This window comes from Gossypium raimondii, chromosome 1 (assembly GCF_025698545.1).
Source record: "Gossypium raimondii isolate GPD5lz chromosome 1, ASM2569854v1, whole genome shotgun sequence".
In the NCBI taxonomy this organism is placed as follows: domain Eukaryota; kingdom Viridiplantae; phylum Streptophyta; class Magnoliopsida; order Malvales; family Malvaceae; genus Gossypium; species Gossypium raimondii.
The window spans coordinates 9,053,937-9,124,274 of record NC_068565.1 but is presented as its reverse complement, the minus strand read 5'-3'; the positions used below and the strand labels follow the sequence as shown (position 1 = coordinate 9,124,274).

Sequence of the window (70,338 nt, the reverse complement as noted above, 5' to 3'; positions counted from 1 at the left end):
ATTAATAAGCGAACGATTGAAATAAACAATCAAAATATACATGTACCCAAGAAAATATATAAATTTGAAATGATTAAATAGTATCAAAATTAATAAAACATGTATTTAAAAAAATATAAGAAATATTAATTTTAAGATATAAATACATACAAAAGAAACATTTATATATATTCATATAATAATAATAATTTCATAAAAAAATAATTAGAAATACTGATTTTAAGAAAAATATGAAAAAGGACTAAATTGGGACAGAAATTAAAAAAAGGCGAATCTGTAAATAAATAAAATCTGGAGGACCAAATTAAACGCGCGAATTACATAGAGGGGCTGGAAGGGCAATTTTCCCTTCTCCTCTAAAACGGTGTCTTTTAAGAAGGGTCAAATTGAATTTAAAATAAATTACAGGGCGAATTTTAAAAAAAATTAAAACCTAATTATAAAGACATTTAAGGCGGAGGGCTAAAGTGAAATTTTCCCCTCGCAAAAAACACTGTGGATCACAGGTGCAGGTGGGTCGACGCGGATCCTTCCCTCCAAAAGACGCCGCTTTTGATTGGCCTATTTAAGCTAAATTTAAGTCAAAAAATTCATTTCAAAACATTTCTAAAAAAAACAAAACCTTTTTAAAACTCTCTCAACATTCTGTCCTCAGCAATGGGCGATCATCGGTGGTCACGGCCACCGTCTTGCCACCGATCTCGTGGCCAAGCATGCCGTCTGCATGGTGAAAATAGGAAAATCTCCTTTGGCCCTTCAAACCTTTCCAAACGCAAATCGGGCTCAAAATTCCCAAAATCCAAAGAGAATATGCGGAAATCACGAAAACCTTTCGGTTTTGCCACCGATCGGCGTGGCTCCTCGATGCTTTGGCGCCGCTTCAAAGTTAAAGATAAGTAATTTCTTTCCTTTTTATTTTATTTTACAAATAAAGAATAAAGTAAAACACAAAAAAAAAAGAAAATGAATTAAAAAAAATAAATATAAACCTTTGGACTGTATTTTGCTCTGTATTGCGAAAGTGAAATCCTTGATTTTTATTTGATTTTTTTCGATCCCTTTTACAATGGATTTCATCTCCTTTTATAGTCGAATGAAAATAAATCAAAGAAGGAATAAATCCGGATATATCTTTGATTCCCAAATCTATGATTTTTCCATATATTGTTTGATTTTCTTTCCTTGTTTTGCAGGTGAAGATCGGGGAGATTCGGCCTTGGCTCGGCTGCGGCGCTGTTGCTTCCTAGAAACCCTAGGGTTTCATCCGTTTGTTTCGAGCCCTGTTTGGTTTGGGCCACTGAATTTGTTTTTTGGGCTTTGTGGCCCGTTTGTAATTTTGTTGTATTTGGGCCTTTTTACCCGGGCCAAAGTTGGGTATTACAGCTGCCCCTCTTTGCTCATTGTCGTGTAATGAGAATGGAGCAAAGACTTTAAAAATGCCTGATTTTGCCCAGACATGCTGAACCTTGGTATTTTCTTCAAAAGTATAGGATTTAGTGCCATCTTCAATCTACCTCACTACAACTTCAGGGAGATAGGATTGTTGGCTTTAATCTACTCCACAACTGCTTAGGGAGATAAGGCTTGGTGGCTTAAATCTGCTTCCTACTATCTTGGAAAGATAAGATTCGCCGTCTTCGATCTGCTCCACTACTGCTTAGGGAAATAAGATCCACAATCTTCGATCTTCTCCACTGCTGCTCAGGGAGACAAGGCCTGGTGGCTTAAATCTGCTTCCCACTATCTTGGAAAGATAAGATTCGCCATCTTCGATCTGCTCCACTACTTCTTAGGGAGATAAGATCTACACTCTACATCCTTTTCCACTGCTGCTCAGGGAGACAAGGCTTGGTGGCTTAAATCTGCTTCCCACTATCTTGGAAAGATAAGATTCGCCGTCTTCGATCTACTCCACTACTGCTTAGGGAGATAAGATCTACAATCTTCAACCTTCTCCACTGCTGCTCAGGGAAACAAGGCTTGGTGGCTTAAATCTGCTTCCCACTATATTGGAAAGATAAGATTCACCGTCTTCGATCTGCTCCACTACTGCTTAGGGAGATAAGATCTACACTCTACAACCTTCTCCACTGCTGCTCAGGGAGACAAGGCTTGGTGGCTTAAATCTGCTTCCCACTATCTTGGAAAGATAAGATTCGCCGTCTTCGATCTGCTCCACTCTCGCTTAGGAGATAAGATCTACAATCTTCAACCTTCTCCTTGCTTTCGTGGAAACAAGGCTTGGTGGCTTAAATCGCTTCCCACTATCTTGGAAAGATAAGATTCACCGTCTTCAATCTGCTCCCTCGCTTAGGAGATAAGATCTACACTCTACAACCTTCTCCACTGCTGCTCAGGAAGACAAGGCTTGGTGGCTTAAATCTGCTTCCCACTATCTTGGAAAGATAAGATTCGCCGTCTTCGATCTGCTCCACTACTGCTTAGGGAGATAAGATCTACACTCTACAACCTTCTCTACTGCTGCTCAGGGAGACAAGGCTTGGTGGCTTAAATCTGCTTCCCACTATCTTGGAAAGATAAGATTTGCCGTATTCGATCTGCTCCACTGTCAATGCAGGAAGGCAAGATCTACTCTTTCACTGATCTGTTCTTTGTGGAACATGACCTGTATAATGAACCTAACTATGCCTAATGATTAGGATGTCATGATCAAAATGCATCAAATGCTCCTAACTAGACATGTGTGAAATTTGCATGAATGTAAAATTTATTATTTTATTTTATTTTTTTCGAGAATGATCCCTCTTAGGTTGTCATTACTCGAAGTTTATTAAGGCTTTGTGACTGACGTGCTACAACGCCTTCTTGCTTCACTGGCTTTTCTGAAGAAATATTTAGCCAGGCTGCCCCCCATTGTGAACCTCCAAGTTTAATCCATTGGGGCGCAAAAATTCATACCATCGTTCTCCCACTGTAACCCAAGAGTATATGACTTTTCTTCAATCTTCTCTTATCACAATTCAAGGATACAGATTATGAAATTTATTTACTCTCGAGGTGTCCTATCAAATGCTTATGCCCAAAATGAGGGGCTTTTTATCCATAGGGAACTTCTTCCTACCCCATCAAAACCTCCTACTATTCTCATTCGCTACCGAAGCAGTCTTAATTTAGACTTTTTCCTCATTCGTCTCCTTATCTTTTGACCTCGAAGTGTTTTAAACAATAGTCCTGTTTTAAGTTACTAAATGATTTAAAAAAAATTCCAGAGTAATACACCAAACTTCTTTTTTAAAAGTTGATTAGTCCATCAATCATTATTCTAATGCAACATGCTTGCGCGAAGATCAAAAATACTGAATAAGAGATGAATTAATTCAGGAATTTATTGATAGTAAGTGTCTTGAAAAGAAAAAAATATTCAAGAACAGCAAAGAATGAAGTATTTACAAGAACCAACAAACTTGGTACAAATAATATGAAGACTAGGTGCTTTGGATATCGCCACTTGAATTTCTCCATACAAGCCAAGAACCATTCTGAATTTAACATGTGTTTAGGGGATCTACAGTACTTTGTTAATGCCCCCAAGACGTCGTACATCCCTTTATTGTTGACTTTAGCAAGGTCACCATATGCCCCAATTTGACAATGTTTGAGCCGCCCTTTTCGGGTTTTCAACTCAAACCCCATTTGGTCTCAAAGCGCCCTTTTCGGGTTTTCACCTTAACTTCTTTTTTTTTTTGAAATCAGAGCGCCCTTTGCGGGTTTTCACTTTGATTTCTCCCTTTCTTCAAGTGAAATATTTCTTAACCGAGTCTGAATTTACAGGATTCGGAAGATTTTTGCCATCCATTTCACTCAAAATCAAAGCGCCTCCAGAAAAAGCCTTCTTCACAACATAAGGTCCTTCCTAGTTTGGCATCCATTTCCCTCTGAAATCCTTTTGTAAAGGGAGAATCTTTTTCAGAACCAAATCCCCTTCATGAAATTCTCTGGGACGAACCTTCTTATTGTAAGCTCGCATCATTCGCTTTTGATACATTTGGCCATGACGAATGGCTTTCAATCTTTTTCCTTCAATCAAGTTCAGTTGATCATACCGAGATTGGATCCATTCGGCTTCATCCAATTTTAACTCAGCCAATACCCGAAGAGAAGGAATTTCAACCTCAATGGGTAACACTGCCTCCATTCCATAAACCAAAGAGAAATGTGTTGCCCCAGTAGAAGTCCTGACAGATGTTCGGTAAGCCAGAAGAGCGAAAGGTAACTTCTCATGCCAATCTTTGTAAGTTTCAGCCATTTTCGCCACGATTTTCTTAATATTTTTATTCGACGCTTCCACTGCACCATTAATTTTTAGGCGATACGGTGATGAATTATGGTGTCTAATATTGAACTGATCGCAGACTTCTGCTATTGTGATGTTATTTAGATTCAACGCATTGTCTGATATGATCCTTTCAGGCATTTCATATCGACATACAATCTCCTTCTTCAAAAACTTGCTGACTGCTGACTTCGTGACATTAGCATATGAGGCTGCCTCTACCCACTTAGTAAAGCAGTCAATCACCACAAAAAATGAAACGATGTCCATTAGAAGCCTTCGGTGATATTGGTCCAATGACGTCCATACCCCACATGGAGAAAGGCCATGGAGAAGTCATAATATGAAGATGAGAAGGAGGTGCGTGCATTTTATCTCCATAAATTTGGCATTTATGGCATTTCTTGGCATGATTGATGCAATCTCCTTCCATAGTGGACCAGTAATACCCGAACCTCATAATCTGTCTAGCCATAGTGAATCCAATAGCGTGTGTTCCACAAACACCCTCATGGACTTCTTTTAAAATTTCCTTAGCCTCTACAGCGTCCACGCATCTCAACAGTACTTGATCCTTTCCCCTTTTGTATAGGATCTCCCCATCCAAGACATAGTCAATAGCTAGCCTCCTCAATGTCCTCTTATCATTCTCTGTTGCCTGATCCGGATATTTGCGATTCTTCACATATTGCAATATATCTCGGTACCAGGGAGGATTATTGTTCTCCGCCTCCTCAATGCTGTAACAGTGGGCTGGGATCTCATAAATACTAATTTGAATAGGCTTCATGTCCTCTAACTGATTCACTTTAATCATGGAAGCTAGAGTAGCAAGAGCATCAGCCATCTGATTTTCTTCCCGTGGGAAATAACAAAATGTAATGTCGTCAAACTCTTCGATCAATCCCAAAACCAATCTCCTGTAACGGATCAATTTAGGATCTCTTGTCTCCCATTCTCCTCTTAGCTGGTATATCACCAATGCTGAGTCTCCGTACACCTCTAATGTTTTGATTTTCCGCTCTACGGCTGCCTGTATACCCATGATGCAGGCTTCATACTCAGCCATATTATTAGTGCAATCAAAGTCTAGTTTACTGGTGAAAGGATAAAAATCTCCATTCGGAGATACCAAGACTGCTCCAATCCCATTGCCTAGTGCATTCGATGCTCCGTCAAAGTTCAATCTCCAAGAATGATTTTCTTGGGAATCCTCTTCAGCATTAACCACATACATCAAATCTTCATTTGGGAAATCAAAATCCAGAAGCTCATAATCTTCCAGAGCTCTACTAGCCAAGAAATCTGCCATCTAGCCATTCTAGCTATCTGCCATCTAGCCATTCTTCCATCTAGCCATTCTTCAAACTCAGAGAGCAAAATCTGCCATCTAGCCATTCTTCCATTCAATGCTGTTGACTCCATCATATACTTCAAAGGGTCTAATTTTGAGATTAGCCAAGTCGTATGATAGAGTAAATATTGCCTCAACCTCTTGGTCGTCCAAATCAGGGCGCAACACAATTTTTCAATAGGCGAATATCTCATCTCACAATCAGTGAATTTCTTGCTGAGATAGTAAATCGCCTTTTCCTTCTTTCCAGTCGCATCATGTTGACCCAGCACGCATCCCATGGAGTTGTTGAACACCGTTAAATACAAGATCAATGGTCTATCTGGGCTAGGTGGTGACAGAATTGGGGTATTGGATAGGTATTATTTTATCTTTTCAAAGGCTTTTTGACATTCTTCATTCCAGACATCAGGATTATGTTTCTTCAAAAGGCGAAATATGGGATCACATTTCTCGGTCAATTGTGAAATGAACCGAGCAATGTAATTCAGTCTTCTCAAGAAACCTCGAACTTCTTTCTGGGTACGTGGTGGCGATAACTCTCGTATTGCCTTGACTTTGTCTGGATCAATCTCAATTCCCTTTTCGCTGACTACGAAACCTAACAGCTTTCCTGACCTGGCTCCAAAAGTGCATTTTGTCGGATTAAGCTTGAGCTGAAATTTCCTTAATCTTAAGAACAATCTTCTCAAGACTTGCACATGTTCCTCCTCTGTTCTGGATTTGGCAATCATATCATCGACATACACCTCAATTTCCTTGTGCATCATGTCATGGAACAAGGCTACCATGGCTCTCTGATATGTTGCTCCTGCATTCTTCAATCCGAATGACATCACCTTATAGCAAAACGTTCCCCATAAAGTAATGAACGTAGTCTTTCCCATATCTTCCGGATGCATCTTTATCTGATTGTACCCTGAGAACCCATCCATGAAAGAAAACAGTGAAAATCCCGCCGTATTATCCACCAGAGTATCAATATGTGGCAATGGGAAATTGTCTTTTGGGCTTGCTTTATTCAAATCCCTGTAATCGACGCACATTCGTACTTTTCCATCTTTCTTAGGGACTAGGATGATATTAGCTACCCACTCAGAATATTTGACTTCCTGCAAAAAACCAGCCTCAAACTGTTTCTTAACCTCATCTTTTATTTTGAGCACAATATCAGGCCTCATTCTTCTGAGCTTCTGTTGAACTGGTTTGCAATCCTCTTTTATAGGTAAGTGATGCACTACAATGTCAGCACTCAATCCTGGCATATCCTGGTATGACCATGTGAAGAAATCTTTGAATTCATGAAGTAATCCAATGAGGTCTCGTCTTGTTTTTGCGAGGATTTCAATTCCAATTTTCACCTCTTTCCCTTCTTCCAGGCTCACGACTTCTACTGTCTCTTTGTGAGGTAGGATTTGCTTTTCTTCTTGTTCCACCATCCTCAACAAATCCAAAGATGGACCACTCTCTTCATCACCTTCAAAGTCGTGCGATCCCTCTAAACACACGTTTCGTTCAAAAGGGCACTCTGAGCTCGTAGCAGTGTCATTCACGTCATTGATACACAGAGACCTATTATGGTTACAAAAGAATGTATGAATTTATGTACAATTTATTTATGTAATAAAAGAATATATTTTAGGCGTAAGAATGAAAAAATATTTACTCGAAATAATTGCAAAAATGTATTTTATTAAAATAATGATTTCTAAACATAAGCCTATTTCACAAAAGAATTCTTGTTATTTCTAGGCTAAAACAACAAGTTTGTTCTGAATATTACTCTGAGACTGTTCTAAAGACTTTAGGTATTTCTTCCGCAGTCCAATTGTCTAGAACACTCCCAGGCTCATAAGGTCGAATGTCTAACCAACTTCTCTCTTCATTCCCAAGCTCATGAATGACGTTAATGTACATATTTCCCAATGTCTCCTCGATGCTTTCCTCCATCGATTTCTTCCTCTCCTGATGAATGATCCCTCCGGATACGAAAATTTTGGATATGTGGGGAATTATCATTGGCTCCCACTTAGCTTCCTCTCCCTTCAAATGCGCCCTTCTTCTTTCCTGCCTTTTTTCTATCTCCTTCCTTATTTGTCCTCTATCCGGCTTGTATCCTAAGCCAAAATGATCTTGCTTTCCTTTCAGCATTGGAGCCTCAGTCTTCCCTTGCAGATATCTCCCCAGCCCTCTTCCGGGTAAAGCTCATTTTCCTACCAACAATTGTAAACTCATCTCTGTGGTTTTGGATAATTTTGGAGCCACAATTTTGCTCTCTTCAGGGACAAATGCCGCATTTACAAACTCCAAAGATCGAATGAGCATTCAACTGACTCATCATTGGTCTCCACGTACGGTATTTCATTGGATACCGTTGCTATTATATCCTCTTCAGCTTTTATTGTCACTAGCCGACCATCTGACAATAACTTCAACATCTGATGTAATGATGACGGAACTGCCCCTGCCGAATGTATCCATGGTCTTCCTAATAAGCAGTTATAGGAAGGTTTGATATCCATCACAATAAAATCTACTTCATAAACTGTTGGACCAATTAGTAAGGGTACTTCAATTCTTCTCATGACCTTCCTTTTTGTACCGTCAAATGCCCTCACTACATTTTGACACGTTTTCATGTGCGAACTGTCTATAGGCAGCCTGTTCAGTGTGAATAACGGCAAAACGTTCAAAGCTGATCCATTGTCAATCAGTACTCCTGGCAAAATACGCCCCTTGCATCGTGCAGTGATATGCAAAGCTTTGGTAGATCCCATGCCCCCCGAAGGTATTTCATCATCATTGAAAAATATGAAATTATCAGCACTGATATTATTGACCAACCGATCTAGCTTACTGACAGAAATATCCTTGGACACATAGGTTTCATTTAGCATCTTCATCAACGTATTTCGATACACTTCAGAATTCAAGAGTAAAGACAATATAGATATGCGGGCCGGTTGTTTATGCAACTGCTCAACGACATTATACTCACTATGCTTTAAAAATTTGAGGAATTCCACAGCTTCTTCCTCTTTCACTGGCTCAACTACTTTCCCTTTTTGTTCCCCTATTATAGCCTATTTCATAAACTCTGGATCAGTACTCACACACCGGCTCTTTGCCGCCTCACTTCCTGGGACAGTCGTATTGCACTCGTAGTTCCATGGGACCTTCTTACTGTCTTGGTAAGGAAAGGTTACAGGTTTCTTTATTATGATTTTTGGCATTGCTGGTGCTCTCACCTCATCCTTCTTGGGTCGCGAGATAATGACCACAGGCTGCACTATTCTTGGAACCTTCGAAGCCTCTGATGTGCAAATGCTCCCCTCCTCCTTAACTTCTTCATAAAATTCCATCTCCTTGTACAATGATTTGAGGAAGTTGTATTGGTGGCCGGGCATGAAAAAGGATATCTCGGAATTTGTAACAAAATGTTTAATCTATCAACAAGTGAAGGCTGAGCATCAAGTGCCATCGGGTTTACTTCAACCGATAACGATTCCAGAATGGAAGTGGGAAGATCACGATGGATTTCGTGATGGATTGCCTTTAACTCCAAAGAAGAAAGATGCTATTTGGGTAATTGTGGATAGATTGACAAAGTCACCCATTTTATTCCGATACGCATTGATTATTCACTTGACAAAGTTGGCGGAATTATATGTTCTTTGAAATAGTGAGACTACATGGGTGCCTAAATCTATTATATCGGATAGAGATCCGAGATTTACTTGAGGTTTTGGATAAAGTTACAGGAAGCTTTGGGTACGAAATTGAATTTCAAGATCGCATTTCATCCGCAAACCGACGGCAATCGAAAGGGTGATTCAAGTTCTTGAAGACATGCTCCGGTGTTGTATTTTAGAAATGAAGGACGGTTGGGAGAAATATCTACCATGGTTGAATTTGCTTATAATAATAGTTATCATCAAGTATACAAATGGCACCGTATGAAGCATTATATGGGCGTAAATGTAGAACCCTTTATATTGGACTGAACTCGGTGAGAATCGGATTCATGGAGTCGACACGGTGAAAGAAATCAAGAAAAGGTGAAAATAATCCGTGATTGCCTAAAAGTCGCCTCGGATCGGCAAAAGTCGATGCGAATTTAAAGAGAAAAGAAATTGAGTTTCAAGTGGGTGATAAAGTGTTCTTGAAAGTATCCCCATGGAAGAAGATTCGAGATTTGGTCGTAAAGGCAAACTAAGTCCACGTTTTATTGGACCATATGAAGTTACCGAGAGAGTTGGCCTCAGTAGCATATCGGTTAGCTTTACCGCCAGAGTTGGAAAAGATACATAATGTATTTCATGTGTCGATGTTGCGACGTTATCGTTCGGATCCTTCACATATAGTTTCTCCTACGAGATTGAGGTTCACCAGATATGACTTATGAAGAAGAACCCATAAAGATTTTAGCTCGGGAGGTCAAACAGTTAAGAAATAAAAGTGTAGCCTTAGTGAAAGTGTTGTGGCAAAAACATGGAATGGAAGAGGCTACGTGGGAACCGGAGGAAATTATGAGGAAACAGACCCAAACCTCTTTTTCGGTAAGATTTTCGGGACGAAAATCCCTAAGGGGAGAGTTGTATGACGGATTGGGCCTAATCGGAATAGTGGTTTCGGGACCACAAACCGACGAGGAAAATATGGTTATTATTATATTTTTATGGTCTACAATTTCAGGAAAATTTTCGTAAAAATTTCGTTCGAAAATTTCGACGTTTGGGCACTCAATTTAGTCAAAAGGACTAAATTGTAAATAGTGCAAAAGTTGAGTTCTACATCTTAGAGGTGTCTAATTGTTATGAAATTTTAAATTGGAGGTCTTTATGTGGTAATTAGACCATTAGTTAGTTGATGGACAAAAATAGACATAAGAAATGGGTGAAATAGATTTTTTTAAATGGGGCATTTTAGTCATTTGGTTATTAAATAGAATTAAATGGGAAAAAGATGGCAAAATATGCTCATCTTCTTCATGGTGAACGAAATCAGCAAGGGGAAGCCATATTTAGGGTTTTAAGCTTTCAAGCTCCATAGTAAGTGATTCTAAGCCCGCTTTTAATGTTCTTCGTATTTTGGAGTCCTTAACTTGGTTTAGCTTATTCTACCATTAATTAGTGTTAGGGTTCATATTTGGAAAAATATCCATAGGTGAAATGTGTTTATTTTTGCTGTTTTATGGTGGAATATGAAGCTAGAGATTATGTTAAACAACTTTTGCTAAGCAATTTTAAGCAAAACGGTAAATAGACATAATCGGTAAAAATAATTAATATTCAAAAGTATGTGTTGGAGTGGGAATTTGATGTTGCCATAGAAGGAAAAATGTTCAGCATGTTATAAAACTTAAGAATAAGTGATGAAGTTTAATTTCGAGCTTGGGGACAAAAGTGTAATTATGCAAAAGTTTGGGGCAAAATTGTAATTTTCAAAAGTTGGGTGGTGGATTATTTTAATAAATGTGAATATTAAACGAGTTAAATTTGCTATTATAGATCAAGAAAGACGTGAAGAGTATATCAAACGGGGAAAAGAAAAGATAGTGGAGTAAAATGCAAAATTACGATATTTTGCACCGAGGTAAGTAAACACGTGACTTAATGTATTATTTTGATATTATTTGATATATGTTGAGATTTATTTGGAATTAAAATAAATGTTTGGCAATATCCTAAAAATGTTGTTAGATCGGAAAGGTGATAAAGGGTTGCAATATATGGGTTATGGGTTGAACACTCGGAATAGTAGGAGTATGTTGTATATAAAAGGGGTTCTTGTGTCTTGATTCCCCGATTTATGGGTGGTGCTATGTGCGTGATCCACCATATCTTTGAAATGTGAAAGGGGTTGCTATGTGCTAATTCCCAGGGGTTGCTAAGTCTTGATTCCCGATTCATTGGTGGTGCTAAGTGCGATATCCACCATATCTTTGAAATAAAAGGGGTTGCTATGTCTGATTCCCAGGGGTTGCTAAGTCTGATTCCCGATTCAGTGGTGGTGCTAAGTCGGGATCCACCAATAACGGCTAACATTCCAAGTGTTCAACGAAAAAGTGTGGAAGATGAATATTGCCATATGGTGGAAAATTTTATGGGGTAAATATTGAGTTGAATACTAAATCGACCCATGTATGAGATGGGAGAAAATATCAAAAAGCGCAAAAGGAACGATTTAGTTATAAACTGTGTTGAACAACAGCAATTGGGTAACTTTGAAAAATCACCATAAATGGTGGAAAATGAATGGGAAGCTGAATAATATATGAAATTGAAGTTGAATGTATCTATTCTCATATGAAAGAAATAGAATAAGCAAAGGAGTTGTATTTTTGGAGATATCTGAATTTTACTGAAACAGGGCTGGATTGATTTCGAGATCCCTGTTCTAACTTTGGAAAATTACCAAAATTGTAAAAAATAATTATGGCATGAAATTTATATCCCTGGAATCCTTATTGAGTATATTTTTATTAGAAACAAGCGAAACAATTTTTCAAATTTTGTACAGAGAGTTAAGTGAATTTTAGTGAGGAAGGGTCAGAACCGTTGGGCAGTGAAACAGGGGAAGGTTTAATGAATAAACTGTACTAATTGGCTGGGTTAAAAATTCTGAAATTTTATGGTGAAATGGTATATGAGTCTAGTTTCAGGAAAATTTACGGAACTCAATTTGGATCCCTGTAGCTCCAGATAAAAATAAATTAGCGACTATGACGCAGAAAAACAGCTTGCTGAAATTGCCTAAACAATAAAGTTATTCATGAATAAGTTTATATTTTGGTGTAGTTATGGGAGTAATTACTTATTTATCATGTGTTTACTTACTAAGCTATATGCTTACTCGATTTTATTTTCTCTTGGTTATAGTGACTTCCAACAACTCGGAAATTGGAACGGTTAGACAATCATCTACACTATCCTTCACATTTGGGGTATTTTACTACTAGTGTTCAAATTTTATGGCATGTATAGACAATTTATGTAATGTGGGATCATCATGTAAATATATGTTATGGTTCCTTTTAAATGTAGTGTTTATTAATAGTTAAACTATATGTGTGTTTATACAAATGAAATTGGTTGGTATATTGGAATGTGTTCTAAATTTGCAGGAGGTTTAAGCAAAAATAAGTAGGAATGCTGTCGAAATTTTTTAAAAATTTAGTAATACCTCATACTCTGTTCCGGTAAGGAATACGGGTAAGGGGTGTTACATTCACAATCAGCTAACCCTTGGGTTGCCGGTATAAATTGCCTTGACCTATATTGCCTTAGCACCAATAATGGGGCGTATCCAGTAGCTCCCCAAACCCCTAGCAAAGGAACCCAATCAAAACTACCACACCTATACATGATCTCGTCTGGAAGTAACCAATGAGCTCTCCACTCAATGTCCTCCTCTCGAAGATTTTGAAGAATTGCTATCCACTTCTCCTTCGAAATGTCGTCTCTCCTGGGCATAGCGACTATCTCCTTTAGTGGTCAACAATTTTCAGAGAAAACCCGATATGACACTTTATCCACCTTCCAAAAGTGACTGTGAAACCACGCGAGTAGAAGTTGTGCACATCCAATAAATCTACCTTCACCTGTCTTCCGGCATGCACTCAATGACCTGAAAGTTTCTGCCAAAATTGCTGGAATCGGTGTAACTTTCTTATCAAGCCGGTCAAATAAATCAGTGACTGTTTCATCCACATACCCCAAGGCTTTAGGGAAGACAACCAAGCCATATATACTTAAAGCAAAAACATCTAACCTTTTCCTGACATCTGGGTGTGTGAGGATTGCATCTTTCAAGCCTCTCCAAGGAACGCACTTACTGTCCCCCTTTTGCTTAATTCGTGCGACAACCCACTGCTCACTCATTCCTGTTACACTCATCAGCTTCTTGGAAAAGGTTGGCACATTTACTGCTCCCGAATAGACCCTGTCCACTTGAAACTTTGAACAACGGAGTAAAGTCATATACTCCTCTATTGTAGGCACTAAATCGACCTTCCCGAACGTAAAGCAACTGTAAGCAGGATTCCAGAATTGGGCGAGGGCTTGAAACAAACGCTTATCTACCTTCACATCAAGCAAATAAGGCAAATCCCCATAATTATCATAAAAGAGCTGTCTAACCTCATCACTCCATTGACCCCAGATTTCCTTCAATTCTTGCAAATTGTTTTGAGTTGCATTGATATGCGTAAAGTCCCATAATTCTGATACATACCCATCGGCTAGGCTATCACCCTTTTCTTGCTGCGTTGTTTCAGACCAAGTTCGGACAGCCGCATTGTCCTCCACTTTATCAAGAAACCCTTTTTCCATGTCAAGCTTTCTATCTAGCAACCGAATCTGAACTGACGCCTTTTATGATGAAATGAAATGCCATGTCATGCAAACAAAATAAAACACAAAAGGTCAGTGTCATATAATAATCAAGAAACAGTAAAACACCTAATCGGATGTCTACTAGGGTTCAGTATAGTTCTACCTAGGGTGGACTCCTAAGGTTCATTATATGAAGTTTGGCTTCTAGGGTAAAGGTACCCGAACCAGCAGATTCCTCCATCCTCACCCATTATAGGCTCATATGGATCGAGTTCGGTTCAGGGGAATACATTTCCCTATGGCTGCACGGAGATGAAAATCTCACGAAGACATAGGTACGGATGTATCCCGGAAGCAATCCACTACCCTACACGGATGTGAAAACCTCACGAAGGCATAGCTTCTCACTCCCACTTAAAAGGGTAAAAATGTTCAACTCATGAAATGTATAATGCAAACAATATTTAAGGAATAAGATAATGAATGCGAAAGGATGTTATGATTTTTTTTAAAAAAAATATTTTTCTCGACCGTAAGACAAAAATTAATCAACTTTGTGGCTCGACTCTCTTCTTTTTTTAAAAAAATTTCCCCAGTGGAGTCGCCAAGCTGTCGAAACCATTTTTTGAAAAACAAAAATTTTAGGTTGTCGACTTTAAAAAAATGAAAATTGGGAGTCGCCACCAATCTTTTATTAAGGTGTGATTGGGTCACCTAAAGACGACTTTGGTCAACGAATTTTAAAAAAACGGGTTCGGAAGTCAGTTACGTATGAGGAAGGATCAGCACCCCCATTACGCCCAAAAATTGGTACCTAATTAATTAATTAATGTCTTAAGTTCGAAAATTTTAAAAATTTAATCTTTAAAAACTTAAAACGTTGCAAATTAAGACCCTTTTCAATTCGGAGAAGCAAAAATGCCACACCCAATACGTTAGGGCACAACATTCTAATTTCCCCCAAAATGAATTAGGTCAGAATATAAAAATTTTAAAAGAGCATCCACTCATCCAAGATTTAAGAAACCACACCCAATACGTTAGGGCACGATCCCTTTAGAATCCCAAACTCGGAATATTTCCTTTAATTTTTTTAAAAAAATCTTCATTTCGAGAAATCAATGCACCACATCCAATACGTTAGGACACAACGTGTTGAATTCCCAATAATGAGCTTTTATTTTAATTAAAAGAATATCCATTTTGAAAAAGTTTGATTTTAAAAATCGAGTGAAAAAAATGTAATGTTATGCTACATTAAATAAATAATGCAATAATACTACAATAGCATGAAAATAATACAAATATATGAACAAATAACTAAAATAATGGCTTGCAGAATATTAAATAAATGGACAAAATAAGAATATGTAAACCTAAATTAATAAGCGAAGATTGAAATAAACAATCAAAATATACATGTACCCAAGAAAATATATAAATTTGAAATGATTAAATAGTATCAAAATTAATAAAACATGTATTTAAAAAAATATAAGAAATATTAATTTTAAGATATAAATACATACAAAAGAAACATTTATATATATTCATATAATAATAATAATTTCATAAAAAAATAATTAGAAATACTGATTTTAAGAAAAATATGAAAAAGGACTAAATTGGGACAGAAATTAAAAAAAGGCGAATCTGTAAATAAATAAAATCTGGAGGACCAAATTGAACGCGCGAATTACATAGAGGGGCTGGAAGGGCAATTTTCCCTTCTCCTCTAAAACGGTGTCGTTTAAGAAGGGTCAAATTGAATTTAAAATAAATTACAGGGCGAATTTTAAAAAAAATAAAAACCTAATTATAAAGACATTTAAGGGCGGAGGGGCTAAAAGTGAAATTTTCCCCTCCGCGCAAAAACACGAGGATCTTGGGTCTGGGTCGGGTCGACGCGCGGATCCTTCCCTCCAAAACGGCGCCGTTTTGATTGGCCTATTTAAGCTAAATTTAAGTCAAAAAAAATTCATTTCAAAACATTTCTAAAAAAAAAACAAAACCTTTTTTAAAAACTCTCTCAACATTCCTGTCCTCAGGCAATGGGCCGATCATCGAACGGTCATCGGCTGGTCACCGGCCACCGTGCCGGCCGCCGATCTCCGGTGCCGGCACCACCGTCTACGGTGGCCGGAAATAGGAAAATCTCCCTTTTGGCCCTTCAAACCTTTCCAAACGCAAATCGGGGCTCAAAATTCCCAAAATCCAGCAGAATATGCGGGGAAATCACGAAAACCTTTCGGTTTCCGGCCACCGATCCTCGGCGTGGCTCCCTCGATGCTTTGGCGCCGCTTCAAAGTTAAAGATAAGTAATTTCTTTCCTTTTTTATTTTATTTTACAAATAAAGAATAAAGTAAAACACAAAAAAAAAACGAATTAAAAAAAATAAATATAAACCTTTGGACTGTATTTTGCTCTGTATTGCGAAAGTGAAATCCTTGATTTTTATTTGATTTTTTTTCGATCCCTTTTACAATGTATTTCATCTCCTTTTATAGTCGAATGAAAATAAATCAAAGAAGGAATAAATCCGGATATATCTTTGATTCTCAAATCTATGATTTTTCCATATATTGTTTGATTTTCTTTCCTTGTTTTGCAGGTGAAGATCGGGGAGATTCGGCCTTGGCTCGGCTGCGGCGCTGTTGCTTCCTAGAAACCCAAGGGTTTCATCCGTTTGTTTCGAGCTCTGTTTGGTTTGGGCCACTGAATTTGTTTTTTGGGCTTTGTGGCCCGTTTGTAATTTTGTTGTATTTGGGCCTTTTTACCCGGGCCAAAGTCGGGTATTACACTAACTATACTACATATTACAACATAGGTAATCTACCCTATTTGGACAGCTTTTATACATCAATTTGACAGCATTTATATGCCAAATTAGACAGCATTTTCACACCAAAATTTGGACAGCATAAATACAACAATTTGGGCAGCATATATACAACAGTTTGAGCAGCATTTTTACACCAAAACCGGACAGCATATATACAACAAATTGGGCAGCATTTAAGCATCAAAATTAGACAGCATATATGTAACAAATTGGGCAGCATTTAAGCATCAAAATTGGACAGCATATATGTAACAAATTGGGCAGCATTTAAGCATCAAAATATGTATATATATATATATATATATATATTTATATATACATTCGATAATTTGGTTAAACTCATAACCAAATCAATCCATCATCCAATGCATAACTATTATACATATACTAATCACTTAATCAAATTTAATGTGTTCAAACTACATATAAATCACGTTTATTTTCATATCACAATCTTATACCATAATCAAATATGCATAATTATAACTCCATTTCAATGACCATTAAGACCATATGCATAGACACCAAACTCGATCAAAAGAAGATAAGCCATTTTCGCATGGCTATTAATTATATTCACAAGTACTAGATCCAAAATCAACATTCCATCTATGCTATACATGCCATATACAAAAAAAATTTACTTAGTAAAATACCGAAGAAAACTGTCAATAGTTGATAATTCTTGCTGCTGATCCCCGAGCTCGTAACGCGACTCCAAAATCTAAAAACAAAGGTAAATAATAACACACACAGAGTAAGCTATTTAAGCTTAGTAAGCCATAAGCAAAAATTATAATTATCGACAATTACATATTAACATTTTATTATGAAGGCCGAATATGCATATATCAAATTTAAATTATCATTTACTACCAAATCACATTTGAACATCATATACCTATACCTTATGGCCGAACATAATCAATCATATACTTATATATATATATATATTCACTTTCATTATTACTAATACATCAATAAGCTAAATCATATATATGTTCAAACAAGTTAGCACATAGTTCATAGTCAAAATAAGAACGTTAATCAATTCAAATAACCAACTTACCTTATTTCCATATAAACAAATAACTAACACATACCTGAACCTGTAATTTAATTTCATATTTAGTCTTTACTTCACATTACTCGTTGAATCATTCGAAATTAAAAAGGATACGTGGATAGTCAGAAACTCGTACAATGCCAACGTCCCAGACATGGTCTTACATGTAATCGCATATCGATGCCACTATCCTAGACAGGGTCTTACACGTAAACACAAGTCGATGCCAACGTCCCAGACGTGGTCTTACATGATAACACATATCAGAAATCCTATGTCATGACATATGTATCCTCTCTATTCCTAGGGTTCATACGGGACTTTCGGACAACGTATCTCGATCGAATCGAACTCGAATATAGCTCCTTTGCTCAATATACATTCGGCCATACACAAATATATTCACAAAAATTCCATCCAACATGCAACATATATATATTGTCAAAATTTAACAACATTTATATGCTTATAGACTTACCTCGGATATCGACGGACACAGTCAACTACTCGACTACTTTCGATTTCCCCCGATCCAATTCTGTTTTCTTCGTTTCTCGATCTAAACATATTAAAAATTAACTCATTTATTCAATAAATTATTTAGCTTAGTCCAAAAACACACAAATGGGCAAATTACCAATTTGCCCCTGACATTTCACACTTTTTACAATTTAGTCCCTATTTCACAAAATACAAAATAAACAAACTTTCATTGCACAATAGCTTAGCCGAATATTCACTAAGCTCATGTAAGTCCATGCATGTCATATATTTCACATTTTAGTCACTCAATTTACACTTTTCTTAATTTAGTCCTTAATACATTTTTTTATTAAAAATTACTAATTGAAACATGAAAATCTAACAACATATATTTCTTTCCATCATCTAACAACAAAAACAATAAGCTCTCTTCAATGGCATATCACAAAATACACAACCAAATCAAAAATTCAAGCATGGGCTTTAAAGATAACTTAGGAACGATCTCAAAAACATAAAAATTATCAAAAACCGAGCTAGAACTCACCTTGAATCAAGCTTAGAAATGGCCAAACCTAGCTTTGTTTTCTTTCTTTTTCTTTTTCTTTTGTTCACATTCGGCTAAGGAAAAAAATAATAACAACCATGGCTTTGTTTTATTTTATTATCATATAATAACATTATTATTAGTTTACTATTTTAACCTTTGTAAAATAATAATTAAAACATAAAATGCATGACTTTTTTTTAGGCATCTTGCCGTCCACCATCTTTTAAATGGGCTTATTGTCCTTTAAGGACTTCAAATTAAAAAGCCATTACCAAATAGGTGCTCTACACTTTAACTAACAACTTTTACATTTTATACAATTTAGTACTTTTTATCAAAATAAACACACAAACGGCCAAATTAATTTACAAAATTTTCACACAATCAAATTCAAATATCACAGACACAAAATAATATTAAAATATTTTTCAAACTCAGATTTGTGGTCCCGAAACTACTATTTCGATTAGGGTCAAAACCGGGTTGTTACAAGATCAAACTTTTTAAGCACATTTTCAATGTAATGTGATTGTGATAAAGTTATAGTGCTTTCATCTCGGGTTATTTTAATCCCAAGAATAACATCTGCTACACCCATATCCTTCATAGCAAAGTTGTTTGACAAGAATTTCTTTATATTTTCTATTTGTTCCAAATTCGTGCCAAAAATGATTATGTCATCTACATATAAGCAAATTATGACACCTTTTTCATTTTCAAATTTTCTATTTATGCACTTATCGGATTTATTTATTTTATAGCCATTAGCTAAAACAACATTGTCAAACTTTTGATCCAATACCTGAATATGATAACATTGAATTTACCATTTCAATCAATAATCTATTTTTCCTTTCAGCTACATCATTTTGTTGTGGTGTGTAAGAGGCAGAAATTTTATGGATAATTCCAGTGGATTCAAAATAACTTGGATTATAGTATCCTCCACCTCTATCCAATCTTAAGCACTTGATAAATGATTCACACTGAAGTTCAACTTCAGATTATAAACTTTAAATTTATCAAGCACTTCATCTTTTGAATGCAATAAATATACATAACAATATTTAGAACAATCATCAATAGAAGTAATAAAATATTTCTTTCCACCTAATGTAGGAGTATTATGCATGTCACATAAGTCACTATGTATCAAATCAAGCAATTTTGTTTTCCTTTTAACCTTAGGGAAAGGGTTTCTTGTAATTTTAGTCAACATACATGTATTGTATTTTTCAATATTATTATTAAAACAGGAATTAAATCTAACTTATACATGTCATTCAATTTTCTATAATTCAAATAACCTAATCTATAATGCCACAAACAAAAAGATTCAACCATATAAGCAAATATAGTATTTTTATTCTTATTAATAATATTGAGTTTGAACATACTCTTATACATATACCTTTTCCTACAAAAATTCTTCCCTTAAACAAAATAAACTTATCTGCCTAAAAACAAGTTTGAAACATAGAATTTTCATGTCTCTTCATAGAGACATATTTCAATAGGTGTCTTTCTCAATAATAATGTATTTAAAATAAACACATAATTATTCATTTAATATTATAACTATTCAAATAATATTATTTAAATAGTTATAATTCTTTTTCAAAAAATCAAATAATATAACTTTTGATTAATTAGATCCTTTCATTTATAATTATTATAACACTGTAAATATTTGCAAATATTCCAACACGCCTCCTCTAAACAAGGATTACCATGATAGTCATACAAGGAGATATGATTTGTCCACTTACACTTCGACGCATGAAGATGAAAATACCTAGAATTCGCTTCATCGTAATGCATCCAGAATAACTTCGAACGCTATCTCCAATAAACGGACTCTTGTAACAGAATAGAGTTCAATTCCCAGCACAAAGCAAACCAACGCTCATGGTCCCCTTCGAAGCGAGCCCTCCCCAAACTCCGCTTGACAGCCTTTATCCGGCTTCCAAAATTACCGCCCAATTAAACATCCCAGTCCCTCAACTTTTGCCCACAATAAACCAATCTATCGAGGACACAAAGCGATGGGCTAGCCGAGACTATTCATATTTATGTAAATTTTAAAATATGCATTTAATTATTTATAAGTTTAAATCATAATATAATCAATATGTATTACTCAACTAAGAAATCAAACCGAGGAAATAGACAATTAAAACCCAAGTCAATAAGTAGATCGATCTCAAGTCGAAATTCTCAATTGATCCAAAAGGTATAGCATCCGTTAATCAGATATTAGAAAGAGAAGTTGAGAAAGCATCCCATACAAAATGGTTCTCATGAAACAAAGCTACACGAATAGGAGCACAAGCTGCTTTATTAATGTTTCGACGCGTCGAAAGGTAGGACAAAGATTGAAGATCTGCCTTCAATTTCGAGGCCATTTAACCACAGGCTCTTCGTGCTCGATTTGTAGGGCTGAGCATGAATAGTTTCTTGTCTAGTGACTTGGGAATGTGGCTTCTGGATGGTATTAAGAACAAACTTAGCTGTCATCTGGAATCAGTTCCTTGGAAATCATGCTAGGTCTGACTTGCTGGAGAATCGGGAAGGAAAGCAACAAGGTTATATTTTGCGATGAATCTTATAGTGCCGAGGAGTTGCTTAAGCAGTGTTGGAGCTGGACGAGAAAGTGATAGTTGAAGTGACAGCGTGGTGTTGGTGCAGCTGTTATCTGATATAGCTCGGTAAAAACACACACTCTGGCTTCGGTCCATAATAATAAAGACCAATGCCGGTTCCTGGGTGGCTGATGATATCACAAAGCTCCACATTAACAGGGATGCTGCATTACACTGTTTTGAAAAGCCAATTCCTGGGTCTTGGATGCTGTGTACTGTGTGCAAATTGCCTGCACCAGTTAGGTTTCTTTGATTGTTTGCTTCATCTTGTTATCAAAAAAAAAAAAGTCACTTTCACGATATAGCATATGATAATATGACATTAGCCAACTCTTTTTACATATTCAAATTTGTGTAAAGTCATAAATGTACCAAAATTCATATATTATTATCCCATAATAATTTTTGGGGGATGATACATGAATAAGACCCACTTTAAACACCTACCAAACTCGTCTTCAAACTTATTAAAAGGCCTTTTGATTTCCAAGCAGCTTCGTAGCACAAGCACAATCCTCTCTAGCGCCCATACTTTCACTTTTGGTTAAAATATGTCATAACTCTCTATACTCTTAGTAAGCTTGCAATTTAGTCCTTATCCTTTTGTTTTTAGGAATTTAGTTGTTCTACTTTTCGAATTTTAAAATTCAGGTCAAAATGTTAACCCTATTAAAATTATTTTATTAAATTCAGGTTCATCATTTTTTAGTTATATTGCTATTAAGTGTGTTTTTTATTTATTTCAAAATGTCACTCTAATAAATTTAATAAAAAATTTAACAATGTTAACAATTAGACCTAAATTTTGAAATCTAAAAATAAAGGACTAATTCCTGAAAATAAAAATATAAGGACTAAATTCTAAATTTCTGAAAGTACAAGGACGTATGGCATATTTTAACCTTTCACTTCCATTTTGTATTTTTTCTTATACACAACAAAATAGAATAAGAAAAAATAAAAGCTGTCACTGTTTCTCGAACTTTCTCTCAAATGTCACAGCTTCAAGGTAAAAAGCATGGAACTGATTTTGTCTTTGGCTTTTTGCTGTTTGGTTTTGTTTGGTTACCAAGAAAAACACAAGCAAGTATATGGTTTATAATATATAAACTCTATCCAACTAATCTAAATATATGTGGAGTTGGCTTGTTTTGGATCCTTTTCTCTGGTTTCTTTTTGCTTGTTTTCTTGGAAACGGACTCCGAAGTAACATAAACTTGTGGTCGTGGCTTTAGTTCTAAAATCCTGTTTTTTTCTTCTGTTTTCTTCGTGTCCAATTCCAAACATAAGTATCATTGGTTTTTTATTATTGCCTTTGGGTTTTTATCTTTTTCTCCATTGACCCTTTGAGAACTACTTGCATTGGTTTACCCGGGGACTTTAGCTTGAAGTTTTTTCTATGTTTGGTGAGTGAGAAAATTGCTCAAAGAGAAGGAATATAAATTTTCACGTATTTGTATTTGCTCTTCCTCTGGTATTTAGTGAAACATGATTACTAGAATCTGATTGGAAATATTTTCCTCTTTCATTATTCTTTTGATCAAGGATCAAATTGATACAAGGTTTAATGTTGTTAAATTTTCTTGCAGTGTCTCATGCCTCTCATCAACTGAAGATGTTTCTTTCTTATTGAAAACCTTTTGGTCTTTGCCGACATCTACATCAAAATCTTTTTGTCTTAGACTTGACCTTTTGATGGAGAACTCTGCAAGTGGTTCTTTTTTAAGGAACAGAAGATTAGAGAGCTTCCTCGAAACAAAATCTGGTCCAAATGTTAGAGAAACTCAGAAGATACCTAGCAAACAAGTAATAACAAGACAGAGGCCAAATAAAACCGATGCCTTTGTTGATGATGATGGATGGATTCCAACATTGATATCTTGTGTAAGGATTGTAACATGTTACCTGGCAATGATGGTCACAACATTCATCTGGGCAATTATCATGCTCATGCTCCTTCCTTGGCCTTCTCAGCGAGTTAGACAAGGAAATATTTATGGCCATGTCACTGGTAGATTGCTGGTAAGTGTTTGATTCCTTGTTTCATTTTGACATTTGCTTTTCTTGACTATTCTATAATTAGATTGCCATCACATCCAAATTTGAATGTATTGTATAATTATTTTCTATTGCTCCAAAATTTCTTTATTTTAAGCCTTTGCCTTGAAATGAGAGTTTGCCATTTGTGTCATCTAGAAAGCTCATATAGTGTTAATGGGTGCATTTATAATTTGCCACTTGTGTTTTCATTTGTTTGGTCCAAAAAGTGGGAAAACCTGTTTATTCATCAATTTTCTAGCAGATTCATCCAATTCTCTGAATATCCTGGTGTGGGTCCTTTTTACTCTTTTTTCTTTTTACTTTTTGGGGTTCCCTTTTTCATGAGATAGTGTTTTCAGAATCAAAATGAAAAGATCAGATAGGCCCCATTAGAAATAAACTCTTTGTTTTACAAATATTTTGGTATTAATGTGTTTTAATACAAATGAATAACCTTTGAGGACTTTGCAGAAGATGAACATTCATTTGAACAGCTTAGCAGCTTCTTATATGTTAGTTTATATTAAGGTTGTTCAAGACCATATTATGTTACAATGTTGTCTAGCATCTGCAATTTGTTCAGTTGAGTTTACACATTTGCTCAGTAGCATTAGCAAAAATTGATTGCAGATGTGGATATTAGGAAATCCATTGAAGATCGAAGGAACGGAGTTCTCGAATGAAAGAGCCATTTATATCTGCAATCATGTATCTCCCATTGACATTTTCCTCATTATGTGGTTGACTCCGACCGGAACCGTCGGCATTGCAAAGAAAGAGGTAAGTTCCACTCAACACCAGTTTAACTTCGATTATGATATGCAAAGCATTAACATTTGGATGTAGTCTAAACTCTAAATTGGTCATACAACATGTAAAATTGCCTTAGAAGATTTACATATATTGCATATGCAAGTTCATGAAAAAGGACTGCTTGTTTCCTGCAGATCATATGATACCCCTTGTTCGGACAACTATATGTTTTAGCGAATCATCTTCGGATTGATCGATCTGATCCAAGCACTGCCATTAAGTCCATGAAAAAGGTATCTTTTATTACCCTTTATGATCATCTCTTAAGACATTCGTTAATGTTACCAAGTTATGTTTCCTTTTGCCTCTTGCTCAGGCAGTTCAGGCTGTTAAAAAACATGGTTTATCTCTGATTATTTTCCCTGAGGGAACGAGATCTAAAAATGGACGACTCCTTCCATTTAAAAAGGTAATATTCTATCCATTTTTGCTTATAATCTTCTCGAATATAGGTGTTAAATGCGAGTACTTAAAAATAAAGAGAGTTCGGGTAACATTGCAGGGTTTTGTTCATTTAGCCATAGAGTCTGGCCTTCCCATAGTTCCAATTATCTTAACAGGCACTCATCTAGCATGGAGGAAAGGTAGCTTGCATGTTCGACCAGCACCAATATCCGTTAAGTATCTTCCTCCAATTAAAACCGATAGTTGGACGGCTGACAACATCAACGATTACATAAAAATGGTGCATGACATATATGTTGAAAACCTTCCGGAGGCACAGAAACCGATTTCAACCGATGACACCAAGAACAGTTCAAGATCATAACTTAAGATCCTTCTTTCTTTTTTGGTATTTTGTAGTCCTGTTAGAGCAATAAGCCCGTATTTTCTGCCTTGGAAAAATTTTCATAATAATAATTTATAATATTTTTAGTTCTGTTTAGCCTTGTTCTAAAGTTGAATGTACAATGGGTTTCGTTGCCGATTGTGTATACGTGAGTGATATTGTAAGTACTGACTTCACTCAAGGTGGCATGTTATTGAGAACCATTTTCTTCTTAAGTTTGAGCATTCTCATTGATATTCAAAAGTTTTATTTTTTATTATTTATATACATGCCCCGAAACACCATTATTAAATAAGATTGTAATACATCATTTTAAAGTTTTGAAAAAAATTTAATGCATTATTTTAATTTCTATATATATATATTTACCAAGATCAAGAAGGGATTAGTTATTGCTACCTCAGGTATCATACCCTGATTACAACAAAAAAAAAATTTGTGACAAAAAAGAAAGCAATCTAAAACTTGTATGGGTCAATTAACAGGGAGGGGAGGCTGTCCATTCTCATTTTGGACTGAATTTCTGGTTTTGCTTAGTAAAATGAAATGAATATACTAGCCAAATAATAATAAGATTAAAACCAAAATTTCTTTATCCTTAAAACACAAATTTCTATCAGCTACCTTTTCCTATTACTTTTACTTTTATCCATGGTAGACTTATTGAACTTCCTGGTCACATTCAGTGGATTGGCAGAAGAAGAGAGAATTTCAAAAGCAGCTTCTTCATTACCATGAGTTATATTTCCAGCAAAACCATCAAAAGGAAGTGGAACTCCCTATATACAACAACAATTAATAGCAAACAGATTGTTCAATGTTACATCAGCCAAATAAAATCCCTGAGACTTGAGAAAAGGCTATAAGAATGATTATATACCTTGGCAACAACTTGAACAAGATCACCAGCAAGGATTACAAGTGTCTCTACTACACTGCCATTTGCAATATTGGTAGCACATCTTCCCTTTTTAGTCAATTTTGCTTTCTACAAAACAGTACCTAACAAAACACAAGCTAATTAAATAATCATCCTCAGCATTCAACATGTAAGTAAAGATACAAACAGTCAAGTAACAGCAACGATTAGTCTTAACAATAACCATATCTCCCCCCAAAAGGAAAAGACTAAGTCCTTCATTTGGTAGTGGTACCGGTTGGTTTTTGAAAGGGAAGATGTCACCTTAACTAAGCCCTATTCCATACTAAGCAATGTTCACTCAGTCTAATTCTAGATAGTGATAGTTTCCCATTTTTACTTCCTTAAAAGACTAAAAAGCAAAGATAACAAAGTGACTTGAATGCAAGAGACAATCAAACATTCTTGTTCCCTATAAAAGCGAAAACCAAGTAAGAAAAATTAACCAAGGCTTGGATAAAAATGTTTCCTTAAACCTAATCCCTGCAACAATAACAAAGTCTTAGATAATGATGTCTCCTTTAATCCTATCCCTGCAACAATAATGCCCCTTAATCAAGTGCCTAATCCCATGCCTATTTTAAAATTGCAACCTGCATGAAAGCAATACAGTTAAAAAAAATAGTCTAACCAATGAAGAAAACAGCACAAATCAAACTTATACCAATCTGATGTGATCCAATTTACAAACAAAACCACAATAATTCAATAAAACCCAAAACCCAGATATAAATCTCAATCAACAATCAAAAACCAGAATTGGTTTCCAACAAAAGAAGTAATGCCAAAACAAACCCAGAAAAGGAAGCAAAACCCACCAAATTCTTTCTCAACAGCAGCAGTGTGGAAGATTCCAGAGTAAACAGAGCCATCTCTCAAATGCACATCCACTGGCAGACCAAGGATGTACATGGTAGCAAGCAGCAAAGCTTCGTTCATTAAACAGTTCTCTTCTTCTACTCTGTTTTTGAGTTCCATATCTACTCTTCTATAGGTGTAATATAAGTAAAGAAAAAGGAAAAGAGATCTGAGGTAGCAGACAGCAGTGGGTTGACTGAATAGATGGAATCGGAAAAGAAAAGGAGACAAAAGGCAATTTTCTTTGTTTATCGCTTCTTATATGTTTTACAAATAACTAAATAAATTCATTGACCTATAAATTTCGTATAGAAAGGGTAAAGAATAATTCTAACAATGATAAAAAAAGAAAGTCGTCAAAGCCCTGCTAAAACCCTCAAAATCTCCAGAAACTGTAAAAGAAAAATGGGATCCAAGAAATTCAATTATATCATGCATGTCCCTTATTTATATTTTACACAGAGAGCAACGGTCCTGGAAATGATGGAAAAATATTTGATTTTACATGCTATGTCATTCAAATATTTGATGCCACTTTTTTTTTTTTTTTTGTGGAACTTGGCAGTGGTTCTTTCCCCTGGAAGAAAGATATGGTAAAAAAAGGAACTGTGTTTTCCATGTTCTGATGTTGGGTGCATTGCTACTTGAGGAATATCAAATTGGATGCAAACAGAAAACGTGCGTGGTCGAAAGTGTAGTTCCATGGTGTCATAGGGAAGAAACTAAGGCTGATAACGGTATCTCTCTGGCTGAACAAGAACGATGTACTTGCTCTTAAGTCAATGAACTCGAAGCAGCCTTGCTCCCGCAAAAGAAGAAGTTAACAGTTAACAGGATTTACAGACTTGGATTCTACAAAGCTTATTGGATTTTTCATATAATACTTTCTCTTATTCTGATATGGAACAATTTATGCAAAGGCTATTTTGGGTTTTAACTCCTGTTATTTATGTTTATTTTATTTCTGTTTTTTTTTGTTGTGTTTAAACAATGCATTTTACTAACAGCACGTTTGGTTCACTGGAATGAAATAGGGTTATAATTGAATAAAGATGTAATGGAATATAGCTGTAATCAGTAATTCAATTGTCTGGTTGAATGCAATGGAATATAGCTGTAACAGTATTCTTGTGTTTGGTTGGATGGAATATATATTATAATAGTAGAATTTTTTTAGTTAGATGATTATTGCTATTGTTATTAAATTTTAATAAGATAATTATTAAATATATTTTAATAAAAATAAAAATAAATTATTTTATCATAATTATTATTAAATACAATTTAATAAAATAATATGTAATTTAATAAATTCTTAATATAATTATTATTAAAATATGAATTCATAAAAATCATAATATATAATATTATAAAAATAATATATAACTTACTTTATTATTTTTAAAAATAATATAAATCCTACTATAATAGTATTTTGTGGAATTCTATTATGTCATTATAACTTCCAAAGTTACTAAAACATAACCAACACAACCATGATTTTTAATGGTCAAAAAGTTACAAAAACATAAGCATTTGCGTTGGATGGTTTGAAATTTTGCTCAACGCACGATAGCGCTCATCCTCAGTTAATCATTCTACTTCATATAAGGTCGGATATAATTTTAGAGCACTTTCTTGAATGATCATTTTTTACTTTTGTTGAATTAGCACTTTGGAGACAATGCTCCTACTTATTTCAAGGCCTACAGTCCGTATATTTTCCCCTAATAATGTGGCAGCATCAATAAATGAAGTAGAAGAAATTTGTTCACTTGTATTAGAATTTTTTGTTTTCTTCTTTGAAAACATTGAATTATCTTGGTTTCTAGATGGTTGCAGTTGTGTAGCTGAGAGATCAATCTCATCTGAAGAAACATCAGCTTTGCATTCATGGTAATCGTTTCTTTCTTCATGAGTATTTGCAGTAGCTACATCCTCAGCATCTACTTCTTCAATAACATCAGCGGCTATTTCACCATCTTTCCTGGTGGCTTGATCTTTGCGTAGATGATAGTAAGTTGGTCATAATGAGGGAAACTACAATATCTGAATTGACCGGCTTCTTTACGACTCTATAAAGAAAAGGAGAAATCCATATTAAATATAAGTTTGGTCAAAACAAAATAATAAAGACAGTAAATAATTCTTACACTTATATATGAGTTCCACACAGCATCTTCAGCAACAACAAGCTGCCTATACTCGTCTCAACCAAAGCCTCTATTATCTTATCCACTGAGCATGTCATAAACGATTGCCCAATCTCTTTTCAATGTCCTAATCATCAATTCAAGATTACGTTTAGCCTTCAACATTGCATGGGGTAAAACTTTTTTTAACATTCTTCCTAGCTCATTTAAATAACTGTAACCACATGATAGTTTGGGTGTCGAAAAATGAAGTTTGGGACTATATTTCCTTAAAACGAACTCGTAATATTTTTAATTAATATTTACGAGGTTAGTTTAGTAGTGAATTAGATTTTGATTAAGCGAATTTTGTGAAATTAAGAGTTATTGAAGTATAAGGATTAAATCGCGTAAAGGTTAAAAGTTGAATTATGGATTAAAATTTATTAAAGGGCTAAAATATCAAATATACATTTAGTCTTAGTAGTGGACGGCATTAATGGTTTATATTGTATTTATATGTTAACTTATTATATATATATATATATAAATATATTTAAGTTGTATAATAATAATAACTATATGAAATGTGTATATATGTATGTTATTTTATAATAAAACAAAATAAAAGAAATAATTAAAGATAGTGGAAAGGAATGAAATGTTAACATGCAAAACAAAATTGGGAAAGGAGAAAGAAAGAAGAAGGGTTAACACACGGCTATAAGGGTTTTCAACTTTTTAATTTTAATTGGTTAGTCAATTTAGTCTCTTTTTATAATTTTATATTTTTAGAATTCGGTGTTTAGAACTATCCGACCCATGTTGAAATTTTAGCATTGATTAAGATTTTAGATGTTGTTATTGTTGAATAGTTTTAATATTAAGGATTAAATTGATAGATTTTTAAGTTAGAAATGGAAAATGATTAAATTGTAGAACAAATTGTAAATTTTGAGTAATAGGGCTAAATTGTAAAAATTCAAAATTTAAAGGTATAATTGAAAATAAGGAGTTAAATTTAGTTTAAAGTGAAATGAGTATGAAAATATGGAACTAAATGTGACGATTAAAAATTAGTCTTGGTTTAAGGACTAAATTGAAATTTAAGCAAATTTGAGTAAAAATTAAAATATTCAATGTGGAATTGAATTGTGTAGTATTAATGTATTTTAATTGTTTGAATTCTATAGCTAGTACTGGAATCCTCGACTAAAAAGGGGAATGATAAAATCGACGTTGAATAGCTCGGAATCCACGGTTTGTGTTTCTATAATCCGAATTAAGTTGTTAATTATTGTATTTTGAATTATTACATATGGTAAGTAGTTGAGGTGGGTAATTTAGTACCTTGAGATTGAATTGAATTTATAATTGATTGAATTAGATTGATTTGGTATATATTATGAATGTATTGAGCATATGGAAATTGAAATGAATATATATTTAAATGTGATAATGTGCAAATATGAGAATTGGATATTGGATGTATTTGTAAGTGATATGGAACCCTATTAACTGTTTCGGGTTAAGTCGGATATAGATGGCATGCCATAGGATAGGAAGAGTTCAAGGATTTCTTCGACTTTGAGTCAATGAGGCACTAGGTGCCAATTTGCTTCGGTTTAACCGATGAGACATTGGGTGTTAATTTATATAGCGTTGGGTGCAGTTATTACTTCGGGTTTATCCAATGAGGCATTAGGTGTCAAACTGGTGTGTTGGTTGGATCCGTGTATCCGTTCGAGTCCGAGTCGTGTTAATAGGGGTAATTAAATAATAAAGTTATGTAACTGACATTGAAATGACAAAGTATGTGAATTGGAAATGAGAAAGTGGATTGAAAAATGAAATGTGAATTATGTTATGAACATAAATGAAATACATGGGTGATGCACTCAGGAATTGAATATGGATTGGTTTGTGCCATTGTACAAGTGAATTGTTGATTGATCTATGAAAAGCTAATTATATAGCAAGTGATGTGGAATGAGATATTTGTTAAAACCAATTAAGTATGAATACATGTGAAAATTGAGTATAGCATGAAATTAAAATGGTGATATCTTATAATTGCATGCTTAAATAGTAGTATGATTGTATAATTCTATTTGAGCATTCATGTATCATTATGTCTTTAAATGTTCAGATTATAGAAATATCAGTGATTTTTACTCAACGTGCGATTTTGTTTTATGTGCGCAGGTTAGGTACTTCTCTTTTGATCGCCGACTCAGCATCCAACAACAATCCTGATATCAAGTGTGGTGATGTTTAATTCTGTAATGGCATGTACCTAAGATGTCTTGGTTGTTAGTTATTTTGAGAATGGGATGCAAATTGAGTTAATAGTACAATGTTGGTTTGGGCATATAAGTATATCTTTGTGTTTGAAGCCATAAGTTTGGTATGTTTTTTTGATCCAAGGCTTGGTATGTGTGTGAACTTTAAACTCGATGTCTTAAGTAGCTATATGTTGGCTAAATTGAGTGATTTTGGCTACTTAAAATCTTGATTTGAATGACGCATTGTTGATGTGTTTTGATGATATAAAATGTTGTACCAATGAGGGTACATTGGTTAGGCACTTAGGATGATTGTTTTGGCATGTTTCGAGTATGTTCAATCGTATTTTGAATAGGTTAAATGATTGGTATTTGAGTTGCTTAAGGCCCAAGTAAGCTTGAAATGGTAAACTTGTTGTTTAAGGTACATTTTAGGTCCACACGGCCAGAGACACGGGTGTGTGACTCGACTGTGTGAGACACATGGCTTGGCGACACGACCGTGTGTCACTTGTTTAGTGCTTAAGGTGCAAATCAGTTAGTTACACGGCCTGGCATACAGGCATGTGGGGCTATTTCGAGAGTTGCCATGGATGTGTCTAAGATAGACAGTGTTTTACAGTGGCCTAATCCTACATTAGTTAAAGAACTCAGGGGTTTCTTAAGCTTACCTGGCTACTACCAGAGATTTATCTGACTTTATAGAGTGATAACCAAGCCTTTGACAACATTGCTCAAGAAGGACAAGGTATAGGAGTGGTTAGAGGAAGCTACTGAGGCATTCCAACAGCTTAAACGTGTAATTTGTCAAGCTCCAGCCCTTTCTTTACCCGATTTCAAGGTTGAATTCTATATTGATATTGATGCTTGTGGACAAAGGGTAGGGGCGGTGTTACAACAGCAAGGGTAACCTATAGCTTTCTTCAGCAAAGCTGTGGGAGTAAAGTACCGTGCCTTATCCATTTATGATAAGGAGATGTTGGCGGTGCTTCTGATAGTAAAAAAATAGCACGCTTACCTTGTGGGGAGGAGGTTCCATATTCGAATAGACCATCAGAGTTTGAATTTTTTTACTAAACAGCAGACCATTACACCATTCTAGAAAAAATGGTTGCCCAAGATGCTTGGTTACGACTTTGTGGTCAGCTATAAGAAAGGGACTCACAATACCATGGCCGATGCCTTGTCTCGAAGGCCACAAACAGAGGAAGGTCAGCTAATGCAATATACGATTAGCACCCCTTGGTCGGATTTGTGGGTTCAAATTGTTGACTCTTGGAATATTGATCCCCTATTAAGGCAAATGTGTGAGAAAGTGCAACAGCAAACACAAGCACATCCCAAGTATGGGTGGGATGGCAGAATCTTGAGGAGAAAAGGAAAGGTGATGGTAGGCAACTTTGGTTCTTTGAGGAAAGGCTTGTTCAATAATTTTTATGAAGGGGGTACTTGGGGGTCATTCCAGTATCCATGCATGACCAGCGAACGACCTAGTGACTAGTCACTCTGGCTTCCATTAGCGAAGTGGTGGTACAATATTTCTCACCACTCGGCTATCGACACAACCCCATATAAAGGCCTTATACAGACAAGTTCCCCTGAACCATCTACCTTATGTAGCCGAATATTGTCGTGTAGACCTACCAAAGCCAGTCCGTGTTTTGAACCAAAAGATGGTTAAGAAGGGTTCACAAGTTGTGACTCAAGTGCTGGTCTAATGGACAAATACATTTATGAAGGATTCTACCTGGGAGGACCTACTAGATCTGTGACAGCATTTTACAACCTTCGATCCTTGAGGACAAGGATCTTATTTGGGCAGGGGTAGTTGATATGGAACGATTTATGCAACAACTATTTTGGATTTTAAGTCTTGTAATTTTTGTTTATTTTATTTCTGTTATTTGTTGTGCTTAAACAATGCATTTCACCAAATGTTTTAATGAAACACTACGTAGAGGAACTGACCTAATGGTCCGGTAAATACGGGCTGTACAACTGCTTTGGTTTTCTTTCCCTTCTTATACGCAGCATGCTTTGGCTGCTACCTTTATGAAATTGCACAGGAATTGGCTTCCCCTATCTCAATTCCTTTTTTTTTTCTTCTCTAATCTCCTTCCTCTTCTGTTTCTATCTCGGAAAAATCTACCGTATCACATTCAATGCTTGAGAAAGCAACTAGGCTTTCAAGTACTTCAACGAGGCACCATTGCTATGGAAAGACAAAAGGAGGTGATGACTGAAACAAAAGTGGCATTTCAAGGTGGTTCTGCGTTAAACCAAACCAACACCAGCATTTGTTCCTCTTCTTGATATCTGATAGCTTTCAGCAATCAATGTAAGAACACTTTTTAACTCATGGTTTCTCTTCTTAGAACGATAACCATTGAAAATTGTGAAGGATATTGCCAAACACAAAACATGATAGTAAGTTAAGAACCATCGAAAAGCATCAATCTAAAACAACTATTATAGGATATAAGAGTGTAAACTACAATAGAGTGAAGGTTGAGAGAGATGGGCAAGATAAGAAGCCAAGAAAGCGAAACCATAAGAAAAGATGAAACATGAACCTCTCCAAAAACCGAAACCCACAAACGGTACAGCAATCAATGAAAATCCACAACCTTAAAACATGTCGGATCAAACCAACACCTGAAGTGCTCTGGATCAGAGAGAATGAGTCTTAAGCGACAGTAAAGCAACCGCAACTTACTGCAAAAATACAAAAGAGAAAGGAAAACATTACGCACAAATGTATATATAACTCAAAGAAAAATGAAATTCAGCATGCTTGCATCTTCTTTCTCCAAGAGTGATGGATAGAGCCTACAAAGAATCATTCATTGATTTTTGGGATAAAAGAATCATTCATAAAATTACTTTTACCTGTTGTTGTTGATAGGCCCCTGGCTGCTGGTAATTTCCATATCCAGGATAGCCCCCATAGTACATGTTAGGATCTTGGGGAGGAGGTGCATATCCATATGCTTCATATCCTTGAGCATATCCATAATATCCAGTATTCCATTGGGCCTGATCAGGTTGAACCTGACACTCCAATAGATTCCCTCTTAGTTTACAGGAATATAGGTAGCAAGGCTTTAATTACAGAAAACTAGTTTTAAAAACAAAACCTGTTTGCTTGAAGGACTACGTCCCCATGAAAGCCTAACATTTCTTCCTCCTAAAACAGTACCATTCAAAACAGATAAAGCTTGTTCCGCACTGGCCCTGAATGCATCATATTGCAGAATGCATTAATATCATGCAATAATATTTTGCGTGCCAAAAAACACAGGTGTTTAACAGTTACCTGTTAGCATATTGAACAAAACCACAATGCTTGTTAGCCGGAATTTTTACATGAACTACCTCACCAAGCTGGCTAAATATTTGTTTTAGTTGGTCTTCAGAAACACTAGGATCCAAACCACCAACAAAAATCTGCAATTAAGCTTGTAAGAATTCAGTTGGCTATACAATGAAATTGGCTATAACAGTATAAAAGAAAAGCTACCCACTGTGGTATTATTCGGATCGTTCTCTCCAGAATTTCCTTGAGTATTCTGGTAAGCAGCTGCAAATTACAAATACATGTAAACTAATGTTGAATAGAAGCTAATAAGATACTAAAAACAACAAGAAAAGCCCCACTTGCGCCATCCCCGGATATTAAGGTTGTTACAAAAACTTGAAACTAATTCACTATTACATCTTCCAAAAGTAAATATTTCCATGTTAACCATGGAAACTACAAACCTGTTTACAAAGATCGTGTAATAGATTTCCAGGTATAGCATTATTGCTCCCCTAAACTCAAATTGAAACATTGTGGGGGAAAAAACATTAAGATAATACACACACAGACACCTACAAAAGCTAACATATATAATATAACATTTCAAAATAAGCCGGTAGAAATAATTCTGTCTATGGCATGAAAAGAACAAAACTGTAGAACTGCCTGCTATAAATCACTCAACGGTTACAACTACAATCACAAAACAGCTTTTGGGTTACATCAAGGCTTACCGCTACCAGGCAAAGCCAAAAGTATCAAATCAAATAAACTTCAATAGTAGCCACAAAAGAAATCATTAATTACATTAAACTCAAGGAATCAGTAAAGGCTCTCTTATTTTATTGATCCCTTATAATAGGGTGAAAAGGGGAAAAGGAAAATTGAAACAAAAGCCAATCTTTTCTCCTCACTTGACGTGGTGTGTGTTTGTGTGCTAGTATTATAGTTGTCTGCAAATTTGTTGGACGAGGGAAGGGAGGAGTTGCTGTTTCTTAAACTGTATGATTTATAAGTTTAACTTCAAAGGTTACTCACAAGTAGAAAGAACCTATCTGCTAAATTAACTTCAAGTAACGCTTTAAATTTCTCAGAATGCACATAAGACAAAGCACATATTTAGAAAACTAAGGAAATCTTAAATTTGAAGTGCCTTACAACCTCAAATGACAAGAATAAAAGAAATTTTCTTCAAAATGCAAGATAAATATGGACAGATCCATCTGCAGCTTAGGCAAAAAAGAAGGGCAAGTGACTCACTTCCATCGTGATTTAACTTAAATGTATCAACTGACAATGCCTTTAACTACAAATTCCAGGTTTCTTGCCAACCTTAGTTTGTCCTCATGTGCAGAAGAGAAAAGAATGAGGACAAAGCAGATACCATATTTTAAAAAGAAGCGAAGATTTTAAAAGCAATAGAACAAAACTAGCCCCCAAGGTTCATTAACAGAACAGTGTATGACAACATGCACAACAACCTCACCAAAGCTGCTTCACCTACTTTTGAGTATTAAAACTTGAACATAAAGGATGGGAAAAGGAGTGCATACATGTATGCAAGCATCAAAAGGAATTAATCCACAATGAATAAAACAAAGTTTCTGGACTTGTAAAAAAATATATAAAGATTTAAAGGAAACATGTTGGAAAAATGGAACAAATGTACTTGACTGGAATACTTAATAAGGAACTGGAAAAGAAATTTGCGAGACGCAGCGCAAATATTGCCACGAGAAAAGAAAGCTTTTGACATAAACAAAGTAACTGACCTAAAATGAGGCCACGGATTAAAGTGGAATCATTTCAGCTGATATCAGTTCCAGGCCCCCCAAAATGAGAGCCTCTTGATGTCCTGCTTTAAGAAAACATGAGTTTTATATAAGTTTTTGCATGTTTTAACTTTTAATATAATTAAAAGCGTCCAAGTTTACATAGGCAAACTGGAAGGAAACGACTTTGTATAAATTCCGCCATATCTTCAAGTGCATAACTGAAAGAACTTGAATTTTAAGAAGACTGTAACAGATCCACCTCAGAAAATTAAAACCAATAAACAAAAACACAATAACCAACTAGCAGTCAACTTGTCAAGTCAAAGCACTCACGCATAAATAATTGCAAATAAAAACTATACACAGCCAATCAAACTTCATAAGGCAATCAAGATAAAGTATAACTTGAAATAAACCACGAGAGTCTACCTTTCTGATACTGCTGATCAGTGACAGGCTTCTTATTAGCAGCTGGTCCAATCCGCATTGCCCTAGTTGAACAATAAATCCCATTCATTTCAGTCATTGCACGAATTTGTTCAGTTTCATCACCAAACTTTACAAAGCCATAACCTTTAGACCGGCCTGTAGTCCTATCAGTAACCACTTTGGCACTCTTAACAGATGGGTAAACAGCTTTAAAAGTCTCTTGTAACATGTAATCAGAAACATCTGCAGCTAAATCCCCAACAAAAATTGTGTAATCGGGACCCTCTTCTTGCCTCTTTTCTCCATATCCAAGAGCCGCCCAATTCAACCTAAAATTCTGCTCAGAATTTGGCATTGGCACCCCATTATACAACTGCAAAACCCTCTCGGCTGCAGCACGTGATACAAACTCGATAAACCCATATCCCTCTGGCAGTGCCGTTTGCTTATTTCTAATCACCTTAGCTGAAACCACCTAAAATAACCCAAAAGATTAAGCTTTGGTCCATTAGATATTGAGGAAAGGAACAATCGTTTAATTATTAAAAAGGACATTCATTTCAATAGGAAAGGAACAATAGTTTTAATTATTAAAAATAAAATATCAACTCTGCAAGTAATATCTCCATTTAATTAAATATGATTCTCGACTTTGTCTTTTTAATTTAAAAAAAAAGAAGCTAATTTTGTTCTAATCAAGTTACCTCTCCAGTTTGAGCGAAGATACTCATGAGGTAATTCTCATCCATCCACGGTTGAAGATCACCGATCCAGAGAGACCGAATTTCGCCGGATCCGACGGTCGCGGAACCAGCGGAGTACTGCTGCATCTGAGAGGGCGGAGGGACGGGTTGCGGATTCCAACCTGCAGGTGGAGGAACTGGCTGACCCGCCTGCTGTTGTTGAGACATCATCATCCACGGCTGCGACTGCTGTTGTTTCTGGTACTGCTGGGTTTGAGACGGATCGGCTGCCATGGACGGCGGCGGAGCTACACCTCCTGCTGGTGGTTGTTGCATCATATTCGATAGACGAGGAGAAGAGATTTGGAATATCTCAAAGAGGAAAAACCCTAAAGGGGGAATTTATTTTTATATTTAATTTTACTTGGGAGTCGAAATTTATTGGGCTTTGAAAAAGAGGGGATTTTGCGTTTTCTATGGGTTGGATATAGACGACGACTACAAAAGTGACACGTGGGTAGTAGGAGTTAATGGGTTTCAGGTTTTGTAAGAGAAATGGCTGTTGGGCCTGATTTGTGTTTGGGCTAATTCTCTTAAAATGAAAATTCACCTTGAACTATAACGATAAAATAGTATAGTTTGGGCTGAATTTTTTAAATATAAATTTTATATTTTTTTTGTTAATTTGATTTTATTCGCTTTTAAGTTAAATTTAGTTATTAACCTTTGAAAAATATTTATTTAATAAAAATGTGAGATTAAAATATTAATTTTTATTATATTGGCATGACAACTCACATGAACAATCTACGTGCATTGCATGTTGACATGGCTAGCGACGAATCTAGAAAATTAAATATGATTTTTTTAGAGGTCAAAATACAATTTTATCATTTATTAATTCATAATTTCATCACTTTTAAGGGATTAAAAAGAAATTTTTTATTTTTAGGGGGTCAAAATACAGTTTCACCACGCATTAATTTATAATTTCAGAATTGAAGTAGCAATTTTTCATTTTGGGGGTCAAAGTGCAGTTTCACCATGTATTAATTTATAGTTTCACTATCTATGAAGGGACTAAAATATCAATATTTTTATTTTTTGGGACTAAGGACCCTGCCCCTTAAATATGTCACGACATTATTTGTCTAACATGTCATGCCAACAAATAATTTAAAATTTATTAAAATATTTAAAATAAAATTTCAAACTTAAATTTTTCAAACTTAAAAATTTCATTAAAAGTCAAAAAATAAACCTACCCTTTTTGAAAATTTGATGGTTAAATTCGATTTTTTTTAAAGATTGAGCAAAATTTAGTTTAAAAAGTAAGAACTAAATTGATAAAATATATAAATATTAAGTCCTTTTTAAAAGTTGGACAAAAATTGAAGGGTTCTTCCAAAACAAAATTAGTTAAAACATTGGAGCCTTTGACCAGCTGAAAATTCCACACGCCAGAAAAATGCCACCATTGTTGAGCCAACAAAACTTCACAAAAGGCAGAACCCATTTCTGATTTCCCATTTCTTCCCCTTTGATCTGTTCAACTCAACTTTACCCTTAGAATTTCTCAAGAAACAAATACCCATTTGAAGGAAGAGGGAAAAAAACCCAAAGAAAAAATTTCCCAAAATGCATGATTTTTGCTTCACAATCCCTTATGGATTGATTCTTGTGGCTGGAGGAGTTATTGGGTATTTGAAGAAAGGTAGCATAGCATCACTTGGTGGGGGTGTAGGCACTGGATTGATTCTCATTCTTGCTGCAAATTTGAGCCTTAAAGCTTTTGAGAAGAGAAAGAACTCATATTTTGCTTTGGTACTTGAGACTGGTAATGTTTTCAAAATCTCAGCTTTCTTTCACAGTTCTGTCTTCTCCTTTAGTTTTTATAAATTTTTTTAGTGTAAATTCGATCTGGGATTTTTATAAATTGTTTGTTCAAAATTTGGAGATTGAAAAGTTGACTTTTTTGGATTATGGATCATAGATTTAATGCTGCCATGGAACTTTGTATTGATAAACTTGATCTGGTTGTTTCTCTTTTTCTTCTTTTGGATTTCTGGAGTTGCATTGTGGAATTTAAGAATCAGTTTGGACATTGTAGATCCATTGTGGTGCTATTAGCTATTTCTCTTGCAAAAACTGTGAGAAAATTATCTTTGTTTTACCTTTGAAATGCCTTCTTTCAAAGATCATATCTTTGATTGTCTTCAAAGCTCTCTAATGCAGTATTGTTAAGAAGCTTTCATTATATGAAATTCAATATAATTGTCAGATTTTGTAATATAGTATTTTAGGGTGTCTTAATATACCATTTGGTAAATAAATTTATCATCATCAAAGATAAGCTGATTTTCACTATGGGTTCTATTCTTGGAAGGAGGCTTTTTCATTTGTATATCTTTGCTTGTTTTCATCCCTTTCAATGACAAACAAAATGTTTATTCTTTTTACTGATTTATACACCTTTAAACCAGTTACTGCTGCTGTGCTAACATGGGTCATGGGACAACGTTACTACCAAACATCTAAGATTATGCCAGCCGGAATTGTTGCCGGGATCAGGTATGTTGATCTGCTATTCCAATGCTTTCAGTGCCTTCATATCATATTATATCATGAATCATGATAATTCTACTGGTTAATATTGATCCTTATATCAGTTAAAAGCTAACAGAGCTCATATACATATAAATGCATCACAAATTTACAAGTTCCCAGTTGTGTGCTTTACAACATAGCTCCTTTCAATGCTGCCAACTATGAAACCTCCATGTCTGGTCATTATATACCAATTGCATAGTGAATGCATGCTGTATTTCATTACCTTTCATACAAGTCTCTGGATCTTTTTTTATTCTTTCGTGATGTTTAAGTTCATTCATCTATCGACATTCGCAACCACAAACTGCTTCTCGGATCATTGGCTCATGTTATTTACATTTCTGATACAAAAGTTTTAGGGCCTAAACCTAAATCCTCTGTATAGAACCCTAAACTTGGAGAGAAGGGTTTAATTTAGGTTGCTTTGTTAATTTGACATTCATCAAAATTTGGGAGCTACTAACTCGTGTCATTTCATTGCAGTTTTCTTATGACTGGGTTTTACTTGTACAAATTAGCTACCGGTGGCAACCATATTCCAGCCAAGGCCGAATGACGATGTTGAGCATGTTGACTTTTACCAATTTTAACAGATCTGACAAGATCATTGAAGCTCAGATGGTTGTAGTAGAAAATTTTTAATTGTATCACGTATGCTGTACTCTACTCTGATGTGTGTATGAAAAGGGAAAAAGACAAAAAGTTGTGTTATTTGTGAAAGAAACCCTGGTTTGTGATCAAAATTGTGTTTGTGTCTATACAATTTTCTCATATTGAAGATTAAATTTCTTTTTGTTCTTGGAATGACTTAAATTCCCTGATGAGTTGTGGTTTATAAGGATGCAAATCCGAACATGTATGAATTTGCAGACATTCAAAGGTTCACCTTGGAACAGGAACTGCTTGGCTTGACATAGATTTTGCAGTAACTCAAAACAGTCGTTTTGTTTTTGTTTTTAACTTTGGTGCGATCCATCATCAGGATTTAAAAATAAAATGCTAATGTCACTTTGAAAAAGCAATGGAACCTGATTGGAGGATCAAACAAAGCGTTAAAAGCTAAGAATCTTGTTTATTAGGAAATAGAATCAATCTTGTTTAAAAAATGGATGGCTTGCCTTTTACCAAATAGTGGAATATTAAGGTCACTACAGTGAAGAGATTCCATTACAAAAGCCAACAAAAGAAGATCAACAATAGCCTCTCCGTGGATATCTTCTATTTAATCCCCTTTGCCATGAGCTCAGTTTCTCTATTACACAACCATGAACACCATCATCACAGTTCTCCTGTTTCTGATCCCAGTTTTCCTTCTCCTAACCAAGAGAAAAAGATCACCGCAAAGGGTTCCTCCAGGTTCACTCGGACTACCGCTCATAGGTCAAAGCCTCGGCCTTCTCAGGGCCATGCGAAGCAACACGGCAGAAGAATGGCTTCGGAAGAGGATAAGGAAGTACGGTCCAATATCGAAGATGAGATTATTTGGGAAACCAGCAGTTTTCATCTATGGTCAGGCTGCAAACAAGTTTGTATTCGCCAGTGACAGCAGCAACATTGTTAACCAGCAAGTCAAGTCGGTTAGTTCGATTCTGGGTGATCGATGTATCTTGGAATTGACCGGAGAAGATCATAAGCGAGTTAGAGATGCTCTTGTTACATTCTTGAAACCTGAATCATTGAAACAGTATGTTGGGAAGATGGATGAAGAAGTCAGGAATCACCTTGAGATGCATTGGCATGGCAAGCAACAAGTCACGGTATGTTATAAAACATTGAAAACTGTGGTGTCTAACCTGGGAAAATTAGATATGATGTGTTCTTTTTCCTGTTCTGACAGGTTTTACCATTGATGAAGACCCTTACATTCAACATAATCTGTTCTCTTCTATTCGGAGTCGAAAGAGGAACAAGAAGAGATAAACTTGCCAATGATTTTCGATATATGATAGAAGGAATGTGGTCGGTACCGGTTAATTTGCCTTTCACACGCTACAACCGGAGCTTGCAGGCGAGTGCAAGGGCCCAGAAGTTGTTGAAAGTTCTCATTGGTGAGAAGAGAGTAGATCTAGAGAAGGGTGCTTCACCTCGCCAAGACCTCATCACTTGTCTGCTTAGCATTCGCAACGAGAAGGATGAACAAGTCATATCCGAGAAAGAGATTATTCACAATGTTATGCTCATCATGGTTGCAGGATATGATACTTCGTCTGTTCTTCTCACGTTCTTGTTGCGCCTTTTCGCTAATTATCCTACCATATATGCAGCTGTTCTTCAAGGTATTTATCAACATGATCTCAACTTTAAGTGCCATAACTTTATGACCAAACTCGATCCAGTTGCAATGTTGCAGAAAAGGGAATTATGATATAGGTTGCTTCTTGATTTGTGGTTGCAGAACAAGATGAGATAGCAAGGAGGAAGCCTAATGGGGAGCTTCTGACATGGGAAGACCTTGCCAAGATGAAATACACATGGAAAGTAGCCATGGAAACTCTAAGAATGTTCCCACCAATCTTTGGTGGTTTCCGGAAAGTTGTAAAAGATATTGAGTACGGTGGATATTTCATTCCAAAGGATTGGCTGGTAAGTAGAACCATACTTTCCATTCACCGTCCTTTCAGCATTTCAGATTGATCCATTTCTCTGGTATATGGTATCTCACTGTCACTGATATAATTTACTGATTTGTATGAAGATTTTCTGGGTTACCGGCATAACACAAATGGATGATACTATATTTCCGGAACCATCAAAGTTCAATCCATCGAGATTCGAGAATCCAGCTTCACTGCCACCTTACTGCTTCATTCCATTTGGTGGGGGACCTCGGATATGTCCAGGATACGAGTTTGCAAGGATTGAAACCCTTGTTTCAATTCATTATCTGATTACTCGGTTCACTTGGAAGTTACTATGTTCAGATAACTCTTTCAGCAGGGATCCAATGCCAGTCCCAACTAAAGGATTACCAGTTCAAATCAGTCCTAGAAAACTGCCCTAATATTGTAGTCTCTTGGTAGCTTAACTTACAAGATTCCTGTTGCAGAGAAAATGAGCTTTATTTTGTTCACATATTTAGGTAGGCCAGTAAAACACAGTAGGAATCTCGGAATTATATCATTGGTCGGAATGGCATTTCACTACTGAAAATGTTTCCCGACAATGTCCGAATCTCTAGAAGTTTCCCACAAATACTCGCATCTAACGTATGTCATTAAATAAGCAGACACTACAGCTCCATGCATAAAACTAATATTTGACTAAAAGAATGGCTTTCATAGTTTTATCAGCATCAATGTTCGATTTTCTATCATATCTATAACAGTTGATACCTGAAATCTCCACTCCTAGTCTGATTACCATATTTACAACTGATACTGCTACACAATTTCTTGTGTCATCTTGCATACAATTGACCCGAACAATTGATGAACTAACGGTGACTACAAGCATAATGACAAAACGACAAATAGCAGAAGCGAGGCTGTCTAGCAGTTTGGTGGCCTGGAGTACTTTGGAGGCTTAGACGGACACCGTTCATTCATATGGGGGTATGGGTCCATGGAATTAAATCCAGGCAGTTCCATTCGGTACTTCCCCAGAATCTGACAGTAAGGAAGCTTTACATTGTCTGCATCATTGCACCACTTTGGCAGCTGGCTCGAATTATTCTCGAAAAACCTTAGAGTATATGCATCTTTTATCTGTGTTTTCGGTATTAATTCAATCAACAAGAGTCAGCAACAGGATTGCAGTATGAATAAATGAAAGCTGAACTTTGACAAAGACTTCACTCAAAATAAGCTCACCGTAAACTCAGTGACTTGAATAGAGTCAGCAATGGGATCAAAAAGTCCTGCCTCCTTGTACATTTCGAGGACAAACGCAATGCATGAGGTTGACTTCCCATCACTATATATCCAATCATCTTGTTCAGGAACGGTCAGCAGTTGATCAAATGAGGAACCAAGCTTTTCGATTTCCACCAGTATATCAGAAAGATCAAGACCCTGCAGTAAACACCATAATTAGAAAAAAAAAATGATAACGTGTCACATTGATTTTTTCCCCCTTCTGAACAAGAACAAAAAATAGCTTATTTATTCAATATTTTTGAAGACCTTTAGGTCTAATCAATTTTAGAAGCATCTAGGCTAAGCTATATGAATCATTATTAAGCAAGTCGCATGTTACGTTCAAGACATAAATCCCAAACAATTCAGATTATAGTGAACAAACCACTATAAGTTGATCGATCAAGAAAGATATGCCTACCTTAGTTCCAAGCCGCTTGTTTAAGGCCTCGTTCCACAAGTTAGCAGCATATTCAGGCTGCATTTTACTCCAAACTGTCATAGCAGAAGCCACCTGTATGATTGCGAGGGAAACATTCAGTTCCTATGAACTGCAACATTGACAAAATAGGAGATAGCAAACGAGAGAGTGAAAAGAGTTGTATGCATTAACAACATTGTTATTTGTTAATGCAATGACAAAGAAACAGATTAGGATTTTCTAATCATCCTATATTTGTGCGCTTATTTACCTCCTTTGGAGGTTTTGTTAATAGTACTAAAAATGATGTAACACACCATTTTTGTCAACGTAAGCTCATTTCCACACCTATACCAAAATATTCTACCATTGAAAATTACAATACATACAAACAATCAAGTTTTAATTCCATATGACTCGTAGCTTTTTGTACGCTAGAAAGAAAAACAAACGAAAAGAGGAAGAACAAAACCTACAAAATATCTACTACAACATAGTAAAAAAATTGACCTACCAAAAGCTGCAGGAATAATTAGAAAAACAAATGTATGAGGAGAGAAATTGAGAAAGGAGTAGACGCAGAAACTTAGCTGCATACGCTATAATCATAACATAAGGTATTCACTATTCTATGTAAATATCTAAATACCAGGTGAGCATCCAATGGAGGAGGATAATTCCCATCTATGGTGTCTATCCAACTAAATAGCATGTTATGGTAGCCATATGGTTTGCCTGCCATACTTAGTGCATACTCCCAAGAAGCAGTCTCATTGAACTTGGCTCGAACATCAGGATGCAGAGGAAGCACTGCGATATGGGGATTAGAGTCGTCCTTGTTCAGCTCCAAATCCCACCATTCATCCCATGGAATAACTGCAATGATGTCTTCTCCCTACATCGCATGACAGATATAATAACTTAGCATCATTAATAAATACCTGTACAATAATCCAATAAATACTTATACCTCATATTTTACTACACTCGGTCATAATACTGAATGAAAGAAAGAAAGTTTTTACTGCAATATGAAACTTATTACAAGCACAGCAAAGCCAAAGAGAATCTATTTACAAGGACATAAAGCATAGCTGGATAAAACATTACCTTCTCATTTTCATGTCCTGATTCACCAACCCATAACTTCCCTTCAGAATCCTTTAAGAAAACAGCACTATGACCAGCATAAGAACCAGTAACCCACTTCTCGAGAGTCTCAAAACCGCCCCAGCGCCCACGAATTTTTGATATTACAAGGAAATCTCCCGAATGTATATCATCAACACTAATGTTGGTGTACCAGGGCTGAGGCCGTGATTCGAAAGAAGCCCCCATGTGTTTCTTGAGAAACCCGAGATTGGCACTCTCACCCCATCCAGTGTTAGTAAATAATGGGAAGACTTCCCATAGAGCTTCAAGTGTTCCAAGCATCCCTGCTTGCATCAGAAAAATAGAAATCCCCTTGTCTTTCACCTAATTTAAATGTATCATCGAAAACCACATATGAGTTTGCAGGAAACTTAACACTTACTGTAACTCAAGCTAACAGAGAAAGACAACTTACATATTCATACTCAGCTCTGTCTTCCCACTTGTCAATCTCGAGTGTATGCTCCCGAGATAGAAAATAATAATCCCAAGTTACACGATATGGAGTTGCAAAGAGATAAAGATCCAGACACGTCCAACTATGGGCTTTGCTAACCTGGATAAGTACATAGATACCATAACTCTAACCAATTCTACCATATAAGACATTTTTGCATCATTATGAACCTGAGTTATGCAAATATTCCATGTTACAAAATCTATTAAGAACTGCCCTCTAACTTCACCAACATACTATAGCTCAAAGTAGTTGCTTTTGCATATATGGCTGTAGAACCAGGAAAAATAAGAAACAAATGAAATCCACCTCCCCCAAAAAAAAAAAATCGACAATTAAGTGCAGAACGAAGGGGGGAAAACCAGCTCAATAAAAATCCTTTGAAACTAAAGAATTCAAACTTTAAGCACTTTTAGCTCAAATAAAGCAATACCTAGAAACAAGAACACTCCGAAAGCTTGAAAAAATTTCAGAATTTAAGCACTTCCAACTCAGACAAAGCAATACCCAGATTACAGAACACTCAAAAATATCAAGACTAGGAAGGCCAAAGTTATTACCTTGATATGGAGAGTTCCACCACCGAACTCACTGCCACTCTTGTTATGGAACTCCATCCAAGCGGTGTTCTCATAAAAGCACGCACCTTTCCAGCTCACGATGTGGTTTTGGGACGAAACAGAACCGACAAAGGCTGGTAAAAGGTCGATGGCACTGTTAAGTGAATTAAGGATCGGCCATGAAACCTGTCTCGGCAATAAAGGTAGAACATCCCGAGGATGAATTGGTGATTTCACTGCTTGGGCATGTGAGAAGAAGAAGAAGAAAAGTAAAGGGAAACACCTAACAAAGAAAGAAGAAGAAGAAGAAGAAGCCATGATCGAGAACATGAAGAAGAAGAAAAACACTTGTTTTAGTTTCTATTCTCTACTGACACAACTAAAAAGTAAAAAGAAAAACCAAACAAAAGATTTTAATTTTAATTTTAAAATGTTTATGTAACTTTTACTGTTATGATTTTCGGATGGATTGTAATTATTTTGGTTTCTTGTATAAATACTGTCATTGATAAATTTCCTTTTCAAAATTGTGACTTGAAAAGACAAAGAAAATGGCTTTATGTTACTCTCTACAAATTAATTAGGAAAGATGATGATGATTATAGTTAAATTGGAACATAATTTTTCCTTTCATACAATATGAATTTAAGATATTTTGTGAATCATGAAGAAACAATCATATATTTCTTTTTCTTAATATACTTAAAATTAGGATTTGAATAAAAAGACTTCACTAGTAATAATACAATAGTTCCTCTTAAAAATAAATATGTTGTTTATCTATGATACTAGTTAAATGACAAAAACTTAAAAATATTTTAAAAATGTTATATTTAAAATAAATATTTTGTTTATTCATTTTAACAATTATATAGCTCTTGATTCACTTTGAAGTCGGTTAATGCTTAGTTTAATATTACTTTTAAGAAATATTTTAGGATAAAAAATACTTTTGAGTAAAAGTTAAAATTTTTGCTTGTATTTTTGTTAAAAAATGCTTTTGAAAATCTCAGAAATATTTTGTTTAGTAATGTTTTATTTTAAAAGTATTTTTAGCTTAAAAGTAATTCTTAAAAACAATATTAAACTGATCATAAACTATTTAAAGATAGACAAAACCCAAAAAATTTGACAGAAATGTTATTTAAAGAAAATAAAATTCCATAGGTGGTCAGAAGAAAAGAACCCCAAATTATTTGATCTTGATACTGTAATACCAAAATTATACCCTCAAATAGTAAATATTGTTATACTAATTGATATTTTATTCTTAAATATATGAGAAGTTCAATATGTTAAATTAATGTGAAAATAAAATTCTTAAAATTATCAGTAAAAGTAGAAAAAAAAATATTAAATGAAAGTTGATTGTTGGAACCAAAAATTATTCTCGAGAGAAGTAGAGACAAAACATAAATTTTGAAAAGAGAAAGAAAGAAAGCAGGAGGAAACTTCTGGTTTTTTGACTCCACTTCAACAAAGTGGGGATTACCAATTTATCATTGCAACACTCCTTTGTTTCCAATAATCATACCACAATAAAAACAGCAATCATTATGGCTTAATAGCCAAATTAGCTCGGAGACTTTACCATTTTTCTCATATTGATACTCTTCTTTTTCCTGTGAGAAGTGATATTTAAACTTAACAGTTTTGTCCCATTTTGCCTCAAACCTGAAAAGTGTACAGTTTGAAGTAAAATGGGACAAAACTAGTAATTTAGGTGTCACTTTGACAAAAAAAAGATTTAGGTACTAATATGAGAAAAAGGTACACACTAGGGACTATTTTACAATAAAACCAATAAAAAGTGGGTGAAACTTTCGAGGAAGAAGATCCTTGGAAGGAACTTCCACTATAATAAATATTATATGGGGGATTTTCAAACAAACGATGTAATTAAAATATATAATCTTTTACATGTCTTATTTATGTTTAAAAAATTTTGACATATTTATTCGCAAAAGTACTACTTTGAAGGTTTAGTATTTGTTCCTCTAATTACTGCACAATGATTATTCTGGAATGATTTGTTCGTAATTATAGTTTTTTTATTGTATCAAGAAATTATTAATTACGTACAACTCAATACTTAAAATTAGTTTTAAGTTTTTACAAATTTATTTTGGTTTAATCCAATTATATATATTTAATTATAATTATTTAGATTATATTAATTGGGAATATAATTAGGAAAAATGTCAATGGAGTAAGTAAAATGCGGAGGGAGTCGAGTGAGAGTAGATATTGCTAAATCAATCACTACTTCACAATTTATATGTTCTGCTTTGTCATCCACACCGCCTCGTTATAGATGTGTAATTTTGAAAATCATTATCGCTTTCATGAACATTAGACACATCCATTCTCACCCACCCCTACTATAAGTTTGGAATCTTGAAAACCACTATCATATTTTATGGAGGTTGAATACATCTATCCCGCGGATCATGCTATTTTGCCCTGCTCTATTTTTTTAAAAGGAATATATAATACACAATTTTATTATACAATAAATACATTATATAAAAAGTAAAATGGTAATATTACTCATTTAATAGTCACTAGATTATGGCACACTCACGCTGTAAGTGAAAAAAATTATGTATCAATTTTATTAAAAATTTATATAAAACCAAATGTGACTTTGATTGAAATGATAAAATTGAGATTATAAAATTTATAATGTTTTAAGTTTAAATCTTATTATTCTCATAATGTGTGCGTACTTTCTAAATTTATCAAAATATAAAAGGCATAAATACCCTAACATAATAATTTGTTGCTTTGTAAAATGAATGAACTTTTGATAATTTCATAAATTGAATTGGGACCGATTGATAATTACATCAATTCAATCAAGCATATTATAATAGTATTAGATTATAACAAACTCATAACGTAGGTGAAAAATTCATGTAACATATATATATTTATTAAAAGTTTATATAAAATTCAAATTAATATTTAGTTGAAATGGTAAAATTAAATGTTTAAAATTTATTATGCCTGACCTTTTAAAATATAGCTTTCCTCAAAATTCTTGATGGGCAAGTAGTGACATGGCGATTGACATGAAAAATGTTTTAAAAATTATAAAATTTTAATTTTTTTAAATTGTACAAATTATTAAAAATCATAATAAGTATTATAAAAACATTAAATGTTATTTAAATGTTATTAACAATTATTGAATAATTTTGAAATTGATTGAAAAGTTATTAGAAATGATTAAAACTTATTAAAATATTATAAAATAGAAAAAATTAAGGATTACTAAAATAATATAAAAATTTATACTTTTTAAATTATAAAAGTTATAAAATAATATTATAAAAGTTTTTAAATAGTTTTTGTTAAAATTTATACTTTTTTATTAATTTAATAATATCTATAAAATTTTCTATAACTTTTTTAGAGTATTTCATAACTTTTCTATAATTTTAATCTTTAATTTTTAAACATTTGTTTTAATGTTTATTACATCAATAATATTTTTTTGTACTTTTATTATTTTTCTATAAATTTTATAAATTTTTTATAACATCTCAATGATGTTATGATTGAATGCTAAAAACTCCTCATAATTAAAATAATTTTAAAAATTAATTAAGCATTTGTAAAATAATTCACATAATCATTTTTCACATCAATAGCCATGTCATCACTTACAATATGAGAGGGCTTTAAAGAAAAATACATATCATGAGCGTAATTGAGTGCAATTCATAATTCGAATGATTCAATTGGATGTTACTCTTTTAGGAGTTTAATTAATTTTTAATCATTTTATGAGGACTTTTTTTTATATATAAACCTTAATTTTATGATGCAATTTTACATTTATATTATTTTAATAGTTATATATAAGAGTAGAATAGCATTTTTATACATCTGGCGCAATAGGTGGAACAAATAATATTTAGAACCACTCTATAGTCTATATGTACCTTCAAAACAAATTGCCTCACCATGTCGTGTTTCCACTGTGAAAACAAACACTTCATTCGAAGAGCAGTTTGGAGTTTGAAATTCTTAGGATGGGTTTGGATGGACAAATTGAGTACGGTACGGTGTGTTTAGCTTATATTTTGTCTCACGCTATAATATATAATCTCATCGCCGTTACTGTTTTTACACTAACTACAAGTAAACGTATTGTGCATCCAAATCCACCCTTATAGTAGATAAAAATATCATTTTATAAAATAAATTTGTACTTAAAATTCCTTCAAAAATTATGAAATTATAATGAAATTCAAGGGTAAATTCACACATCGCCTCAAACAAAATTAACCCTAACAAAAGAATTTGGTTTTGTTTTTGTAATTGTATTTATAATTTTTAATAAAAATCAATATGATTTGAAAGTTTATTTAGTACAATGAAGTTTTAAATTCTAAAAATTAAGTTCTAAATGTGACTCATGTCTCAATTAAGGTACAGTAAAAATGAGTTTTAATTATTTTGATTAAATTAATGTCACGAATCAAGTAAATTTAATAATGATTAAATATTATTGCTTTATAAAATAAATAATATTATTTTATAAATATTTTTGAACTTTTATATTTAAACATAAAAATAAAAAAATACACAGACTGGTTTGAACTTAAAACATTTTAATTTTCAATATTTAATATCCAAACTTTCTTAATTCAAGTTTTCATGTAAAATATCATTTACTATTATAATATTGTAAAGTTGGCATCTCACAGAATGAAAATGCTTTATGATATTTATATATTGAGAATATGCTTGACGATACTTCAATATTCTTATGTTTACCCCTATCTTTGGCCTACTTGGAAGCTTCAATTGAAGTTTCAAATGTAAACAAAAAGAACAAGAAAAACCAAAAAGGACAATCCATTATTATCCCCGTTACAACCCCAAGTATTGCGTTTCTAATCTCTATCGTTAGCCCATGCATTCAATTTATCTAGTAAGTATATTTATAAATGATTTACATAATTAAAATGATAAAATTTAAATATTGAATATTGCTATATTCTAACCTTAAATTCTGTCATACTGAAACAAATCTCAAAATTATATATGAATTTTGATTTAATGTCTGATTTATACATGAATTTTGATTTGGTGTAATTATACACACGAAATTTTGACTATACCTAAAACTTTAATTTTGATTCAATTATACACATTTAAATAAATAAATACATCAGTTTAAATTTATATTAGATAAATATAATTATTTATGTATGCAATATATAAACATAAAATGATGATATATCAATAATTGTATGATTAGTTTGTAAGAATTGAATCAAATCTAAGTTTTATGTATAAAATTTCACAAAATTAAAGCTCATGAATAAAATTGCACATTAAATCAAATTTCACGTACATTTGACATTTATACTTTTCTAAATTTTATATAAAATTTAAAATAATTGAATATTTGATAATTTCCTAAGTTAAAACCTAGATGATGAATGATACCAACTCAATTAGTCAAATAATATATATACCAATAAAAAGTATTTAATTATTATTTTAAAAAATTACGTTCATTACAGTAGTTTACTAATAAAATTTTTTTTTTTAAATATTGCGTCTCAATCCTTAGCCCAAGAATTCAATTGTTTCATCTTTTGCGTAACATAAAACTTGAATATAATCGAAATACAACTTGCTCTTGCTGAAGAAAAATGAAAGCGACGGCGTTTTAATCCACTTGTGTGACGGAGATTCACTTATTCTAAAGGCAAGCAATTGAAACCAATTGTGAGCACATGTTTATGTGGAAGACATTAGCGACTTCAATATCCCCACGCACCCTCACTGCAAACCACAACGTCGATTCTATGGCACAGTCTCATTTGGATCACCGCCTTTACTCCATAGCCACTATTTCATGTTCTTTGCCTTTTTAAATCTTGCTCTTTCATTGCAATCAACTTTTAGTTTTTCTTGGGCAAAACCTTTTCAATGTCTATCTTAAAACAACATAGGTGCCCGTCGAGGTCTCTAACGCATATTCCTACTAGCCCACGGCTGCACCTTGTTGCAAGGTTGACATGTTCGGCCACTACCACCACAACCAAGCCTAAGTCCAGTCAGAACCAGTTGGTTATCGAGCCACGGCTTGAGACAAAACCGGACTCTATCACTCCCATTATCCCTAGTGTTGGCCCTCCCTTGTCCAATGATCCAAGTTTACAATCAACATGGTCCCACCGAGCATGGGTGGCCAGTGGTTGCACCACGCTTTTCTTTTCCCTAGCCAAGACTGTAACGGGTGCAGCTGATACACATATGTGGTTCGAACCTATAGTAGCAGGCTATGTTGGGTATGTTTTAGCTGACCTTTTGTCTGGGGTTTACCATTGGGGCATCGACAATTATGGTGATGCAACGACTCCGATTTTTGGTTCACAAATTGAAGGATTCCAAGGGCACCACAAATGGCCGTGGACTATCACCAGGCGCCAGTTTGCTAACAACTTACATGCATTGGCTCGTAGCATAACTCTCACAGTGCTTCCTATAGAAATTCTCTGCAATGACCCTGTTATTCAAGGATTTGTTATCGTTTGTGCTGGTTGCATCATGTTCAGCCAACAATTTCATGCCTGGTCTCATGGCACCAAGAGCAAGCTCCCACCACTGGTGGTGGCACTACAAGATGCCGGTGTACTAGTCTCCCGGTCTCAACATTCTGCTCACCATAGGCCTCCGTATAATAGCAACTACTGCATCGTGAGTGGAGTCTGCAATGAGTTTCTAGACAAAAACAAGGTTTTTGAGGCACTAGAGATGATTATATTTTTCAAGCTTGGGGTGAGACCCAGGTCTTGGAGTGAGCCTGGTGCTGAATGGATAGAAGAGATGGATGAAGCTCAATCTCAAGTTACAGTTCATTGAATTTTTTCCCACTTCTGTAACATGAAAACTATAAGCAAACATTTAAATGACATATTTCAATGATTTGTTTTTGTGGAGTTCAAACTTTGATGTATGTATAATAATGGGCTTCAGCTGCAAGAACATAGTGTTATTAATAAACACTTGAAGATATAATAACATTTGGCAGGTAGAGTTACCATTTATAAAATTCTGCCAGAAATTCAAACATAAACAATTTGAAACTTGCAACACACTTGAATTTGAAAAAAGAGAAAGGATGACGAAAAACACAGACTAATGTTAATTATCAGCCCCAAATGAGGAGATGGAGGATACACAGGGGAACCAATAACAGCGTTTCCCATCTCTATGACCATCATCAATCATAGCAAGACCTTCCTGCATCAACCAACAGGAGTTTTGTTAACCCCATAAATCAAAGTCACAGTATGATGATAAAACATGCCTATTGCTGCAAGAACTTACATCTAATAAGGTATCAAGGGCATCAATAGCACGCCCATGTGTCCATGAAAGCCGCCTCTCTACCTCATCAACGGTCACATAGCCTTGAGCCTGAAAGAAGAAACAAGCAAAACATTGACTAAGCAATTATTTGCATGGGTGTTTGTCATACCATAATAGAAGTATCACTAACCTGTGCCAGCTCCAGAATTTGATTATGATCTTTATTCAATTCAGTTGGAACAGACCGAACAAGCTTTTTCTTTCCAGCAGAAATCACCTCAAATCCACTACCTAATGTCTGGAGAAACCAAGCAGTACATGCATTTAAAATTGGCATCACAAAAGCTTAAATAAGTTGTAGAAGATAACTCCATTACAGACCATGCAGATTTCAGAACAGCAAGCAGCAATAATGGAACTAACCATTCAACAATGATTTGAAAAAAAATGTAGCTCAAAACAAAGGAAAATTGATCAGCTTTCTCATGCTCTTCATCTCACTTACCCTAAGAGTTGAAAAGGGAATGCTGGCAAACTCATTCAGTAATCAGTATAAAACAACCATGATCTAGCTTTGTACTACCATACCTTCAGCTTACTTATAGCACGCAAACAATCATCTTCGGATACAGCTTCGCGATCATGTTTTCGTTTCTGACGAAGCAATTTGCAGAGTTCCTGCAGGTCAATCAAACCTCCATTAAGAGGCCTAGTTGCCAAGCAAATCTCAACAATTTGAACTCCTGTCTAGCCAATAACCAAAACCAAATTATAAGCACTCTACCAAGTCTTTGAAATAGAGAGTACGAGTTTATAAAAATCCTCTAAAAATGCAGATTTTACAGCTCATAGTCTTGTGTATCATGCTGAAAAAGCATAGTAGTAGTTTGCAGGTGAACTATACATAATCTAATAAATTCACAATTATAAAACTTCGAAACAAAAATGGAAGCATACAAAACACACACACAAAAAGAAAAGCATAAAGGATCATAAGGTAAAATCAGTTTAAACTACACGAAAGAAAATTTTAAAAATTAAAAACAAAAGGGAATTTTCCAATTACTTTTCTTTCTAAAAAAAGGATGATTTTCAATACCAACCAAGTTCGTAATAGAAATCACCGATTCCTAAAAGCTCAGCCCAAAATCCCTTATTTGAAGCCAAAGGATCCACTCCTACTTTTGCACACATTTCGTGAAATTGAGACCTAAAAGACGGATTTTTACGAATATCATTCTGCGAAAAATAGATATAGAAATTAGTAAAACTAAAATAATTGAAACTCATGAAAAAAAAATTGATAAAGAACTTTTGTTTACCTTGTGTTTTCGAGCGAATTCTTCGAGTTGAGAACGAAAAGTAGCAAGCTGCTCTTTCATGAGGTCGGTTCTTAACTTGGCTACATTTTCTCCCAACGCTCGATATTGATCCTGAAATTAAAAAAAAAAAAAGAAAAACCCACACGCAAATAATTACGAGTAGATTTGATTGGCTGCAATTGTGGGATTCATTTGAATATCATTATTAAGATTAAATTGAAATTCGAAACAAACCCTAGCAGCTGCAGCTGTTTGGAGCCCTCCGATTCCAGGTCGTCTTCTCATTTTCCTTTTTCTTCGAAGTTCTGATTTTTCCTTCCCTTTCTTTGTTTTTTTGTTGTGAAATAAGAACTAATTAATCTTGAAAAACTAAAAATGTAAATTATGAATCAACAAATCAGAGTGGCGCAGCGGAAGCGTGGTGGGCCCATAACCCACAGGTCCCAGGATCGAAACCTGGCTCTGATATTAGTTTTCGCTATTTTTGTGATTACACTGGGCATTTTCATTAAGTAGGGAATAAACTTTTCACTATGTTTTTATGTATTATCGAAAGAATTAAGAAAGTTTATCTTAGGTTCGTTTTCTTTTGTTATATATATATTTTCGGACAAACTTTATTTTGTTATATTGTTTTTATATATAAATCAATAATATCTAAAATAATATGTTTCATCTTTCCAACTTGACAATAGAGGTGATAAGTTTCATCAAACATTTTAAGTTAATGGTATTATTAAAATACATATGATATAGCAAAAGTGGAGGAGCTCAAACTTTCTTCGAATGATGGATTACACTGTTCCTTGTTTATGTTATCCATCAACCAAAGTTTTAATCCAAAAACTAATGAAATTTGTAATGAACTTGTGTGACTTTGAGATAACTCACCACTGTTCCTAACAACTCCTACAAAGGTCGAGAAATCATTAGATTCTTCATTGACAAAACAATAAGTTGATGAAGAACTCATATGCCACCTAAAACAGTTCAAATGAACAATAATTGCAATCATGAAGAAAGCTTACATGCGAAAAGATATGGCCCTCATATCACCTTACAACAAAGGTACTTACAATTTCTTTATTAATTGCTTGTCTCAGGTAGACCACAAGATAGAACAAGGTGAACCATAAGAAACATGCACTTTTTTTCGGTATTTATAAATTAGAACATTCTTGTTTGCATCTGTGTAAGACATCCATGATTGCTTCTAAAGTATACTTATTCACTAAGAGTTTCGGTGCAGTAGGATGGGGCAGTAGAGGGTTGATATACAAACGGTCTGACAGTGTGGAAATGACCTGATGGGCGACTATAGGTGAACTTGATACCGGTGCTGCGATCCCCAAGATGGTTGCAGTGATCATGGAAACTACTGATCGGTCGTGCCAAGCATGTATTCCAACGGTCACTCTCAGGCATTGTTTCGGCCACGGTGTATATCCCCTTGGCGTTTGTGAAAGCCTGGTAATTTACTACTTCACCAGATTTTGTAATACAAAGTACAGCAACCTCAGCACCTACACCAACACATTTGTTTCACATAAATATAAGATAAAATTTTCATGGATGATTCATATACTTCAAGGCTCGGTTTAAAAGATTAGTTAAGGCTTCTACAGAAAAACCCCTAATTAGTATGGTTATACCGAGATGAATGAATCTAAGTATGCCCTTTAAAACATCGATGCCATAGTACAGCTTGAAAGATTAAAACAATATCCTACCATCACTAAAGTTTGACCTTCAAACTCGAGAACAGATATATCAATGACAAACAGCTTTATCGAACACAGAAATGAACAAAGGATTTATTTATAAAACACCATACACCAAGCATCCATTCTTTTTCCAATTACTTCACCAAGCAAAAAAAGAATTGTTTCGACCAAGATTAGTTGGTGAATTGTTGTTGCATTTCTACAACATTCGAACCATATTTGTCCTTATTAACCGTTCACGTGATGCAGCTATTCTTAGTGGTTTTTAATTTTTTAGATATTTATCTGTTATTTTATTAAGTATTTTGAACTGGACTTAGCCATATCTATTAGTACTTTGAATTGGCTTAGCTATCTCTATTATGTTTTGAATTACTCTTAGTTATCTCTTTTATCATCTTTATTGTTGAGATTACAATGTATATATAATGTTTGAGCTATTACTTTATAAATACCTCTCATTTTCATAATAAAGATACAGTTCATTTTACAACCTTTGAGTAAATTCTTTATGATATTAAAGTATTCTAAGCTCTCACGAGCAGATCCAGCGATTTTTTTCTCTAAAACGAACTCCATCTTAAACAAAGAAAGCTTACTTGTCAGCTATCTCAACCACAGAAGAAAGAAAATGAAACCAAAGATCATGAATATATCCCAGTCCCACTATTTAACAATTTAAGCCTATAAGAGAATTGCTTACACAGACTTTTGCAGGATGCATCCTACACAAAAAGGATTCATTCAGACAATAGAGCAGTCAACCCAGAGACCCTTTCTAACACACTATGATAGCTGTTTGCAACTCAATTAGACACAGGTAAAAAGTATTGAATAAGCATCAACCATAGAAGCAATTTAGTAAAGCAAAGTAAATATCAGGGAAAGCACTCAAATAGGCAAATTGCAAGACACAGTGATCTTATCAAACCCTCAAAAGGTAATTTTTTTGAGTATTTCTTTTCTCAATCTAAGTATAAATTGAACCCTCATTAAAAAAAAAAAAGAATTATAAATTGAACCCATCCATGCAGTTGTATAGCCAAGCTCAACAATGTCAAAACCAATAATTAACCAAAAAAAAGGAGCAAACATTGTCACCGACAAAATGGAAGAATTACAATTCCAACAAAAAAAAAACCCACTTCGAATTTCTGCTAAAGAAACATAATTTAACCAATCAAACAACTGCAATTCAAAATTATAAATGGAAAAAGGAACAGAGGAAAAACAAGAGAGAGAGAGAGAGAGAGAGAGAGAGAGAGAGAGAGCAACCTTCTAAAATATGATCTTCAGGACCAATGGAAGAATCAGCACAAACATCACAGATAACTCTACCGTGAATCTCACCAGTCCAAGATTTTACACCTGAGATCAAGAATACAGCTAAGACAACAAAACCCAGAACCAGATTCTTGCTCTTTGATTCCATGGGGTGATTATTTTTTCAATTGAGCTAACAAGCAAAAATGAGAGCAGCAGCCTGCCAGTGTTTAAAAACACGCATGTATTTACATAGATTATATGTATATTTGTAGAATCAAATCTAACAGCTTGCTTAGTACTGCTTGGAGGTAAAAAATTTTAGCTTTTACTGTTTAATTACTTTTTCATCCTTTTAATACCATACTAAAATTTTCTCTTAATTATAAATGTGTTAAAATTATTAATTAAAATAAATAAAAATTAAAAATAATAAAATATATTAATATTTAATTACAAATATTTAATGATTATATTTTAATATTTAAAATATATTTTATATATTCTAATTAAATTTTATAAATAATTAATGTTTTTTGAGCAAAATAAATATTTAATATTTATTGCTTAAAATATTTAAATTTTATATTTCATTTATTAAAATATTAACAATAAGTTATAATATTTTTTATATTCTTATTAAAATATAATAATATTAACTAATTTAAATATTATTTAAATATATATTTATTATTTAATAATAATATGTCTAAAATAGACATTTTATTTCTCAAAATACTTTTTAATAATAATACTAAACACTTAAATCTTAAACTAAACTTTTTAAAAAAAAATTTAAAAATACTTTTTCACAACACTTTTTAAAAATATTATTATTAAATTAGCCCTAAGTATCATGGGATTTAGTGGGTCCAACTTCGACTAATTGGTCTAACATTTGCTGCCTACCTTAAGCTTTTCTTTGGTTGGTACCAAAATTTCTATGCTAACCAGGCTTTGTTGGGCTAGAAAAGGCTAACAATGGCTTCCATCCATCTAAGCCCAGCCAAATACATCATGCCATGGCTGATTGCAATTTATTATATTGAGGACAAATCATGCAATTTGAACTTATCATCTCATTCTATTAAAGCAACCAAAAGCCCTAATCTTTTATTTCCCAAACCCTTATTATAGCATTCTCAGTTGCCATCACCTGTTTCCTTTTCTTCTTTTTTTTTCCAGAAATTTTCAGATGCGTTGATTATGGGATAAATATCATTTTCTTTATCAACAATGTTGTGTTTTTGTTTGTTTTTCTTGGGCATTTATTGCTTATCCCTATGAGGAATTAATCCGAAGAAATAAATTAATAGTGGATCAATTTATTTCCATTGAGGACTATCCAATTCCGAGGGATTTTTTTTTCTTCTGCAAATTTTCTCCTTTTTTTGGCAAATTCTAAGTAAGATTTTATTTTTGCATCTAAATGATGGATATTTTTCATGTTAAAAGTAGCCTGATTATGTTGATGATAATTCCATTTCTGATAGATGCCCCATGCTTACCCTTTTCTGGGTTTTCTTTCATTTATTGATTAAAGAAGTTTCATTTAAAAAAAAAATTCTTTAATAAAAGAAATTTTTTTACGTTGATCAATTTAATATCCCAATGACGAAGTTCTATTTGATCTTAAAATTTGATAGGCCTGACTAGCTTTGATGAATAGATCTTTTTGAGGGGCTTTTTTTCGTTCAGTTTCATCTCTTTTTTTATGTTTTTGAAGATTATTGGTGTTCTCTTGCTCTGTTCTTTAAATCAAGCATTTCTTACATTTTCTAATTAGTTTAATCTAATTATACTTAGCAATATGCTTCTTGAGGAGATTCTTTTAAAAAAAAATTATTGAAATTTGACTTGCATCCTTATGAAGAACAATATTAGGAAATAAAAGTAGTGGACTGATATCCATTGATGAGCAATGAATCTGAGGGATGCATACTCATAGTTTATTAGAAAATGGAAAATTTCTATTTTGGTATTCAATATCTTTCCATTGTTTGCATGCTTAAAGCTTGGATTCACTTCTTGATGTCCTTGAAACTGTTTGTGTTTGTAAACCTGGGAAAAAATGTATTTGGATTAAGTACTTGGTTCTCAGCCTGGCTTTTTCTGTGCTTTTTAATAGATTTCTTCTGTAATTGATCTTTAATGTTGTGTTGCCTTTTCAGTCCTAGCTGATTTGCAATAGCAGGTGTGTTCTTTAAGGTCTTTAAGTTTTGATGATTACCTTGTTAGCATTGAGGATTGGGGTTTTTTATTATCTGCCTGTTGATTACTGCTGTATGTTGAGGTCTAATCAGCTTAATTTCGAATGAGTTTGTTCTCTGTGTTTTGCTAACAGACTGTAGATATAAACAATCTTTAAACATATTGGATTTTGCTCAAAGAGTATTGATTCTCTGAAGAATTGAAGAGAAAGAATGGTGGCAGTGAAATTGGAATTAACCAAAGATTAGAAAGCAGAGCTCAAGATCCATGGCTTCTGCTCTCCGAGATTGGAAGGAGAAGTTTTTTCCCATGTATGAAGATTTTATAAAATGCATAGGCTGAAATAGGAATATTGGTTGAAGCAAATGTACAAGAAGCTTTAACTTTGTAATTTGTCATCTTGCAACTTATATAAGCAGCAAAAGCTGTTTTTCTTTCTTGCTATAAAGTGGTCGAACTAACTAAATTCACCAAAAAGGGTAGCATCAAAAGCATGTAAATTTCAATGTATCTGCTTAGGCTAACTAATCCTTAAATTCACTTCTAATGGATGATCAAATATTTGCAAAAAACAAAGGGTTAATTAATCCAAATTAACCCAACCTTTAGTTACTAATGACTTAACCTCCCTAGCTGCTTTCATCTTACCAAGCAGTGTCTCCAGCTTGCTTATACGTGCTTCGAGATGTAGCCATGATTGTTCATTTGGACAAGCATTACAGTAAATTGCAGGTACGATTGATGCGCCATGTGCATCCTCCTCTGCTCCAAGTGTTGTTATCAGCTCACATCTTGGAAGCACATTATCTGCAACTGAACATTGACCTGATGAGTTCTCTAAAGCATCTCTTCTGTCAATATTGCCAAACTTCTTATAGGGTTTCGACATTTGTGATATTGTAAGTTGATTTTTTTCGTTGGAATCTAAAGAAAGACTTCCAAGATGACTTGCTGAATGATTCCCACCCATTGTTACAGTCACTTTATCTTCAACAAAATCTCTGGCATCAACAATATCCCTTACTTCCACCATATTGCATTTGGAAGGAAAACCAGGAGGAACTGGAGGGTTAATTTTATCTTCAGTAATAGAACTTTTGGGGATAAAACCGGGAGGAACTGGTACAGCCACAGTCACCTTATCTCGATTAAAAGAACCTTTGGCTTGCAGCATATTTCCTTTGGGAGGAAAACCAGGAGGAAATGAAGAATTATTAAGTTCCTTCTGGATTACAAAATCAGGCTTTAACTTGGAAAGAGAGCTAGATGAAGTACTTTCATCCTTAACTTCAGTGTCTACTTCTGAGCCAATTGCTATCGATGAGCTTCGAGCTACAAAACCTGCATTACAAACTTCCTTCTTCCGTTCTGGATATTTTGGTAACTGCTTAAATTTTATCATTGGAGAACCATGATCAGAACTGGCACTGCTACCAGGTCGAGTTAGGGACGAGGTATGGGTTCCCACTCCCTTAAACTTCTTTGGCATTGTCTTAAAACCACTGTAAGTATCATCTTCTCTAGGCCGCTTCAAGCACATCGGAATCAATTTTAAACCTCTGAACATATCAGTTTCAGTAATTCCCATTGTTCCATTTGGTGTCATTTTGAAGTTTGTGGAGCGTCTTTGCTTTAGTAACACATCTATACTTTCTTCTTGCAGAATCAAGACCGATTGCTTCCACCAATTCGAGTATTTAGCAGTAACATCTCCCTTGAAAAGCTTGGAAGGAATGTACAACTTCCCACCACCAACGGAATTATTGTAATTGGACCATGCGATCTCAGGACTATCGTTTGATCGGGGAACGCTACAGGGAATATCTTGGTCCATTCCGAATTGCAATGCCACTCTATGCGGAAGGTACTGCTCTATACATTCTAGTCCAACCAGCTCCGAAGCCCTCAAGCATTGAGCAAACGACAGCAATTCATCGTCTAAACTCAAATCAACTGATATCCATATTGCTGTATCTCCATAAAACTTACCACAATTAACGTAAGGACGCCAATCAAACCGTTCCTTGCTTGAGTCTAGAACTGACCTCACATCTTGCACTTTGCACTTCAGGTCATGCCATAAAGCCAACCTTGGATCGCCATTTTCGATTAAGTTAGGCTTCGGACGTAAGTCCAGAAATCTCTCCCAGACCCAAACCTGGACTAGTGTAAGTTGTGAGCAAAGTGTAACCTCTAGTGCAACTGCAACATTTCCACCATCACATTTGGAATCTAACTGTGTTGAAGCAATAATGTTTTGTTTTAAGCAACTCAAATCACTATAAATCTTAGCAAGAGCAGCAGGTCCAAGTGCAATTCTAGTCCCCCTGGCAAGGTGAATAGCAATGGGGAAAACAATGTTTACAACAACATCAAAAGAAGATGGTAAAACAAACCTTGATAACCACAATGCAAGGAATGCCTCGTGCTCGATTTCGCTACCGCTGTGCATGAACTTCCTTATCCACAAACTGTGACTGGCCTTTTTAGTTGTACTCTTGTACATTTCTTTCCTTGCATTTTCGAGTTTCTCCCATGTTTCCTCCATTTCCTCTGTTTCAACAGGAGTGAAAACAGGAGACCCCAAAACTGAATAACCCCCAAGGATCATGATATCTTCCAATGTAATCGTCGCTTCACCCCAAGGAAAAATGAAACTATTGGTTTCATGGCACCAATTTTCAGCAACCCCAAAGACCAAATCATTGTTTCTTTCAATCTTGTACGTTGAATTCATTATGGCTTCGAAAATACCAGCTTCCTTCCATGTGGATTCATGTAATGAAGCCATGTTGGCGACCCATGCTTTCCATTCTTTTTGTGGGTGTCTCCACCCAACGAAATTTACTTCCATAGCCCGATTTTTGGGATAAGTTTTTGTCAAAGAGGAAAGACAATGGTTTGGAAGGTTTCCATCAATGGAGGTTAAGCCTGTGGAAGGTGTGATGAAATGGGCTGTTCTTAGTTCGAGGTTTTTATTATCTGGTGAAACCATAAGCTCTGCTCTTTCTTCAACAATGGAGTTCGAGGAACCCTCCATTTTTTAAGACTTGAAAAGGCAAGATTGTTTGAGAAAAAAAACATAAAAAATGGAGAGAGCTTTTACTTTTTAGAAGAAAATGACTATCTAGCTTCCGTTTTCAGTAACAGCAATACAGCTCATAAGAAACCCGATTTAACCACGTCAAAAATGAAAAAGAATAAATTTAAAAATATTAAAATATTTGAAAATATTTTACAAAAATAAAAATATATATCTATAAAAATGGAAGATTAAATGAACCAAAATATAATCAAAGTTTTATTAAAAATAAAAATTTAATTAAAACCAAAATATCGCTTTTTCAATCTTTAAACAGCTTTTTTTTCGGGCAAATTACAAAAAAAAACTTTTTTTTTCAAAAATTACCGAAATGGGCTAATTATTTAATTATTTACCAGAATGGTCCATTTTCCGCGAAATCGCGTCCATGTCAGCGCGATGTCAGGGTACGCGCCAGGAAATCGCGTCCACGTCGGTAGCGATTTGCTTGATGGATACAAATCGCGCCTCTAGGACGCGATTTGTCGACGTGGATGAACAGTTTCTCATTTTTAGCTTGGAAAACTTTGAAAGGCCATAACTTTTAACTCGGTTGTCTGATTGAGACGATTTTTTTTATTTCGAATAAATTTTTGAGATCTTTGCCGAAGGCGGTTTGCCGCACTTTTCGTCGAAAAAGATCCCTTTTTGCCTCTAAATTTTGATTTTTTCGATTTAAAATTGAATTTTGAAACATTCAAATCATTATTTTCCTTATTTATTTGAAGTAAACACCGGATTTTTTTTTACAAAATTGTTGTATTATTTTTTTTGATTTGACACGTGTATGGAATAGGTCCGATAAATCGTTAGAACGTAAGTAATATAATTAAGATAATAACAGATTTCTATAATATGTCAATTAATTAGTTTAGCTTAGTTGGTTAAGATGATTGCTCTTTTCCTTTAGTACCTTAGTTCAAATCTTGTTGGTAATAATTTTGAATCTTTTTGTACTTGTTGCTATTGATGTAATATTGAAGAGTTAATTGATTAAAAAATAAATACAAGTACAAAAGATTCAAAATTTATTTTTCAAAATACCAAAAAGCTCTATATTTTAAAATTTATCGAAATGGGCCCGTAATTTATTTTTTGACCGTTGGAGTCGTTTCACTTGTGGGTCGAAATCGCGTCCGCATAAGTAGCGAGATGTCGACGTGGAAGGAAATCGCGTCCTTGAGAGCGCGATTTTCTTCCACGCCAAGATCTCGCTACGACGTGACGCGATTTCGATCGCACACTCGACATCGCTACTGCTTTTGGACGCAATTTCGGGGAAAATGGCCCATTCCGGTAAATAATAAAATATCAGGCTCATTTCAGTAATTTTTGAAAAAAAAAGGCTTTTATTGGTAAATTGCCCTTTTTTTTTCAAGATTTTCAAATTTTGACAATTATGGTTATTATTAATTAAATATCATCAGTTGGACCAATGGTTCTCGATTCAATCGACTAAATTGGTTCGATTATGTTAGCATTGAGATTAATTACTGTTGACAAAGGGAATTAACGAGGAGTGAAGGGTAATGGTGATGACAATTCACCTGGTTAGGGCGGAAAGCTATCGTGTTTGGTGGTAGAATGGAGCTAAGAAAGAGAGAGAGTAGAGAAGTGAGAGAATTCTAAGTGTTTGATTGTGTATGACATGCCCTTTTTAGTGTTGTGAGTGAGTTTATATATGAGAGACAAGGGACACCACGTGTCTTGAGCTCATTAGAGGTGAAATCACATATTATTTTCTTGTAGGGAGATTGATGTAACCCTTTAAGTGTTTGTATTTATCCTCGATAGTTCTTGCATGCAAAGTAAAAAATAAGAAAATATTGATTTGTTTTTTATCTGATTGTTAGGATTTGGGAACCGATAGTCCGAATGACTGATAGGATCTGGACCTCCGACCCGGAAAAAGAATGTTCACCTACAGGCATAGTCAGCTGAGGAACTCATGGGAATGCAAAATGTTCATAGAAAGAGCTCGCGCAGGGGAGCTCGCGTAAGCCTCGCACAAATGAGATCGCAAGATGATAGCTCGCGTAAACCTCGCAGTGACGAGGTCGCGAACCATGTCTACGAAGAGGACCTTTGCTCGTAACTGGTTCACTGGGATAGTCAATCCCAAGATCAGAAAGGACCGCTTGCCCCGCAGGCAAGCGTCCAATAAACCAAATGAGGCCCAAAGAATGTCAGCGCCCTCGACCAAGACAAAATAGTCGGCCCTATTGTGAGCTATAATAGTAGTAGTAGGAATGTGTATAAATACCCATTGTGTTTTCCTTAATACAACACAAGAGAATATTACTCAACACTAATGTTTAATTAATATTAAGTTACATTATATGGTCTAATTATAATATGAGAAGACAACTTATATTAATAGATAATCTAAAAGTCCATAGTCTAATAAAAATTGAGCAAATCGATTGAAAAACTATTATGTCGTATATTGAGTTAAATTGAGGAGATGCCTTGTCTTGGGTATTGAAGGGGGTGACTGTTAAAAGATTGAGATATAGATGTGATTGTTTGGACTGACAATACATCAGATAGGACTTAAGTTTTGTTGAATTTATCCTAAATCCATTTATGGATTTATTCACTTTTGACGTTCATAGTGTGACAAATCTTAATTTTGAGTGAATGATGGACTATGTATGTGTGATTCGTATATTTTGATATATTAAAATCTTGAGTTTAACTGATTAAGGAATTGAAAGCTTGTACGTTGGGTATAAGACTTCTACATGATGTAGTATGATTCCACAAAAATGAAATCATAGCCCTATAAGGGTAAATGTTATCCTCTCATTGGCATAGTTGTTGAAAAAGTAATGTGGCCACGAAATGATTTGATTACTAATTGTTAGTAAATAACTTTTTCATGAAAAAAGATAATGGTTACAATGAGATAAAATATGATCATATTTGATGAATAGATTTAATCCAAAGATATAAGGATATCGTATTAGAGCAACACATTTATGACATGATCATAAGAGGGAGTTTAATCATGACACTTTAGTAGAATGACTCCATGATTAGATAATATTGTAATTAATAGGCGAATAACTAGAGCTTAATTACACATTATTTTATCCCTAGTTATATATGTCAAATAATTCCATCCGCTAGTTCAAGATAACCCAAAATGAATTGCACGTAGAACTGTTATTATGGAATGAATGAAAACAATAAAACAAGAGAATCACATGTATAACTATTCACAATAAATATATTTTCTCACAAAATACAATAAATGACTTAAAAATTAAATTAATTTCATTAAATTATTATTTTTAATTTAATTAATTGTAATTAAATAATTAAATCAACCCACTTAACCATTTTACTCGCCCTTAATTATCAGTGACAATTTCAATTTTTTTACTAAAGTGACAAAGGTAACATGCAAAATCTAGCAATAATTGAACGCATCACTGACAGTAATAGCGATTATTATAGTCTTTTGTTAGTTGCATTTTAATATATAAAGAAATATTTGTATTATATTTAGCTTTCAAAACAAATTTCTAATCTTAAAATCATAATTAATCGAAAATTCTTAAAACTAAAAATTCACCTTTATACTCGATTAAGTAACTTATTTGGGTCTAGTTTAGGAATACTTCTCAAAATACTTTTAAGAAAAATTAAAATTCCTCTTCTAAAAAAGTGTTTTTGAGCCAATTTTAGCTTAGAAGAAGCATTTTCTCTCAAAAAGTAACTTATTTAAGAATACTTTTATTCAAAAATACTTTTATCTCAAAAATATTTCTTAGAAATAATACTACATACACCATGACAATTTCAATTTTTTTTTTTTTCTAAGGTGACAGTGGATAACATGAAAAATCTAACAAAAACTGAAAGCAACATTATCAGTGATGATTGTTTTATTTGTATTTTCAATTTTTATATATAAAACAAATATTTTTGGGCATTTTACCAAAAAAAGCCCTTTTTTTTTAAAAAAATTACTGAAATGGGCCCATTATTTAATTATTTACCAGAATGGTCCATTTTCTGGCAAATCGCGTCCACTTCAAATAGCGATGTCGGGGAGCGTCGAGAAATCGCGCCACGTCAACCTTCTCGCTACCGACGTGGCGCGATTTCATCCATCGATGAAAAAGGCTCCAACGGTCAAAAATTTGACTGTTGCTCCCTCCAACGGTAAAAAAAAAACTATAAATACCTCAACCCCTTTTTATTTTTTCACAAACTAATCCTCTCTCATATTTCCTCTCAATTTCCTTCCAAAATTCTCTCAAATCCATATTTAATTTCAATTTTCTGTCATTTTCCTTCCAAATTTCTCTCAAATACTAACAATTAATTTCAATTTGCTCTCAATTTCCTTTTTTAAAATAATTTTAAAATTTTTTATATTTTTTATAAATCGTAAAAATTTGTACGATTTCATCAATGGCCGGATCATTGACTCGTCTTGATAAGCATCACATATCGGTGGAACAAATGAAAATAGTAAGCGTTAAATATAATTTTTAAATATTATTTAAGAATATTTTATTTATGCATTTTTAGATAATTATTAATTTGTTATTTGTTATAAAAGTTTGTAGATCGGGTATTGGAATGCAATATCCGGAATATGCATGCTCCTCCATCACCGTTGGTAGAGAACTACCTGCGGGAAGCGGATTTTTAGCACGTAGCGACGGTAGGCCGGGGATGCAAGGTGGATCCGAAACTAATCAGTGCGTTGATCAAGAGGTGGAGACCCGAGACGCACACATTCCATCTTCCATGTGGAGAGTGCACTATCACTCTAAAAGATGTCAGTCTGCAATTGGGATTGCCGGTGGACGGGTACCCAGTCACTGGGTCTGCCCAATCTAGCTATTGGGGGCGGTGTGCTATGAGCTTTTGGGCGTTATTCCGGAGAAAATGGAGGGAGGTAAGATCGAGATGGGCTGGTTACGTGACACATTCCCTGATCTGGATGAAGATTCAACCGAAATTGAAAGAATCCGATATGCTCGGGCATACATTCTTCAATTAATTGGAGGTTATCTCATGCCTGACATGTCACGGAGCCGCGTACATCTAAGATGGCTGCTGAAACTCGTTGATTTTAGAGTAGCCGGTGAATTTAGTTGGGGGTCTGCCGTCTTGGCAACGATATATCGGGAGATGTGCGGGGCGACGCGACCGAGGAGAGAAAAAATCGGAGGTTGCCTGTCACTACTGCAGTCGTGGGCACGGTTTCGCTTTCCATTTCTACGTCCTCGAGTGGACCACCCATATACATTCCCACTCATAACGAGGTAAATTTTATATTAGATTTTACAATATTTATGTAGATTTTTAAAAATAAAAGTATGCTAAAAATTTATTTAATTAGGTGGAACCATCCGACAAGTCATGCTCGATTACCTACCTCTCTTGAAGACATACGGCTTTTATTGGACCAATGGTCGGAAGCACAAGTAAGTATTAAATAAAATAGATATTTCCTTACATTCGCTAGTCGATTGATATTTAGTATTTAGTATTTAGTATTATGTATATAACTAATATTTCTATCATGTTCATATAGTTTCAATGGACACCATACGAGGATCCAGAAATTCGGGCAGTAATTCCCGAAGAGTTCTTACAAAATCCGAACGCTTGGCACGTCAAAGTCGCGTTGATCAACTACGCGACCGTGGAGATGCACCAGTCAGACAGGGTGTTACGACAATTTGGATGTAGACAACCGATTCCCGTGGACCCTGAGGTGTTTGACGATCACCACAAAGTCGACATTTGGCAATTGAATACGAATTTGCAGAGATACTGGTCAGAGTACATGGAAATGTGGGAAGCTCGGTATGAATATATACCTACTCGGGAACCAATCATCGTTCCGGAGTTAGCGTGCGTTCCAGAATACATGCCATGGTCTAGGATCCATGGCAAGCCGTATTTACTGACGCCAGGGGAGAGGCAGCAGCAAATACGTGTCGAAAGGGAAAGGCGCGGGCCTCTAAATCCAAGACGACAAGACGACGAAGGCAGCCCCTCAACGAGGCCTAGACATTCATCCGGGTCATCATCAGCGGCTATGCAATCACCAGGCCCAACGAGATCACCTACACAGTCACCCGACGTAGCAGTTCAGCAGATGATACCCACGCAACCACCTTTTTAGATGATGCCAGGTGCGTTTCCTAGCCCTTATATGTATCCTAACCCTTATATGTATCCTTTTCCGAGTCCTATGGCAGGTTGGAGCCAAATGCCTGGTTCAGCTCCATTTCCTGTTATGCCTACCAATCCCCACTAACGTATGGGTTTCAAACACCGTCGCCGTTCGTGATGCAAACAACTCCACATACACTATTCTTTGAAGGTGGATCATCGTCCCAAGTCCGACAACCAGATGCCGTACCGGAAGAACCGGACTCCCTGCCGGAGGAGTAACAACCGCCGTCGGAAGCTAGAGAAAGGAGGAATCCGGTACAGAATCGTTAATTTACCGCCATGTGGCAATTGAATCCCAGCATAGACATTGGTTGCCGTATTTAAATTTATTTGAACAAATATTTTGAATATTTTGATATTATTTGATGTAATAAAATAGAAGTTTATTTAATATAATAAAATAGAATTTTTTTTAGTTATTTTGATATTATTTGATGTAATAAAATAGAAGTTTATTTGATGTAATAAAATAGAAATTTATTTGATGTAATAAAATAGAAATTTTAAATATTTTGAATATTTTGAATATTTTGATATT

At 34.6% G+C, this 70,338-nt stretch overlaps 8 protein-coding genes, 1 long non-coding RNA gene, 4 other non-coding genes and 1 pseudogene across 13 annotated transcripts; 8 read left to right on the top strand and 6 right to left on the bottom strand.

Annotated features, from left to right (window-relative positions):
- Window positions 1-22,689: 22,689 nt before the first annotated feature.
- On the top strand, window positions 22,690-25,307 carry LOC105780655 (1-acyl-sn-glycerol-3-phosphate acyltransferase-like; annotated as a pseudogene).
- A 457-nt stretch (window positions 25,308-25,764) lies between these two features.
- Window positions 25,765-27,816, bottom strand: LOC105780652 (uncharacterized). The gene is made up of 3 exons (XR_001129316.2): window positions 26,949-27,816; window positions 26,092-26,213; window positions 25,765-25,990 (listed from the first exon to the last, which is right to left on the bottom strand). It is a non-coding gene; the product is annotated as an uncharacterized LOC105780652 (long non-coding RNA).
- A 6,034-nt stretch (window positions 27,817-33,850) lies between these two features.
- LOC105780619 (polyadenylate-binding protein RBP45C) lies at window positions 33,851-37,997 on the bottom strand. The gene is made up of 7 exons (XM_012605056.2): window positions 37,615-37,997; window positions 36,911-37,385; window positions 34,930-34,985; window positions 34,722-34,852; window positions 34,543-34,639; window positions 34,295-34,456; window positions 33,851-34,120 (listed from the first exon to the last, which is right to left on the bottom strand). The coding sequence occupies exons 1-7, from the start codon at window positions 37,930-37,932 to the stop codon at window positions 34,118-34,120; spliced, it is 1,242 nt and encodes a 413-aa protein (XP_012460510.1). The 5' UTR covers window positions 37,933-37,997; the 3' UTR covers window positions 33,851-34,117.
- Window positions 37,998-39,029: 1,032 nt separating this feature from the next.
- LOC105780648 (protein FATTY ACID EXPORT 5) lies at window positions 39,030-41,007 on the top strand. Its single transcript, XM_012605095.2, has 3 exons — window positions 39,030-39,430; window positions 40,077-40,164; window positions 40,687-41,007. The coding sequence occupies exons 1-3, from the start codon at window positions 39,232-39,234 to the stop codon at window positions 40,757-40,759; spliced, it is 360 nt and encodes a 119-aa protein (XP_012460549.1). The 5' UTR covers window positions 39,030-39,231; the 3' UTR covers window positions 40,760-41,007.
- Window positions 41,008-41,111: 104 nt separating this feature from the next.
- On the top strand, window positions 41,112-43,541 carry LOC105780612 (cytochrome P450 716B1). Its single transcript, XM_012605043.2, has 4 exons — window positions 41,112-41,960; window positions 42,041-42,479; window positions 42,599-42,786; window positions 42,899-43,541. Exons 1-4 carry the CDS (start codon window positions 41,469-41,471, stop codon window positions 43,202-43,204), a joined length of 1,425 nt encoding a protein of 474 aa, XP_012460497.1. The 5' UTR covers window positions 41,112-41,468; the 3' UTR covers window positions 43,205-43,541.
- Window positions 43,444-47,064, bottom strand: LOC105780603 (uncharacterized). The gene is made up of 7 exons (XM_012605030.2): window positions 46,648-47,064; window positions 46,046-46,186; window positions 45,589-45,954; window positions 45,128-45,373; window positions 44,479-44,571; window positions 44,013-44,213; window positions 43,444-43,907 (listed from the first exon to the last, which is right to left on the bottom strand). Exons 1-7 carry the CDS (start codon window positions 46,975-46,977, stop codon window positions 43,692-43,694), a joined length of 1,593 nt encoding a protein of 530 aa, XP_012460484.1. The 5' UTR covers window positions 46,978-47,064; the 3' UTR covers window positions 43,444-43,691.
- Window positions 47,065-52,229: 5,165 nt separating this feature from the next.
- LOC105780632 (fatty acid desaturase 4, chloroplastic) lies at window positions 52,230-53,622 on the top strand. Its single transcript, XM_012605068.2, has one exon. The coding sequence runs from the start codon at window positions 52,603-52,605 to the stop codon at window positions 53,536-53,538; it is 936 nt and encodes a 311-aa protein (XP_012460522.1). The 5' UTR covers window positions 52,230-52,602; the 3' UTR covers window positions 53,539-53,622.
- Window positions 53,623-53,653: 31 nt separating this feature from the next.
- On the bottom strand, window positions 53,654-55,650 carry LOC105780641 (vacuolar protein sorting-associated protein 22 homolog 1). Its single transcript, XM_012605081.2, has 7 exons — window positions 55,545-55,650; window positions 55,311-55,421; window positions 55,092-55,227; window positions 54,577-54,731; window positions 54,179-54,286; window positions 54,007-54,096; window positions 53,654-53,919 (listed from the first exon to the last, which is right to left on the bottom strand). The coding sequence occupies exons 1-7, from the start codon at window positions 55,593-55,595 to the stop codon at window positions 53,821-53,823; spliced, it is 750 nt and encodes a 249-aa protein (XP_012460535.1). The 5' UTR covers window positions 55,596-55,650; the 3' UTR covers window positions 53,654-53,820.
- A 56-nt stretch (window positions 55,651-55,706) lies between these two features.
- TRNAM-CAU (transfer RNA methionine (anticodon CAU)) lies at window positions 55,707-55,778 on the top strand. Its single transcript has one exon. It is a non-coding gene; the product is annotated as a tRNA-Met (tRNA).
- A 506-nt stretch (window positions 55,779-56,284) lies between these two features.
- LOC105780597 (uncharacterized) lies at window positions 56,285-58,546 on the bottom strand. Its single transcript, XM_012605018.2, has 2 exons — window positions 58,310-58,546; window positions 56,285-56,833 (listed from the first exon to the last, which is right to left on the bottom strand). Exons 1-2 carry the CDS (start codon window positions 58,464-58,466, stop codon window positions 56,535-56,537), a joined length of 456 nt encoding a protein of 151 aa, XP_012460472.1. The 5' UTR covers window positions 58,467-58,546; the 3' UTR covers window positions 56,285-56,534.
- Window positions 58,547-59,573: 1,027 nt separating this feature from the next.
- LOC128033372 (small nucleolar RNA R21) lies at window positions 59,574-59,658 on the top strand. The gene has a single exon (XR_008189534.1). It is a non-coding gene; the product is annotated as a small nucleolar RNA R21 (small nucleolar RNA).
- Window positions 59,659-59,719: 61 nt separating this feature from the next.
- Window positions 59,720-59,793, top strand: LOC128033383 (small nucleolar RNA R21). Its single transcript, XR_008189536.1, has one exon. It is a non-coding gene; the product is annotated as a small nucleolar RNA R21 (small nucleolar RNA).
- A 364-nt stretch (window positions 59,794-60,157) lies between these two features.
- LOC128033361 (small nucleolar RNA R21) lies at window positions 60,158-60,234 on the top strand. Its single transcript, XR_008189533.1, has one exon. It is a non-coding gene; the product is annotated as a small nucleolar RNA R21 (small nucleolar RNA).
- Window positions 60,235-60,869: 635 nt separating this feature from the next.
- LOC105780592 (uncharacterized) lies at window positions 60,870-63,682 on the bottom strand. The gene has a single exon (XM_012605005.2). It carries the CDS (start codon window positions 63,546-63,548, stop codon window positions 61,092-61,094), a length of 2,457 nt encoding a protein of 818 aa, XP_012460459.1. The 5' UTR covers window positions 63,549-63,682; the 3' UTR covers window positions 60,870-61,091.
- Between the last annotated feature and the right edge of the window lie 6,656 nt (window positions 63,683-70,338).

Bases quoted from the DNA above. Each gene is read 5' to 3' on its own strand.
- LOC105780619 (XM_012605056.2), bottom strand. From the start codon at position 37,932: ATGATGCAACAACCACCAGCAGGAGGTGTAGCTCCGCCGCCGTCCATG. The intron at 34,986-36,910 runs GTAGACTCTCGT...TGTAATTTGCAG, and splicing joins TGATCAGCAGTATCAGAAAG to CTGCTTACCAGAATACTCAA. The intron at 34,640-34,721 runs GTAACTGTTAAA...TGATGCATTCAG, and splicing joins TTTGTTCAATATGCTAACAG to GGCCAGTGCGGAACAAGCTT.
- LOC105780648 (XM_012605095.2), top strand. From the start codon at position 39,232: ATGCATGATTTTTGCTTCACAATCCCTTATGGATTGATTCTTGTGGCT. The intron at 39,431-40,076 runs GTAATGTTTTCA...CCTTTAAACCAG, and splicing joins TGCTTTGGTACTTGAGACTG to TTACTGCTGCTGTGCTAACA. The intron at 40,165-40,686 runs GTATGTTGATCT...ATTTCATTGCAG, and splicing joins GGAATTGTTGCCGGGATCAG to TTTTCTTATGACTGGGTTTT.
- LOC105780612 (XM_012605043.2), top strand. From the start codon at position 41,469: ATGAACACCATCATCACAGTTCTCCTGTTTCTGATCCCAGTTTTCCTT. The intron at 41,961-42,040 runs GTATGTTATAAA...CTGTTCTGACAG, and splicing joins ATGGCAAGCAACAAGTCACG to GTTTTACCATTGATGAAGAC. The intron at 42,787-42,898 runs GTAAGTAGAACC...ATTTGTATGAAG, and splicing joins TCATTCCAAAGGATTGGCTG to ATTTTCTGGGTTACCGGCAT.
- LOC105780603 (XM_012605030.2), bottom strand. From the start codon at position 46,977: ATGTTCTCGATCATGGCTTCTTCTTCTTCTTCTTCTTTCTTTGTTAGG. The intron at 45,955-46,045 runs GTAAGTTGTCTT...CATTTAAATTAG, and splicing joins ACAGAGCTGAGTATGAATAT to GTGAAAGACAAGGGGATTTC. The intron at 43,908-44,012 runs GTGAGCTTATTT...CCGAAAACACAG, and splicing joins TTCAAGTCACTGAGTTTACG to ATAAAAGATGCATATACTCT.
- LOC105780632 (XM_012605068.2), top strand. From the start codon at position 52,603: ATGTCTATCTTAAAACAACATAGGTGCCCGTCGAGGTCTCTAACGCAT.
- LOC105780641 (XM_012605081.2), bottom strand. From the start codon at position 55,595: ATGAGAAGACGACCTGGAATCGGAGGGCTCCAAACAGCTGCAGCTGCT. The intron at 54,097-54,178 runs GTTAGTGATACT...TTCTTCTTTCAG, and splicing joins AAATTCTGGAGCTGGCACAG to GCTCAAGGCTATGTGACCGT. The intron at 53,920-54,006 runs GTAAGTTCTTGC...TGGTTGATGCAG, and splicing joins CCCTTGATACCTTATTAGAT to GAAGGTCTTGCTATGATTGA.
- LOC105780597 (XM_012605018.2), bottom strand. From the start codon at position 58,466: ATGGAATCAAAGAGCAAGAATCTGGTTCTGGGTTTTGTTGTCTTAGCT. The intron at 56,834-58,309 runs GTTGCTCTCTCT...GTGTTGGTGTAG, and splicing joins TGAAGATCATATTTTAGAAG to GTGCTGAGGTTGCTGTACTT.
- LOC105780592 (XM_012605005.2), bottom strand. From the start codon at position 63,548: ATGGAGGGTTCCTCGAACTCCATTGTTGAAGAAAGAGCAGAGCTTATG.